The sequence below is a fragment of the Adiantum capillus-veneris genome, chromosome 17 (genome assembly GCF_014529385.1).
Source record: "Adiantum capillus-veneris isolate H3 chromosome 17, ASM1452938v2, whole genome shotgun sequence".
In the NCBI taxonomy this organism is placed as follows: domain Eukaryota; kingdom Viridiplantae; phylum Streptophyta; class Polypodiopsida; order Polypodiales; family Pteridaceae; genus Adiantum; species Adiantum capillus-veneris.
Genome location: NC_140947.1, coordinates 132443129 through 132515217, shown reverse-complemented (window position 1 = coordinate 132515217; position 72089 = coordinate 132443129). Strand labels below are relative to the sequence as shown.

The 72089-nt window shown below is 42.3% G+C and overlaps 1 pseudogene; it reads right to left on the bottom strand.

Moving 5' to 3' along the window:
- Positions 1-37667: 37667 nt before the first annotated feature.
- On the bottom strand, positions 37668-41386 carry LOC147438105 (protein CLMP1 pseudogene; annotated as a pseudogene).
- Between the last annotated feature and the right edge of the window lie 30703 nt (positions 41387-72089).

Genomic DNA, 72089 nt, shown 5'->3' with positions numbered 1-72089 from the left:
CTCTCTCCTTCCCTCACTCAAACCTGCAATTTCCATGGCTTCTCCCACCCTCTTCACCATTACCCTTCTCTCTCATCCCTATAGTTCTTTTATGAACCTCTACATACATACACAATCTCTATGCCTCTCTCTATTATCTCCAAAGTACAATTCCATCTTAACCCTTATATATATACATAAATTCAGCATGTGTACCATGATTAACCTCTGCAAATCAAGAGATCTCATCAACGAAATTACCATTTTCATCACGATAATCAACCTTGGCGGCGATGGCGTAAAGAAGAGAAGACGAAGAAGAAGATCGATAGTCATTTTGAGAACCTACACAAGTCCAAAACATCTTCAAGCTTCACCATCACAAGGATTTGCTCACTTCATTCAACCATCCACCTCATTCTACCCATTGTAAATGTAACATTAACTTTCTAGTGATAACTAACGACTAACATACTAACACAAAATAGCATTGACCTAACCATAAAAGACACCTCACCTCAAGACATGTGTATAGTAACACACTCTCTCTCTCTCTCTCTCTCTCTCTCTCTCTCTCTCTCTCTCTCTCTCTCTCTCTCTTTCTCTCTCCTTACTTACTTTCACCTTATCTACCATCAATAATGCTCTCTTTTGAGCCCACACCCATGACTCAAGCAAACAAAGAAGGCCCGCAATGTTTTGATATTCAAAAAAATCATAATCCTGATTTGTTAGCTTGTAAATTAGTATTTCCAATAATCTTTATGAGGGGTCTCCAACCTATAAATAGACCCCTCTCCTTCTTGTAAAACAACCTCCAACATCTCACATAGCACCCCAACACTCTATGCGTGAGGAGAGACTTAGGTGTAGCAACCACTTGTGAGCTTCACTCTTGGTGTGAGAGTGAGAGAAGCCTTCAAGATACACATTGCAAGTGAGAGAGCATGAGTTCCACAAACCTCAAAACCACTATTGTATATGCTCCTTCATCATCAATAAATTGAGGTTTGGTGCATCAAAGGCGTGATTCGACGTTCAAATCTTCGTCCTTCCATTTGTGCAATACGGTTTGGTGAATTCAAGGTGACTTGTGTATTTGAGTTGTTATCGGTTGATCTTGATTTTAGAAAGTGTTTTAGTGTGTTTTTCATTGCCAGTTTTGTGTCCATTGTAAGAGGGTATTGTGGTGAGAGGTCTCCCACACCCTAAGACAGTGTGTGTGTGTGTGTGTGTGTGTTTTGGCAATGTTTTAGCAATCACTAAGCATTGAGTGAGTTTATACAAGTTCTACGATAGCATCATAACGAACCATCTCCATTTGCAAGTCACAAATAAGGTATTACGCAATATCCTTTTCTCTCTCTCTTCCCTTTGCTCTAGCTCTCTCTGGTCCAGTTTGTGTGTGTCTTGGTGTGAGGTTGTTTGTGTGTGTTGTGTGGTGCATCTTCTTGGTTGTGCCAAAATCTCTCTTGCGTCCTAGTTCGCATACCATAACTAGGTGGTGCCCCTATCTTGTTTGGGTTTGGCTGTGGGTTTGTTGTTGTGTTGTGCTTGTGGTTGCCCCAGCCCCAATTGAGCAACACGGGAGCCTTGAGGGGTGTTTATAGGTCGCCTCTCTTGTTGCCCGCCCCAGACCGCCTCAACGGCTAGTATTGCATGGTTTGTTCACTAAGTACAATAGTGCCTAGTGATCCACAAAGCATACAAATTTGTTTGCAAGAAGGTAATGTCGAAACTTTTTTATTGCATGGATCATTCCTAATCCCTCTCTTTCCATGGTCATGTAATTTCGCTCGGCACTATTGAGTTGTCTACTGGAGTAACAGATTGAAAAATCCATATTGTTCTCTACAGGTTGCGCTAAGAAGCATTCGATCGCGTAGGCCAACGCATCTACATGGGCATGGAAGATCTTGTTCCAATCAAAATCTTTCAAAATTGGAGCAAAACTCAACCTCTGCTTTAGTTGTCGAAGCACTTTTCGCATTCTTCATTCCACTCAAATTTCATGATGAGAGCATAGAGAGGTTTTGAAACAACTAGATACATGTAGATAAACCTTTGATAATAGCCACAATGGCCCATAAAGGCTTGTACCTCTCTAACTTTGGTGGGTCTTGAAAGAGAAATAATCGCCTGTATCTTCTCAAAGATCTATGGAAATGCCATTTTTAGACACAATGTGTCCTAAAATTTTACCTTGTCTTTCCATGAAGACACATTGTTTTAGGGTTTAAGAAAATATGATAGGTTCTACACTTCTCAAAGATCTTCTTCAAGTATTCAACATGTTCATCTCTTTGTAGAGAATGCACACACAAGTCATCCATCTATATTCTAAGAACTATCTTAAATATTCCTTGAATACATGACTCATCAATCTCTAGAAAGTGGCATGTGTATTAGTTAAACCAAATGGCATCGCCCTATAAGAAAATACATCCCATTCTATTACAAAGGGTATCTTGTGTTGGTCCTTTGGCTTTATTGTGAGTTGATTGTAGCCCAAAAGGACGTGACAAAATATGTAAGCTTACTTGCCTGCAATTCTCTCAATCGCATGATCTCTGATGGGTAAGGGATAGTTGTCTCTTATTGTGGAAGCGTTTAATTGATTGCGATTCACACACACTTGTAATTTACCATTATTTTTTGTCACTACCACGATCAGTGACACCCACTCCATGTGCTCAATCTTGTAGATAAACTATACTTCCTTAAGCTTGTCTATCTCTTCTTTGATTTTCTTTGTAAATGTTTCATTATAAGTATAGGGATGTTGTCAGTGTGGCTTAGCATCACTCTTAAGGGGTATCATATGTTGACATATGCTCCAATCTACTCCCTTGATATTGTAGACCAAGCAAACACATCTCTATATTTCTTGAGAGTAGTTATCAGAAGCTAGTCTCTCTTCTATGAGATCCATGGCTATGTAAGTCGGTCTCAGTTCTTCCCCTGGTTCAGCTAGGTCAATTATCTTTGCATTCTCAGGCTTATCATACAATGTACCTAGTTCCTTGAGTTCTCTCATTGGTTGTTGAATTGTTTTATGCTGGTTCTAGATTATGTACTTTTTATAGTGAGAGGTTGCGTCAAATTTCTCTATATTGGACTTCTCTTCACTTTTCATCTCAGTTGTCCAAACCACTTTTAGTGTCTGTTTTAACCTTTGGTATTTTCTTTTTTGTTTAGTTTTGGACATTTTGGTTTATGTTTCATATTTGTCTTTGGGTTTCTTTTTACTCTGTTTCTTTGGATTTGCTCAAAAAAAAAGTCAATTTCAATGGTTTTTTGGTGATTTTATCCTGAACATAATCATCTGCTTCCATGAGCATGAGATATTGCGTTTTGGTCATTAATATAGGCATTGGTTTCTCAAATTGATTTCCTTGCTTTCTCACTCATCTCATTTGATATCTCTTTTGTCTCCTCAAATTTTTATTGGAAAACTCGTAGAAGATTGGCACACCTTAGTTTTTGTGTGTTCTCGCTTTTTGAGCCACTCGAGAGCTCGTCTTCAGCATCGTTCCCTAAGTCATCACTCTGCGAATCATGGAACTCATCCTCACCATTGTTAATAAGATTTCAAACAAAAACTTTTTCCACTATTCATTTGTAATCGATTGCAACATTAGTTTCTATTGTTTTGGTCTCCTCTTCTAGTTCCAAGATAACGTTTACCATCTAGAAGGGCATTATGTCATAGCCATCTTTGATGCAAAATATTGTGTGGGTCTATCTCATCTACGCAAAAATCTAGAGTCTCGAGTATTTTCTCCCATCCAAAGGCTTCAAATAACTCCTCTGGAAATGGCTCTCTCATAGAGTACTTGTCTTCTATTGAGCTCTCTAAGATACATTCTTCCTTTTTTAGGCTTCCACACTCCAATGCTCTGCACGTCCAAACATGCGACTGCTTCATCAACTAAGCAGGTAGTTGTGTTTCGAACTCCATTTTTACACCAAAACCTTTCACCGAGGTTTGATTTACGTCTTTATGACTATGGTCCTTTGTGCGCTGACTCTTGTTGTTATGCCCTCGTGTCCCAAGGAGAGGTGATCATAGTCCCAATCTTGAACCATTTTGAGTTGATGCATGAATGGACGTCCCAAAATAACCTCAATATTGTTGCTTTTTCCAAAGTTTACCACAAAAAAAGTATGCTCATTGTTAATTCCACAAGAGGCTATAATAATTTGTTCGAGCATTCTCAAGGGTCTCTCTACAAATGCATCTGCTAGTTGCAACTCCGTACGTGTTTTTCTGAGAGCTTTTCTTTCCCATTTCTTCCAAATTTTGCTTTGTAGCAATGGCTACCCCAGCCCTATTGTCTAGTATTTCTATCATCTTAACTCCCTTGAACTCAAGTGATATGGTAGTGTTTCCTTCTTGTCCTTTGCAATAGTCACCTACCTTCTTCATTATTTGTATAGGCTTTGCTTTTGGTCTCTCTAGCTGAGTTGTCTCCCTGATTTCATCTACAAGAGTTTATCTTGTGGAGGGATTTTCAACCGCATCTTTTCTACGTTTTTCTCATTTGTCCCCATAAATGTGGTCTAAGTTTCAAAAGTTATGCGAGAGTAATGGTGCATCTTATAGCAGACGACATCAGATCATGTAGGCTTTTTGTGTCTATCATGTGCGGGATTGGATTCCATTGAGATGGCACAATTCTCACCTCAAATTTTGTCTCGTGAAAGGAAGGTAAAGTCCTTAAGTTCATTGTTTTACTTTCTAAGGATAATTCAGTCCTTGCATCTTCGTACAATAATTGTATATCCCCATGATAAATCTCATGGGCCATGTTGATCTCCGGGATTGGTACTAATTGTAGTGTGACACTTCCATCTTTTTTTTTTTGATTTGTCTCCCATAATGATTGTGGCCATGGCTCATCCACCACCTCAAGAATTGGCAGCATCTCATGAGATTTGGCCTCGTCCATTGTCTTCGCAACCAGCCTCGTATCTAATGGCTCTTCATTTCTCGATTTAGGTTGTACACCCGTGTTGTTTTATTTTTGTGTGCTTGCATTCTCCTTTTTTGGCACAGACACTACTTGCTCAAGGATTTTCAAAGTTTCTGGCTGTATTAGAGCTTGAGTTGTCTCTATGAAACTTTGGCACATTTTCGTTCATTTCAATTCTATTTCAAGATGTGGATAGGTTAATATTCTTTGTTCTAGTGTTTGGTTGTTTTTTTGTCTTGCCTCATAGACCTGCAGCATGACATCTAAGTGGTTGTTCACTTTCTCAACCAAGACCAAACCACCTGATACTGTTTTTGGCACTTTCGCACCCTTGATGTTTTCTTGTTCACATTTGATTTGTTCCCTCATTTGGTTTAGTTCAGTCTCTAAGGGCATCTTTTTTTATTCAGTCTCTTTGCTTTCATTCTGTCTTGTTTTGATTTCCATGATTTTTGTTGAGTCCCCATAGACCCACTTTCAAACATGGTTTGTTCTGGAAGTTTTAGCTCGTTCGTCTCACTGGCTTAAATTTCGTTTATTTTTGAGCTTGATCTCTCGTTACGACCTTGACAGGAACTAGCAACTCTTATCAGATCCACTAGAACAAGGTAAAACTCCAATGACATTAATAGTTACTTTTTCCTTGTTGTCTAGATTCTTAGCACAATGTTGGATGAGGTGATCTTTTGCACATCCGTCATAGAATCCAAAGATTTTTGTTTGCTAGCCCTTGTTAGGACAAACACGTGCCCAATTCCACACCTCCACATTCATAGCATGGACCTTCCAGTTGGGCAGCTGGTGCTTTGATTAGTTTTCTTGTTCTAAGAGGATATCATCTAGGCTTGTAATTTTGATTTTGCATGAACATGAGTGTATTTTTTGTCCATCACGAATTGGCTTCTCACTATTTGAGCCACATGTAAAAGTTTTGTAGCTTCATCTATGCTTGCCCAAAAGGGATTATCCTCAATGGCATATGCTACACCCTCAGATTGTCTATGATTTTTAACAGGCTCCTCATAATAAACTCTCAATGGCATCATTGGTGTACTCATGAGTGGTTCTATTGATTGCGTGTTATCAAACAATAGCCTGATTGTCTTGAGGTAAAGGAGGTTTTTGGGGCCCAATGCAGGTTGTGATTTGTCTCCTCCTTGGGCTATGTTGTTGGGTCCTATATAGTACTTAGGAGGTGGTGGAAATTTTTGCACCATTGAAGGCTTATACTGCCTTTCTCTCACATAATTTAAGTTTTAAAAACACTTTTTTATCTTGTGGTTGGTGTATTTTTATTCAATTGTGCACCACTTCAATACTCTTGAAGCATTTGCTGCATGTTGTTGCTATGGTCATAGATTAGGATTATATCGATAAGCTTGGTTCATCCTTTGGATCACTTCTTCAACTACTTGATCAACATTTTGTGTGACTTGCTAATGTTAGAAGAAGTGTTTTTGTTGGTTGTGTCGGCATCTTCTATTACCTCTCCGTACGACTTGCAATTGTCAACTAGATACAATGCCTCTCTAGTGACTTGTTTGGATGTAAGTGAAAATCCTTCTTGAGTGTCTCATTCCTCAATCCCTCTATGAGAGAATTGACAGTCAATCATCTTGCGGTAACTCTTACGCAAGACATCTCTCAATATACTATTTGAAGTGAAGTGAACATTTCTTCACCTTTGCATTTTCCTTTTGTTTAAAAGCATAGATTTGGGAAACTGTGTTGTGCTTGATTACTCTGTTGGAGAATTCCTCAGCAAACTCTCATAAGATTTTATCAATGTTCAGGGAATCTCTGTTGTTCAGTGGTTCAAGAAAAGTCAACACCATTTATTACAAATTCAAACCAAACCGTTTGTACTACGAATGGAAATCTATAACTTGTTCCACTCTTGAGACTTGCTTGAAGAGTGAAACATGCGCATCGGGATCTCTCAATCCATTGTACTTTTTGAGTACACACTTTGGCACTTGAGATGGTCACATTCTAGGCTCCCCTACAAAATCTCTAGCCTCATGTCCATTGAGGGGTGCTCTAGAGGGAGTCCGGTCAGTTACTCTCTCTTTAGGTCTTGTGTCTCTACCCTCGATTCTAGCATCAAGAACCCTAGCAGTGTAAATTGTGTCTGGAGTATCACTACCCCGATGCGTGGTCATTGGAACCCTTGAACTTAAGGATCCCATCGGTCTAGTTTCAAAAAAATTGGGTCAATTGAACGAATCTTCCACTCTAGTTCTCATTAGACTTGCTCTCGCAATTTTTGGCCTCATTTTTTAGACTGTTGGTCTATGAATGTTGGGGTGACATAGTACTAGTGGAGTGGCCCTCCAAAGTAAGTATATCCCTCAAGCTCTTTGCAGTCTACAGCGTAAAGTACCTTCAACCATACTTATCAAGCATTATCGCCTGGGTATCTCTACCTTTCTCATACGTGAAAACATATAAGCATTTCTTATCACATTTATAGTAGATCATCTGCTCTCTGTTGTCATACTTATACAAACCCACATGCGTATTGTCACTGTTGACTCATGTTACCATAATAACTTGCCTAAGCTTTGCATTAGAAATGTCTATCTTTGGCACCTTCTCTTCAGGCTCGACATCAGCCTTCTCCTTTGTACCTGTCAATCCCCACTTGTCCACAATATAGGGATTTTGCACAACTAAGTACAAGGTGCCCTCATCATCAAAGTATCGATCACCGTTATATTCCATAGGAACTATTAAGTATGGAGCCTGATTTACCCTTGTAATTTTCTGTGGTAAAAGCGCACATTTGTAAGGCCCCTAATTTTTGGTCGTGAAAAATTTCCTTCACGGACGATGGATTCTCCTCATAATGGGGGCCTTCCGCCCCCGAGACTTTTTTTTCCCTCGCCAAAATATTCCTTTTCATTGGAATATTATGGCCGGACGGCGGCTAGAAAGTGGTCAGAAAACAACCGGTACGGTTGGCCGGTGGCCGGTAGTCAATGGCCGGTGGCCGGTGGCCAAATTCAAAAGCGGACTTGTCTTCTCAAGGGCGGCCACACATGGGCGGATTGGAGGGTCCGATTTGGACTTATCTACACAAGGGCGGCTACACATGGCTGCCTCTCATGAGAGAGGGCAGCCCTTTTGGCCTATAAAAGGAGGCCATTTCTTCACACATTTCATAGAGTGTGAAGTTGATGCAACAAGGTGAGTGTGAGGTGGTGAGAGTGAAGTAAGGCGGGAGCTCCATTAAGGGTATAATCCCTTTGTAAACTACTTCTTGTTTTGAAGTACTAAAGCCATTGAGTGGCTGCTTTCCCGTGGACGTAGCCCACATTGGGTGAACCACGTATATCGTGTGTACTCTCTCTCTCTCTCTCTCTCTCTCTCTCTCTCTCTCTCTCTCTCTCTCTCTCTCTCTCTCTCTCTCTACTCTATAATCTCGTGTATGTAAATCTATCTCTCTCCATTAAGTAATCTACTTAATTATCTATTTAGCTACGTCTCATTTCCTAACAGGAACTATTTCCTTGAACTCTGTAGATCTCTCTTCTATTTTGATATAGTCATGATCCATACCATCTTTGTAGATTTTAGCACCCTCTTCATTTTCAAAGTGAAATTTTAAGTGCAAAAGTTTCATGGTTGGTGCTGCTTGGGATGGTCCTGCTCCCATGGTTGTTAGTTCCTTAAAGCTCACACTCTTAAATCCTTCAACCATATTGGTATAGGATCTCTCTGATGAAGTATCAAAAAGACTCTCCTCTAAGATTTTCTCTAGGTTCGGAAATTGTTCCTAATTGACACTCTCTTTGATTGAAATACGACTAACTTGGTCTCTGGCGATAGTGTTTTTACTCTGGTATATTCTACGTAATCGCAAATACATCAACAATACACTTTGCAAAATCCTAACATGTTACCACTTATGATGCATTCGTATCCTCCAATTGAAAGCACTTTGAGCAACACATTCTAGCTCTTGCAATCTGTACAAAAAACACTTGGTGGCTATGAGTTTACAGCTGCTCTATTAGTCAAAATCTGAATCCACCAAAATTATATCACACTTTTGATAAAATCTCTTGTTTTGCTTGTAAAATCCACGTAATCCATGTACTTTTGTGTCATAATGCATTGAAACTTGGGGCACATGTTCCCTTCAGTCTCTTGATCCTTGCTATATGCTTTGTATGTGATTTGGACCAATTTAGGTCACCCAAAGTCAAACCCTAGGTCTGTATGGTAGTTTCTGGCCTTGAATGACTTTTGCCCTATTTTGATCCACTTCTTGGGGTTCTTTTACTATCTTCCTTTCGGATATTTTGTTTGTATTGGTTTTTGCTACAAGTCTGTATGGTCACTATCCAAAAAATCAAAAAAGGTATATGGATAGCGATCCATGTTCCATTAGATATGGACCCCAAACTTGGTTTGGTGATTACTTGCAATCTAAGTAGTATACTCCACCACTTTTTGTGAATTTTGAAACCTTTTTATTGATCAACAAAAAAATTTGTCTGCCCTACGGTTTTTTACTAGCAATTGATCTTTTGATGATTTGGTCAACCTTTTGAAGTTTTTTTTGTGGTGCCCTTTGCAAAAGCTGTTCCCAATGCTATTAGCTATCTATTGCTCAAATCTCAGCCCCAAATGGTCAAATTTACATTGATCGTGATCCATGTTTGACCACATATGAACATGAAATTTGGTTAGTTGTATGCTTGCACCTTGTAGATGTTAGATTTTTACTTATTTTTGGATTTGGATCTCAAAAAGTTTTAAAAACCCCAAATTTTGATCAATTTCCAAGGGTTTTTGTATTTGTTGCCCAATTTCTTTATTTGAGTGAGTTTTTCGGTGTCAATTTCTCAACTAAAGTGTATATTCAGTGATGTGGAACCACACTGGACCCAATGGTATCAGTTTTTGCTCAAACTGTCACAGGGGGACATGGATCAGGATCCATGTTCCTGCACCAAATTGCATGAAACTTTTCAGATTGACTCTCTATGGTTTGGTTATCCCCTTTTTGCACTTATTTTTGGGTTTAGATCAGCTTTTGAGTTTTGACAATCAAATTTCCAAATTTTCAAAGTTTATGGTCTCTCTTACCAAAATATGGTTTTTGGAGTTTTTTCCTTGAACTTTTCAGCCCAAGTTGATGGTTTTGGATGTTACCTAGCCTACTTTACGTGTTGAAATGAATCTCAGGAACAAAACAAACAAACAGTACGAAATTGAAAGTAAAAAGGATGACAAAATAGTACTTTCAAAGCATTTAAAAAAATGTTGAATGAAATTCTTTTGTATCTCACTCACAACTTCATATGCCTCTCAAGAGGAGATGTAACAAGTCCCTGACTTCTAGCCTATAGCAAGCAACGTCGAGTCTAGCTGCTTGATTGCTAAGAATTAAATGGAATCAAAATTAAAATCAAAGGTCTCAAAAGTAAAAGATATGACTAGGTCACTCACCACCTAAGGATCACTATTCCCAGCAATGGTGCCAATGTTAGCGGGTTGTCGTGATCAAAAATGTGTAGCATAGCTATCTAGTACTAACATAATGTCAATAAGCATGGAAGCGACTCGGATGGGGCGTGAAGACTCTTTGAGGGTGTCCCCCTCAAGAAGTGAACCTACCAAACTAAGCCATCTCTAGCATTAGCAAATCTATCATTCTCTACTCAGGCAATCTGTTTATGTTCTATCTCACCGCTCTCAACTATCATGCCATTTTAACACTCAAATGAAGTCCAAAAGCAAAAAAACTTTAGGAGGAGCTCTACCACACTTAGAGACACTATCCTACCAAGTCTAGTTGCAATCCAACAAGGTATCAAAATCACAATCTATCATGATCCAGGTCCTCAAAATTGCAATGGTCAAAAAGGTCTCCTTATGGTCTAGGAACACTCTCCTGTGGTCAAAACGTCAAAAAACAACCATCAACGCACTCAAAACATCCAATTTAACTCACAAATAGGTCGTCGCCAAACCACAGCAGAATTGACAATGGTTACACTTAACTTAAAAACTCGTAGACTAGAAACACAAAGCAATTATCGAAAACAAATTTGGATTACCAAATCTCAAGAAAAATGGATTACAATGCGTGAGAGAGCAGCCAGCTCTCAGTCGTACGCTTCAAAATCCAAAACCTTTGATAATGAAGATTGTGTTCAAACTTACAAAATTGGGTTTTATACCTATGGATTCTCTTGGCAAGTGGCCTACTTACAAGGCTCAGACTCCAAAGCATACTTTACAAGTCAGATTTTACACAGGTTGGTTCAAAGATTATTTGGCTAAAAATCAAAGTCTCTCTTATTTACAAGGCTCTTTTTAAAGATAATAATGAGACATCAAAAATTTGTGGCTTCATGATGAGGTGGTCGACTAGGAGGGCACCCATTTGGTCCATCTGCCAACATAGGCATATTGTGGTCATGCTCAACAATGTGTCTTTTGTGGGTGGTTGACATTATCAGGCCTGCACGTATGCATACTGATATACTCAAAACCCTTGCAACATGCAATTTTCTCGATACCTCTAGTGCTTAATGTCCCTCTTTATTGTGTGTGATTCAATCAACAAACCTACATGTTGTATCAATTAGTTTTTTGAGGGTGTTGGCTATGAATATCTCCATCTTTTTAGTGTTCTTAGAATCATAAGATATCATATAGGCATGGGGTTATACTAAACACGCTCGCATCAATTGTTGAAGTCTCCAGCTATTAATGTATCTATCTTTTGTTTGTGATCAACATCACAAGTATATGATGGCAAGCTCAACATTTTGTCCCATTTTACATGCTTGTCCATTCATGTACATGTGTTGACTAATAGGTCATCTTTGTCCAACCTTATAATCCGGCAGTAGATGATGAATTCAAGTGACATTTTGTTATTGTTATTCAAGATGAGGGGATGTTGGAAATTGCTCTACATTTCTCGCATAATAATGTTGTGGGTAGTGGATAGCACGTTCAAAACAAATGTTTTTTGCTTGCCACTCTATGTTGCAGTCTTGCCAAACCAGAATGGGGTAGGATTCCCATATGGTGCTATGCACAAATGATGTGGGCACAAATCAAGACAAAGTGGCTTTGGAGCTGACCTTCAAAACACTCTTCCCAAAGCTAGGCAAAGTTCCACCTGTAGCTATTGTCATTCTTGTCATTGACAAGAATCCACAAGAGCTAGAATCAATCTTGAGGGTGGTCAATCAAGATCCTCATTGTTGGAGAGTAGATGATGCGGGAAACCTACAACAAGTTCCATGCCATGTGCTTGTATGTTGGTTTCATATCAAAAAATCATGGGTGAAGAACCTACTACTGCAGGTATGCAATTGCTTGCATATCTTTGTGTTTCTTTTGGTGTGAATACCTACCAACCCTACTAATATATACCTTGCTAGTTTGACACACATTATCAGGTGTGGGCATTGATGATATCTATGGATAGTAGTATTCCTTGGCTTTGGCTGAATTTGTCAGCCTAAGCTTATGTGCTTTGGTACAAATATGGTATGTTCAAGTAGAAAATTACAAAAGAAGTCACTAAGAGGAGTCTATATGTCAGGACAACGGCAAGGCCGGATTAGACAAGGGCAAGGCCGGGCTAGGCAGTGTGGAAAGGGAGTCCAACTAGGGCAAAGGGTTAGGAGCCATGCTATATAGTGGGTGGTTGGGAGGTGGACTCCTAGGTTCTAGTTCCCCCTGTCTAACATTGGTATCAAGAGCAAGGTTACTATTTTTGGGAAGGCACAGCCGTGGAGGAGGAGAGCCACACAATTCTTGCATGCTTTTGCATGTCGGGGTCACTGAGGTCGTGGAGCTCACCCCTTGTGAGGAGGATGAGGAAGACGAAGGCGTGGGCAACACCTCTTGCGAGGGGAAGCGGCCAAATTGCACCCTGCACCGAATTGCGCCCTCTTGGGCTTGACGGCATCGCGCGACCCCGCTGACCACTTCATGTGCCTGTAGTAGCAGGCGCCCTTGACCACCATACAAGGCAGGGTGAGCAAAGCTCCCCCCTCGCGCTATCTGCGGCCTGCCATAGCCGGTGAGCAGTGTCTTTTTTCACACCTGGTGGGCGCCCAACCCAATTGGGGTTAGTGGCCACGATTTTTTTTCACCAACTAAGGGACGGTACCCACAGTGGGGTACCCCCCCCCCCCCCCCCCCCCCCCCCCCTCCCTCTTGTGAAGCTTTGGGCAAGTTAGGCATCCCGCAAGGATGGCAAGTACATACACCCACACAGTATTTTATGTGTACTATCTGCAAAAAATTAGAGATTTAATAAAGCATCTCAAGGGGAGTCAGAAGTGACGTTATTTCTCAAAATGGATTGCAGACGAAATCAATTCTACTCCTACTCGGTTCAGCTACAATGGGTTAAGGATTTCCCTACACGGCTGCCATTTGATCGATTCCGACTTGGACAATATTGATTTTGCCAGGATTAGCAAGGCTAATTAACCTTTGCGGTGCTCATCAATATCAGGTATTTTTCTAACTATTCCTTTCAGTGCACTATGACGCTGTCATGAATTTTTTGGAGCAAGGGATTGCGCATATGTACATACCCATGCATGGTGCATCAAATAAAGAATTGCCCATTTTCCAAAGCCAGGTGATTACGTGGGGCCCACATGTGTACAGGTAGGACAGCATGTACATAGTGTATCAATTTTCATCGTCACCAGTTCCAATGTGTTTTTTCTACAATTATGAGGAGTTGGTAGCGCGTAAAACTTCTCGAGGAAGCTATCTGCGGGTCAACGACATTAGGTAAGCAGGTGCGTCAGATGGCATCTAGTGGCGTCAGGAGGTCGAATGGGGTCAACTTTTGCACGTGGATAAGTACGGACACAACGTGGGTGTTTTCTTGTGATTATTATGCAGAAAGGTCATCATGAGGACCATCTTTTGGGGCCACTTCACGTGGTGCCGGGATGCATTATTGGAAAAAGCTGAGTGTCAGGTGTGCGGATGGATGCAGCAGGGTGACAACTATGCACTGCGAGGTCAGTTTTTGGCATGTTCGGGGTCCGTTTGAGGTCATCTACAAGGCCGAGGGTGCCCAAGCAAAAAAGCTAAGTGTGGAAATTGAAAAAACTGAGAGAAGACCAGAAAAAAAGTGGAGAGAAGAGGAGGAACAGCCGCAACTGTGTTTTTGGGGTTTTTGGAGCGTGTTTTGGCCGTAAACTGCTCATCCGAGGTCGAATTTGAGCACTTTGACATTGTAGACTAGGGTTTTGGGCCATTCCGGACGCGATGGCGTTTTCCATTTTGCCAAATTCCTCATTGTTTTTCTTCTATTTTGGCTGTGTAAGTTTCTCCTATGAGCGAAGCTTCTGCTCCAGTTTGTGATTGTATCTGGCTTATTTTACCCATACTGTGTGAGCTATTGCCCCATTGGTGTTGGCCCAAGCTCTATTGTATCTAAACATCAGAAATTCTCCTCTTTTGAGCTGAGTTTTTTGGGTGTGTGTGTGTGTGTCTCTCTGTGTGGAGTGGGAAAGTGGATAGTCTCTCTCCTCTCGCTCCGTCGGTGTGTTCCTAGTCTCGGCCAGGTGGGTTGTGTAAGCCGAGTGGTGCCCCATAGTGTGTGTGTATATCCTTCCAAGAGTGTGTGTCAGGTCATTATAGAGGCGTTCTGTGTGTTTCCATCCCGCTCACAACGCCATGGATTCAGATATCAATATGACTTTTGATTTCGAGCAAAATACGCTTGATCCTGCCCAGGATGGCTTGCGGTCAGATGCTCTCACGGAGAGTGCCCGCGACACTATAGCAGGTGACAACACCTATGAATTGCTCGACATTCAAGAATTTCGTGCACTTCAGACACGCATATCAGTCATGGAAGGAAATTTTAAATCTTTAAATGAAAACGTCACTAAATTATCCACGTTAGTGATCCAATTTATGCAACAACAGTCCAAGGGTCTTGCTGACACTCACATGCATGAGCATGTTGCTACACAGGGGCAAGGCCCTTCTAATCAAGGGCAAGGCCCAACTGTTGATACTTTGCACACTCTCACTGCAAAAGAGGTGGATGAGTTGTTCAAAAACACCAAACCACCGACTTTTAAGGGAGAAGACCGCCATTGCAATAAGGATGCAGTGAATATCTTTCTCAGCAAGTGGGATGGAATTCACGCCTTACAGCGTACTCCAGACGCAGTCAGAGCACTGCAAATGAGCTTAACACTGGAAGGCAAGGCCTACAAATGGTGGATGTCTCTCAAGGAGAAGAATATCATACCACAGAGTTAGGCAGCTTTTGAAGCTATGTTTCGCAAAGAATTTTTGCCTACAAATGAGGCAGATCGAAATTGGACGGCTTGGGACACGTGTTCCATGCGCCAATACCCATCATTACTTGAATATATATCTCACTACCAGGATTTTATCCTCAAGTTGGAAGGCTTAAATAACTTTCAGCAAGTACGGGGATTTATATGTGGTCTGACACCACAGCTTAAGAAGCACGTCAAGATCCAAGACCCTAAAACACTTGAGGAAGCCATAGTGAAAGCACATATTCACGATGATCGAGATGAAAAGAAAGCACATAATAATCACGTTTCTGCTAATACACATGGTAATACACACACACAATATGGGCACAATAAAAGGAAATTTATAGTAGCCAATTCAGAAGCATCTAAAAAACCCAAGGGGTCCACAGGTCCTCTCTCTCTTGAGGACTTTGATAAAGCTAAGAAAGAGAAATTATGTTTTCAATGTTTAGGAAGCAGTCATGGAAAAAAGGATTGTCCCAAGGGGAAATTTGCTGCTCATGGCAAGGAGAAAGCAATGCACACGATGCAACTGCTGCCTCTTGATTCTTCCTCACGAATCTCTATAGTGGAAGTAATACACACCGAGGTGGTGCATGAATGTTGTCTCACAGCTTGCATGTGGCAAAAGACCTTCGGACCACATGAGTTAGTACGTATGCATGGATCTCTGCAAGGGCACAAGGTGCGCATCTTGGTAGATGACGGTGCTACTCACAATTTCATCAATTACGGATTGGTGAAAAAACTCAAATTGCCTCAAACTCCGAGTACCCACCGCTACAAGGTAGCAATGATGAATGGACATGATACCGAAATCTGGGATACTCAAGTCCGAGCTGTTCCGTTGGAAGTACAAGGTTACTCCACATCCTTGGATTTTCAGGTTATGAACATGCAGAGGGTAGACATGGTCCTTGTTAGGGAATGGTTGCATAGCCTAGGATCATCACTGAAGCATAGCTATGAGCACAACATCTTGATGTTCGAATCCCATGGCGCACATGTGTTGTTGTTAGGAGAGAAGGATGTACCTTCTTCACCATTGATATGTACAGCTGAGCTTATGCAGCTCGTTTTAGATAATGAAATAGATCAAGTTTTCTTGTGTTACTCATTGTCTCATTTTCTCTCTAACATTGAATCTGTTGAACATTCCTCAACGCCGCATGCTTCTCTCTCATCTCTTCCATCAATGGCTACTTCCAAACAAACAAACATTGCTAGTGAGTTACAGAAATTATTAAAGGAATTTCAAGATGTTTTTCCTAATGATTTTTCACCAGGATTATCGCCGACACGATTGGTGCAACATAGCATCGATGTGGTTGCACGCAGTAAACCTGTCAGTAAACCGCCCTACCATATGAGTTACTCTGAAGCTACTCAGGTGGAACGTCAACTTGCTGACTACCTTAGCAGAAGGTTTATACAACCCAATTCTTCACCATGGACTTCTCCTATCCTATTAGTGAGGAAAAAAAATGGCAGTATGCGCATGTGCGTAGACTACCGTGGCTTAAATGCGATTATAGTTAAGAACAAGTACCCATTTCCACGAGTGGATGAGTTGTTCGACAAACTCACTCATGCTCGCATTTTTACGAAAATAGACTTGCGGTCAGCAAGTCCGTATTCGACTTGCTGATATACCCAAAATTGCATTCCGAACAAGGTTTGGGCACTACGAGTTCTTGGTGATGCCCTTTGGGTTAACCAATGCGCCCGCAACATTCATGACACTTATGGATAGTGTCTTGAAGCTGTACTTGGAAAAATTTGTGTTTTTCTCTATGACATTCTAGTCTACAGTGCTTCTGAAGAAGGACACTTACAACATCTGAGGCAGGTGTTCGCATTGTTATGAACAAATAAATTATATGCCAAGGAATCTAAGTGTGATTTTCTAAAAGAAGAAATTCACTATCTGGGGCATGTTATTTCAGCTAATGGGCTATATATGGATCAATCCAAAGTGGATACAATCCGGCAATGGCCTTCTCCTAAAAATCTGGAAGAGTTACATATTTTTTTAGGATTTGTACGTTTTTACCGCAGGTTCGTTAAAAACTATGCTTATATTATTGTTCCCATGACGGATCAACTGAAAGGCAAAGGCAAAGTTTTTCAGTGGGGACCCGCTCAATAGCACAGTTTCGATACGCTCAAGGATGCATTAGCTATAGCTCCCATGCTAGCTATTGCAAATCCTTTTAAACCATTCGGTTTGGAAACGGATGCCAGTGACCGTGCTATTGGAGCAGTCTTGTTACAAGATGGACGGCCAATTGCATTTGAAAGCAAGAAGCTTGATGCAGCTCACCAGGACTACTCTGCTTATGAGTGCGAACTCTATGCAATAGTGTCTATCTTAAAAACATGGCGGCATTATTTGTATGGTGCTCAGTTTGAGATTGTGTTTGACCATGCAAGCATCAAATGGTCTTTACACAACAAACGGATTTGAAGGGTCGGAAAGTTAGGTGGGCCAAGATTCTTCAGGAATATGACGCCAAGCTCCGGTATAGTAAAGGTCAATACAATGTCGTGGCTAACGCTCTAAGTCGTATGTCCGAGATCAATTCTCTCTTGTTCACGGAACTTCGTAGTGAATTTTTGGATTCTCTCAAAGGCAAATATGAGCATGATGAAGCATATTCCAAAGTGTGGAGCCATGTTCAAAAGAGGGATCCTTCTCACTCCAATGACAGTAGTGTATAGTTAGCCTCCACACATAGTTCTCCTTTATCAAGTGATGAACTATAGCGATGGAAGCATTTCACCATCGACAATGGGTACCTACTCCATAAGGGAAGAGTTTGTGTACCGACGGACACAGACATTTGGCGCCAAATTCTTTATGAATGTCATGATAGTCCAAGTGCAGGGCACCCGGTTATTAGAAAACCTTATGCTCTCGTACGATGACAGTTTTACTGGCCAGGTATACATGGCTTTGTTCAAGCTTATGTCTTTCATTTCCAAAAATGTCAAGTTAACAAAGCAGAGCTCCTAAAAGCAGGAGGACTCTTACATCCTTTGGAGATTCTCAATGGAAAATGGTAAAGTATCTCTATGGACTTTATTGTGGGTTTATCAACCATTGTACGAGGTCATGACTCAGTATGGGTGGTCATAGACGAGTTGACTAAACTATGTAAGTTTCTTCCAACCAAATCAACGGTTAAGAAACCAGAACTAGCCAAGTTATTTGTGGACAATCTATACAAGTTGTATTGTTTGCCAAGTAACATTGTCACTGATCGTGATCCCAAGTTTAACAGTCATTTTTGGAGGGCTGTGTTCAAACGATTGGGTACACAACTAAACCTCAGTACAGCCGATCATCCAGAAACAGACAATCAGACTGAACGAGTTAACCAAGTGCTAGAGGATATGCTAAGAGCATACGTTGTTAGGAGTTTTTTGAAGCAAGGGATAACGCATATGTATATACACATGCATGGTGCATCGAATAAAGGATTGCCCATTTTTCCGAGCCAGGTGGTTACGTGGAGAATGTGTACAGGTAGGACAGCATGTACATAGTGCATCAATTTTCACTATCATCACTACCAGTGTGTTTTTTCTATAATAATGAGGAGTTGGTAGCGCGTAAAACTTCTCGAGGAATCTATCCACGGGCCGACGACATGAGGTAAGCAGGTGCGTCAGATGGCATCTAGTGGCGTCAGGAGGTCGAATGGGGTCAATCTTTGCACGTGGATAAGTACGACACAACGTGGGTGTTTTCTTGTGATAATTATACAAAAAGATCATCATGAGAATTGTATTTGGGGTCCAATTCATGTGATTGCGGGATGGCATTATTGGAAAAAGTTGAGTGCCAAGTGTGCAGATGGATACAGTAGGGTGACAACTATGCACTGCGAGGCCACTTTTTGACATGTTCGGGGTCCGGTTGTGGTCAACTAAAAGGTCAAAGGTGCCCAAGAATAAAGCTAAGTGTGGGAACTGAAAAAGCTGAGAGAAGAGCATAAAAAACATGGAGAGAAGAGGAGGAACAGCCGCAAGTGAGTTTTTGCTATTTTTGGAGCCTGTTTTGGTCATAAACTGCTCATCCGAGGTCGGATTTGAGCACTTTAATATTGTAGACTGGGGTTTTGGGCCGTTCTGGATGCGATGGCGTTGTCTATTTTGCCAAATTTCTCACTATTTTTCTTTTGTTTTGGCTGTGTGAGTTTCTCTTGTGAGCGAAGCCTCTACTCCAGTTTGTGCTTGTATCTGACATGTTTCACCCATATTGTGTGAGCTATTTGCCCCATTGGTGTTGGCCCAAGATCAATTGTATCTAAACATCACAAATTCTCCTCTTTTGAGCTGAGTTTTTTGGGTGTGTGTATGTGTGTGTGTCTCTTTGTTGAGTGGGCAAATGGGTAGTCTCTCTCCTCTCACTCCATCGGTGTGTTCCCTGTCTCGGCCAGGTGGGTTATGTAAGCCGAGTGGTGTCCCATAGTGTGTGTGTGTGTGTGTGTGTGTGTGTGTGTGTGTGTGTGTGTGTGTGTGTGTGTGTGTGTGTGTGTGTGTGTGTGTGTGTGTGTGTGTGTGTGTGTGTGTGTGTGTGTGTGTGTGTGTGTGTGTGTAATCCCAAGAGTGTGTGTCGGGTGATTATAGAGGCATTGTGTGTGTTTCCATCTTGCTCACATTCTTTTGGCACCCCCACAGAGGATCTTCTTCGAGTACCTTCAGCTTCGGGAGTACAGATTACAGGTTACAGGGAAAGTTGATTCACAAGGTACAGGTAGCTGGAGTAGAGTGATATACTGGCAAGTGGAAGTCACTTGTAGTTGCCGTGGGTATGCATCATTTGGCACCTATTTGAGCGCATTGTCTGCTGGTATTGTACATTACTTGTGGAAACTGCCATTGTACGCCTTTGTGGAGCCATACTTGGTTTTATTTGGCAGTCTCAGCCATTTCTGAGACTTGGTCTGGAAGATAGTAATTTCTGAGACTTGACTATACGAGATTTGTATAAGCTTTTGTGAGAGGGTCGATACCGTGAGGTTTTATTGAGCTGGGGGATTCTCAAATGTGAGATCCTTTTGGTGATACAGGTGGCTGGAGCATTCTTTTGTGACCTTGCCATAGGCTATGTACTAGTGATTCCTACTTGATGCTCGGGTTCTATTGTTGGCAGGTTATGCATACATATACAGTCTATATTTTGGGTCTTACTGCTCTATTTCTGGGGAAACTTTGCCAAAATTTTTTCAAGTTGTGATGGCTGGTCTTTTGGTCTTTTGAGCTATTTATGTTGTTATGCTGCTGAAATTTTGGCAAAATCAGAGGATAAGTCAGATGTGCCTTCTTGGGAGCTGCATGGTTGGCTTTAATGGATGATCAAAACGGACCTCAATTCACTCCTTTTCATTTAACACAAAGAATCTAGATAAATGTTCATGTGTCCAGGAAGATTTTTTCCAGCAGCGCATAGTCTTTATGTTCGGGCCAAGAAGATTAAGAGAGATACTGGAATTCCCTTTGCCTATTGTAATCCCGATGATTAACTATGAAAAATCATTTGATGTGCATGTGTTTGTCCTTATCTAAAGACAAGCTCCATTGAAGTTTCTAGGGATTGAGTCAGTCAAAATTTTTAAGTTCTTGCACATGTGTTCGAAGGGGTTCTCAAAACATCATAACTTGGGTAGCCATGGCTTTCTCTTATCCGGAGTTTCATGGAAGAAGTAATGAAGATGTGGAAGACTTTTTGGAAAAGATAGAGGTTGCCTGCATTAGCAACCAGATTCACGATCCTGCACAAATGTTACGTCTTCTCCAAATCTGTTTGAAGAGTGATGCACAAGTTTGGTCCAAAGCATTTGAAGAGGATTTGCATGTGGTTGATCCACCTGTAAGATTGAGTTGGGAGTGGAGTTTGTGAAGACAGAATATCGTGACAAAGTGTGGCAAGAAGTACAGGGTTTGGTGTCAAAGGAAGCTGAGCCAGTAGATGCGTACATACGTAAGTTTTCATTGGCATAGGAAAGGATGTGCAAGGCCTTATCACCACAGGTACCTCCACCTGACATGATGAATAAGGATAGGTTCTTGGCTGGTATTTGAGAGAATATACTTTGGGAGTGGAGCTAAAGAAGCCTAGAACATATGAAGATGCATTGGAGGTGGCTGGGAACAAAGAGTGGTAGTTGAGGAAAATGAGCCAGCTAGGGGTGGAGTCTTTGCCCAGGAGGTCTGAGTTTCAGCCTATGGACTCTTTACAAGGTCGCATGCCAAGGGTTCATCATGAACCAGTGGTTTTTGTTACTCCTCAAGTTATGCCAGCAGTGGTCACTACAGCAGTACAAGATGATGGGCTAAGGCAATACATGAGGCAAGTGGTAGATTTAATGAAGAATCTCAGCCTAAACATGCTAGGTAATGTGGGAAATAATCGAGGTTGAGGGAGGTTTGCAAATCAGCCACGAGGTGAAGAAAGGCCCAAGAATGGTGTTGGACAATGCAATGGTAGATTTTGGAGGCAGATGGCCACATGTTAAAATTGTGGAGAGTTGGGACACATCAGCTCGCAATGTGATAAGCCACCAAGGATGGAGGGAGACATGTATCCATTTCCAAGACAGGTGCTAACTAGGTCAAATGATTATGGCATCGAAATTAAGGGAGAAGAAGGAACCAGTGGATAAACCCAAGAGGAAAAGGGAAAGACAAAAGTGATAAGTGCGGTTACCTTGGAGAAGGCATCAAAGCTAGAGGATACATTAGTGATTCCTAATGGGAAGAGGACCATAGAGGACAAGGAAGGAAGAAGTATTCCAGGTCCTAGTAAGAAGAAGGGAAAGAGCCATGAAGGCGAGGATGTCAAGGCCAAGAGGAAAAGAAGGGCTTGTCGCAAGTTTCATGTTTCAGATTTTCCACTAGAGGATGGGAAATGAAGCTATGACTTGAAGGACGATCTGACAAGCAGAAAAGCAGATGTTACTTTTGGATAGCTTATAGAGATGGTACCTAAGGTAAAGTGACAGTGGAAGAGGATGGTTAACCTGATGGAGGAAGAACTAGAGAGAGGTTCAGTAAAGGTGTTGGCAATGGATGAGCTACCAGACATTTGTCCAATAGTAGATGTGTGGCACAAAAGAAAAAATATGGGACAAGGTTATGTGGATGGTGGAGCCCAAAGATGTGTCATAACACACTCATGCGTTGAGAAGATGGGTCTTACAGTGACTAGGGTGTCAGGTTTTCGAATCAGACTGGCAAACCATCAAAAAGTAAAATGTTTGGGTGTTGTAAAGAGCTTAGAAGTGGACGCGTATGATCCAAAGGCGATGGTTGATTTTCATGTGATGCCAGCGGGGTTGGGAGCATATCCTATTATACTAGGTAGACCATGGTTACGTGCAGTGGGAGCTGTTCAAGATTGGAGACGTGGTACAATTAGCCTCTATAGAAAGACAGGTGTCAAGAAGCTATATAATATGGACACAAGGAAACAATTGGAAGAGCTTTATGAAGATGAAGATGAGTCTAGTGATGAAGACTATTCCACAGTGACTGATGAGGACAGTGATAGTACTACCAACAGTGATGAGGATGTTGATGTTGCATTTCTTTTGATGGACAAAGGAATCCAGGAGTCTGGTTTAGTTGCATTTGCAAATGAGGTTGAAGATGAAAGTGAAGGGCCTTATGAAGTGATTGAAAGGCTGATGCAAACCAAGGTTGAATTGTCAAAGAAGCAGGAATTGATGACACAAATGATCAGTGGAGACCTCTCAGCTACGGAGAAGGAGATATATTTTCACATGCTGGCTAGTTTTCCTGATTTGTTCATTACTTTATATGAAGAGATTAGAGGGTTCAAAGGAGTAGAGATCCATATAGAGCTAAAAGAAGGTGCTAAGCCAGTGCGGCAAAGGCTAAGAAGGATGGATCAAGAGCAGATGGAAGCCTTGCGGGAAGAGGTGGACAAGTTACTGAAGGCAGGGTTCATAGTCCCAGTGGAAACCACAGAATGGGTGAGTCCAGTAGTAGTCAGGCCAAAGAAGGATGGAAAGTGGAGATTTTGTGTATATTTTAAACCCTTAAATGCAGCCACTAAGAAGAACCCATGTCCTCTTTCATTCATCGATCAAATCTTGGATTCAGCTGCAGGTGTACAGTGTGTGTGATGGTTTTTCAGGCTATTTTCAATTGAAGATAGCTCTTAAAGACCGAACAAAGACAACTTTCATTATTCCATGGGGCTGTTATTGCTACACGGTATTGCCATTTGGGTTGGCAATGGACGATCCTTCTATCAAGAGAGAGAAAATTGGGTATTGGCACCATTCACTGGTAGTTGTGTTAAAGCTTTTATGGATGACTTCTGTGTCTACAGCAGTAGGGCTGAACACCATGACAATCTGCAGATGGTATTGGCTCGATATGATGAATGTGGAGAACAACTAAATCCAAAGAAATTTCATCTACACAACCAAGGGTGAAGTTATTGGGCCACATGGTGTCAGAAAATGGCATTGAGGCTGATCCAGACAAGGTTAAATCTATTATTCTTCTTCCATCACCTACGAGTACAAACCAATTGGCAACATTTATACACAAAGTAAAGGACATGGCGCGGTTTATTCCATTGTCTTCATAGCTCCTTTATCCATTACAACAAGTGGAAAAGCATGATCCATTGCAATGGGATGACAAGCGTGAAGAAGTGTTTCAAGAGGTGAAAGAGGTGTTAGGGGGGTTGTTAACCATGCAGGCTCCTGATTGGGAGCAAGTGTTTTATGTAAATCCATCAGTAGGGGATGATGCCATTGGAGCCATGCTTGCAAAAGGGGAAGGGCAGCCATTATATGAGGCCAGTGTATTGTGCAAGCCGAGTGAAGTTGGTAGCAGAGAAAAAATTCTCAGAAGTAGAGTTAGTGATGGCCATTGTAATATTTGCATGTCGACGATTTCGTCATTACTTGCTACCACGGCCTTTTGTTTTCTTGACGAGTTACGTCTTTTTGGCACAGTTAATTAATGGCACTAACATGTCAAATGTGGTGAAGGAATGGGTGATTGAGCTGCAAGAGTTTGAGTTCTCTTTTTTAGTTGAAGACAGTACAAGAGCTACCCTAGCCAATTTGTTGACCTACAAGGATAAACCTCTTCTTGTTAAGGAAGAGGTGGTGAAAAGGGTAGTTGAAGAAGTGCCATAGATCAGCAATGCACATGTGCTGTTCTTTGATGGCTCATACAGAAAGAGCCATGATGCAGCTTCAGGGGGTATAGCACTTTATGATCCAGAGGGGAAGCTAGTATACAAGAGAGGGTTCAAGTTGGATTCTCATAGTAACAATGAGGCTGAATATGCTACTTTGGAAGCCGGATTACACATCTGTTTGAAGCATGGGATTAGAAGGTTGAGCATAAAAGGTGATGCCTTGTTAGTTGTGAAGCAAGTGCTAGGTGTGTGGAAGAGCAAGAACACCTCATTGAAGGAAATGTGTTTCAAAATTAAAGGCCTGTTAAAAAATCTTGAAGCATGGAGCATCAAACACATTGAACGGGCTCTAAATGGAGAAGTACATGAAGCAGCTCAAAGCATGATTCGGGAGCTATTTGTGTTGAGGACCAATTTACCTCTTTATCATGGCCGAGAAAGTTTGGCTCAAGAAGAGGAGTTTTTGCTAACAGGCATCATTCCGAAAGACATTCAGAAGTCTAAGAAGTATGGTTTTGTGCGTAGAGCATACAGGTACAAATTGATTGGTGATGTCTTATACATGAAAGGGGCTGATCTCGTGTTGAGACGTGTACCTTGGCGGGAGGGGCTTTATAGAGTGTTGGAAGAGAATCATGAAGGTGCATGTGGTGGACATTTTGCTCTAAAGATCACCTTGCATAAGATCTTACAAGAAGGGTATGAATGGCTTAGTTTGCACAAGGATGTTCAACCATTGGTGTAGGTCTTGCAATAGGTGTCAAGCATTTAGGAAGAGGGTGTTGAATCCAGAGCTACGAAAAAACATTATGGAGTTTGATGTGTTTGAAAAGTGGGGGATTGATGCAATAGGCCCGCTACCTATCACAAACAGGGGCAAGAGCTATATTTTGACTGCAGTAGACTATCTCTCTAGATGGACAGAGGCTATAGCAGTAAAACAAATCACTACAAAGGATGTGGCAAAATTTGTGTATGATGAAATATGTTGCAGGTTTGGGGTGCCATTGGAGCTACTTTCAGATAAGGGGCCAGGATTTAGAGCTAAACTGCTAGACTTCTTATGCATGAAGATGAAGATTAGGCACCAGCATACCACTCCTTATTACCCATAATGTAATGGCTTAAATGAAAGATTCAATGGTGAGTTGGTACAAATTCTTTCAAAAGTGAGAGAGCACCAAGGAAAGAATTGGGATTTGGAATTGCCTAGTGCATTATGGGCTTACCATACTTCGGTGAAGACAGGTACAGAGTTTACTCCATTTCATCTGGTATATGAATAGGAAGCACTATTGCCTATGGAAGTAGAGTTGCCTGCGGTCAAGATGTTAGAAAAGTTTCTTGGGCAGCCTAGTGATGCATTCAAAGAGAGGCTCTTACAATTACAAGAGGTTCAGCTGGATAGGATGAGAGCATTGGAACATTATGGGCAGATGCAGGATAAGGCTTTAGAAAAGATAAATGAAAAGGTCAAAAGTAAGGGTATCAAGAAGCATGACTTGGTTTTGTGCCAACAGTAAGATGGACAACACCTTCCAAAAGAAGTTTCAAATTAAGTGGGAAGGCCCTTTCAAGGTAGTGGAGTGTTTTCCGAATGGTACATATCAGTTGGATAACCTGGATGGGATTTTACATAAGTCAAGGGTAAATGAATTGCGTCTTAAATTATATCTATGACAGGTTAATGATGGTGGAGCAAGATGAGTTGTCTGTGGAGCAAGTAATGTTAGTGAGGGATGAGGAGACTTGTGATGCTGCGAGTCTCATATCTCTTTTTGCTGCTGCTGATCATGAATGATCTAGCAGGCTAGGGGATGGGCAAACTATGTTAGGATTTTTTTGGAGCAAGGGATTGCACATATGTATATACACATGCATGGTGCATCGAATAAAGGATTGCCCATTTTCCAGAGCCAAGTGGTTACGTGGGGCCCACATGTGTATAGGTAGAACAGGATGTACATAGTGCATCAATTTTCACTATCATCAGTACCAGTGTGTTTTTTCTATAATAATGAGGAGTTGGTAGCATGTAAAACTTCTCGAGGAAGCTATCCACGGGCCGATGACATGAGGTAAGCAGATGCGTCAGATGGCATCTAGTGGCATCAGGAGGTCGAATGGGGTTAATCTTTGCACGTGGATAAGTACGGACACAACGTGGGTGTTTTCTTGTGATAATTATGCAAAAATATCATCATGAGAATTTTATTTGGGGTCCACTTCACGTGATTGCGGGATGCATTATTGGAAAAAGTTGAGTGCCAGGTGTGCGGATGGATGCAGCAGGGTGACAACTATGCACTGCGAGGCCACTTTTTGGCATGTTCGGGATCCGTTTGAGGTCAACTAAAATTCCAAAGGTTCCCAAGTAATAAAGCTAAGTGTGGGAACTGAAAAACCTGAGATAAGACCAGAAAAAACGTGGAGAGAAGAGGAGGAACAGCCGCAAGTGAGTTTTTGTTGTTTTTGGAGCCTGTTTTGGCCATAAACTGTTCAGCCGAGGTCGGATTTGAGCACTTTGACATTGTAGACTGGGGTTTTGAGCCATTCCGTACGCAATGACACTATCCATTTTGCCAAATTCCTCATTGTTTTTCTTCTGTTTTGGCTGTGTGAGTTTATGTTTGTGAGCGAAGTCTCTACTCCAATTTGTGATTGTATCTGGCATATTTCACCCATATTGTGTGAGCTATTTGCCCCATTGGTGTTGGCCCAAGCTCAATTGTATCTAAACATCAGAGATCCTCCTCTTTGAGCTGAGTTTTTTGGGTGTGTGCGTGTGTGTCTCTCTGTGTTGAGTGGGCAAATGGGTAGTCTCTCTCCTCTCACTCCATCGGTGTGTTCCCTGTCTCAGCCAAGTGGGTTATGTAAGCCGAATTGTGCCCCATAGTGTGTGTGTGTGTGTGTGTGTGTGTGTGTGTGTGTGTGTGTGTGTGTGTGTGTGTGTGTGTGTGTGTGTGTATCATCCCAAGAGTGTGTGTCGGATGATTTTAGAGGCATTGTGTGTGTTTCCATCCCGCTCACAACGTCAGCAAAAAACAGTCAGACTGGGAAGAATACTTACCTATTCTCGAGTTTGCTTTACGTACGTGTCACCATGTACGTCAACAAGCCTTAATCAAGTGGAAAGATCGACCTAAGGAAGGTGCGACTTGGGAAAACATTAGTGTTCTTAAGAATAAGTTCCCCACTTTTGTTTTCGAGGACGAAAACTCTTCTTTAATGGGGGAGTAATGCCAGGCTAACGGCAAGGCCGGACTAGACAAGGGCAAGGCCAGGCTAGGCAGTGTGGAAAGGGAGTCCAACTAGGGCAAAGGGCTGGGAGCCATGCTATATAGTGGGTGGTTGGGAGGTGGACTCCTAGGTTCTAGTTCCCCCTGTCTAACACTATAGAAAACTAGTTTAAGCTTAAGTGGTTTGTAGACCATTCCAACTTTGCATTTCCTAATAAATTATCATAACCATGCTGATGATAAGACCGTAGACATAACGCTACACTGTCAAAGTGGAAACGATAACCATATTATAAAACACAAGAGTAAAAAGTAAAGCAAAGAAGTGATGAATTGGAAACCATTATCGTAACATGGTACTACCAAATCAGAAACCATAATCGTATTGCAAACCATGACAATATCATAGACCATAACCATGTCGATACATAACCTTACTGGATTGGAAAACCAAAATCAGAGCGTTACAAAATTCCCGATTGGAAACCATAACCATGTGTGCATCCATAAACAAGATGAATTGGAAACCATAATCATATTGCAAACATGGAACCAGAAAGTAAACCGAAGAAGTACATGTATTCCTTACTAGTTTGAGACACACTATCAGGTGTGGGCATTGATGATGTTTATGGGTAGTATCTCTTGGATCCCATGGAATTGGCTGAATTTGCTAGCCAAAGCTTATAGGCTTTGGTACAAATATGGTCTGTTCAAGCAAAAAGTTATAAAAGAAGGCACTCAGAGGAGTTTGCACAATACTAGTTTAGGGTAAGTGGTTTGCAAACCAATCCAACATTGCATTGCCGAATAAAGTAGCATACCCATGCAAGGTGATAAGACCATAACCATAATGCTACACTACCAAAGTGGAAACCAAAACCACATTGTAAACATGGGAATGTAAAGTAAACCAATCATAATGTGGCACTGCCAAATCAAAAACCATGATCATATCGCAAACCATGACAATATCATAGAACATAACCATATTAATAATCATAACCTTATTGAATTGAAAAAACACAACCATAGCATTACACAATGCCCGATTGGAAACCATGACCATGTGTACAGCCATAAACAAGCTAATTTGAAACCATCATCATATTGTAAACATGGGACTGAAAAGTAAACGAAAGAAGTGCATAGAGCATAACCAAAGACGAGACAAAGACCTGGAAACCATAATCAGGATGCATATGATAATAACCATATCATAAACCAGCATTGTTCTTAAATGTAAACAGTAAACCATGTCATACAACCATAACCATGGCCAGTAGCACAAGGGAGCAAAAAGACCATGATAACCATAATCACGTGGCTATCACACCATAAGAGGCATGAGGCCATGTTTCTATTACAATCGGATTAGGGATCCAAACCCTCGAAAAGCCAAGAATGGTGCTAAGTTCCAACTAGTTCGTAAACAAGCCTATTCTGAATGTGATTGAAGCCTGTTTTGAATGGTGCTAACTAGGTCAACAAGCCCGTTTTGAATGTGATTGAAGTCGCAAAATATCCCACTTGATCGTAAAATTGAAACCCACCTTCTTAACGATGTTTCTTGCATAAAATCCATCCAACCAACCATTTGCAATCCAATCTAGCAAACACATCCAAGCACCGATCTGCACCAATTTGGAAAAAATGCTTTAAAAGATTCAAATGACTACTTTTATCACCATGTCTGCACAACATCCACCCCCTCTCTAGACGTGCACATCCTTTAGAATGTGCCAAGTGCAATGGAACCTATTTGCACAAAATTTTGCATGCCCAAACAATGCCCCCTTTATACATGTTGTAAGTAAGTAGCCATTCTTTTCCACGTTGTGTACATGGCTAGCAGTAAATACCCAATCTTGACTTCATGCAAACATAATATTCTCTAGGATCATAGAGAAAGCTTAACAGTTTGTAGTCAACCAAGCACATGCACCCAATAACCAATGAATCCCTTATCGTGTCAAATGTGTTGTCAACCTGACCCAATCCATAAACTTCTTGCTAGCACCCTCCTAGGTCAAATGGAATAAGGACAATCTTCCCAAACTCTTGAGCTACATAAAACCCCCCCTTTTGGCCTATACCACATCACATAGCTATAATGTATGCAAGTTCTATATACTTCGCTTAACCTAACACCATAGTTTGTGGCCCCAATATCATACAACCATGTTGAATTTGCATTTTGAAATCTTTGGATCCACTTGGCTCAAAATTCATACCCAACACATAGCAGTTGTAATCCGTAGAATGCACAAAATCATGTCCTCAATCTAAAGAAAGCATACAAACCCCATCGATAATTGGCAACAGAACCTGTCTATTTACATGCAGATAAGAGCAAGTAATTACTCCATTCTGCTGGCAACCATAAAATCCCTAACACAATCAACAATATTAAAAAACCGCAAAGAAATCATATCTTGCACATCCCCTGAGGAAGCTAGCAATTTGCCTAAAAAATTTCTTCCTTGCAACATAGGTAAATAAGTGGCTCACCATCTTCACCTCCTATAACTTTGAAACGTCCATGCACCAATTGGACATCCATTCCCACACCATCACATCAACATCAACACATGGAAACTCAACAACACCCTCTACAATGGTAGAATCCTGAACTGTCAGGACACGGGTCTTGTACCCTAAGAACTAGGCTAGGCAAGGACTACGGCCACGAGCCGGTCTAGGCAGTGTGGACAGGGGATCCGTCTAGGGCAAGGGGCTAGGAGCCCACCTATAAAGGGAGGTTGGGAGGAGGATCCAAGAGAGCCTAGTTTCTTACACTGGTATCAGAGCTTGGGACTCTCTTCCACCCTCTCTCTAGGCGTGGTCATCTTTGGCCCCTAAAAGCATGCCCCTTTTGTGAGAACCGTTGCTTTTTAAGCCCTTTTCCAATTTTAGCCGGGCTACTTGCCAAATCGGGCAGTTCTTCCTGTTTTGCGAAACCACTATGTGGTGCATGAAATCGGGGGGAGTTAGGCTTGAAGGGAGCGCCCTCCGTATGCAAGGCTTGAGCCAGCCCCTCGTGGCCATAGCCGGCCTGTGCAAGCTACAAGGTCATCATCATCACCTTCGTCGAAACCTGCTCGCTGCCTGCGCTTGAAAAACTTGAGATTTCACATTTAAAATGGCCTTGGGCTATTGAATTGAACCTTGGCCATAGTATACGGCTCCTCCCACGAAGGGGGCGGCATAAGCAAGTGCCGGTAAGCTTCCAGTGAAGCAAGCCGAGCAGTTCAACCAAGCTAATCTCACTACGACCTTCCCAAGGTCCGCCTGCAGAAATTACAGTACCTACTACGTTTTCGCAATGACTTCAAAGCACCATCCGAGTCAACCATACACGGTAACCATAGCTTCGCCGAAGGGCGTCAAGCTTGTCAACGGCAACTGTAAGTTTTCAAACAGTATCCAACATCACGGAGTTACGGATTGCTCAAAGCCTTGACGACTAACGAAATTAGCATGGCTCATTATCAGCTACAGTGCAAACTACGACTACGGGAGTATTTTTTGGAAATCAAAGCGGAGTTACCACGACGATTCACTGCTATGACACGGAGTAGCTATACTTTGCAAGGGCGACCGACATCAGGTATTTTTTCTGAGTACTTCTTACACTGCACTGTGTAGCCATGGATTCGGATATCAACATGACATTCGATTTTGAGCAAAGTATTCCCGACCCTGCCAATGATGGCTCGCGGCCGGATACTCTCAAGGAGAGTACCTGCGACGCTACGGCAGGAGAAGATACTTATGAATTGCTCGATATTCAGGAATTTCGTGCACTTCAGACACGCATGACAGTCATGGACGAAAATTTTAAGGCTTTAAATGAAAATGTTACTAAACTTTCTACTTTAGTCATTCAATTGCTGCAACAGCAGACCAAGGGTCCGGCTGACACTCACATGCATGAGCACGTTGGAACACAAGGGCAAGGCCCAATTAATGAAACACTGCATACTCTCACTGCCAAAGAGGTAGATGATTTGTTGAAGAATTTCAAACCACCAATTTTCAAAGGCGAAGACCGGGACCACAATAAGGATGCAATGAACATCTTTCTCAGTAAATGGGATGGAATTCACGCCTTACGGCGTACTCCGGATGCAGTAAGAGCTCTGCAAACTAGCTTAACTCTGGAAGGCAAGGCCTACAAATGGTGGATGTCTCTCAAGGAGAAGAACATCATACCACAGAGTTGGGCAGCCTTTGAAACAATGTTCAGCAAGGAGTTTTTGCCTAGAAATGAGGCAGATCGGAATTGGACCGACTGGGACACATGTTCCATGCGCCAATATCCCTCACTCCTTGAATATATCTCTCACTATCGGGACGTCATCCTCAAGTTGGAAGGCTTGGATACCTTTCAGCAAGTACGAGGGTTCATACGAGGTCTGACTCCAGAACTTAAGAAGTATGTCAAGACACAAGACCCTAAAACACTTGAGGAAGCCATAGTGAAAGCACATATTCATGATGACCCTGATGATAAGAAAACACATAAAACTCACGTGCCTGCTAATACACATACACGCACTAAGTACGGGCACAATAAAAGAAAATTTATAGTTGCTAATTCAGAGGCATCTAAAAAACCCAAGGGGTCTAGGGGTCCTCTCTCTCTTGAGGATTCTAATAAGTCCAAGAAAGAGAAGCTATGTTTTCAATGCTTAGGAAGAGGCCATGGCAAAAAGGATTGCCCCAAGGGGAAATCTGCTGCCCAGGGGAAGGGGAAAGTAGTGCACACGGTGCAGCTACTGCCTCTCGAGTCTTCCTCAAAGTTCTCTACAGTAGAAGTAACACACACTGAGGTGGTGCATGAATGCTATCTCACAGCTTCCATGTGGCAACAGACCTTTGGACCACATGAGTTAGTACGTATGCACAGATATCTGCACGGGCACAAGGTGTGCATCTTGGTAGATGACGGTGCTACGCACAATTTCATCAACTATGGATTGGTGAAAAAACTCAAACTGCCTCAAACTCCGAGTACCCACCGCTACAAGGTAGCAATGATGAATGGACATGATAGTGAAATATGGGATACTCAATGCCGAGCTGTTCCATTGGAGGTACAAGGGTACTCTACTTGTTTGGATTTTCAAGTTATGAACATGGAAAGGGCTGATGTGGTTCTTGGTAGAGAGTGGTTGCATAGCCTAGGTCCATCACTGAAGCGTAGCTACGAGCACAACAGTTTGATGTTTGATTCCCATGGCGCACAATCATCACCACTGATTTGTACTGCTGAGCTGATGCAGCTCGTTTCTGATAATGAAATAGACCAGGTTTTCTTGTGTTACTCACTGTCTCATTTTCTTTCCAATCTTGAGTCTGTTGAACATTCCTCAACGCCGCATGCTTCTCTCTCCTCTATTCCACCAATTTCTAATTCTACACAAGCAAAAGTTGCTAATCAGTTACAAAAATTGTTAAAGGAATTTCAAGATGATTTTCCTAATGATTTACCATCAGGTTTACCGCCGACACGTTCAGTGCAACATGGCATTGACGTGGCTGCAGGCTGTAAGCCTGTTAGTAAACCACCATACCATATGAGTTACTCTGAGGCTCCTGAAGTGGAACGTCAGCTTGCTAACTACCTTAGCAGAGGGTTTATACAACCCAGTTCTTCACCATGGGCTTCGCCTATACTTTTGGTGAAGAAAAAGGACGACAGTATGCGCATGTGCGTAGACTACCGAGGCTTAAATGCGGTGACAATTAAGAACAAATACCCATTGCCAAGGGTCGATGAGTTATTTGACAAGTTAACGCATAAACGAATTTTTTCAAAAATTGATTTGCGGTCAGGATATCACCAAGTCCGTATTCGGCTTACTAATGTACCTAAGACGGCATTCCGAACACGGTTTGGACATTATGAGTTTTGGTGATGCCCTTTGGGTTAACCAATGCACCCGCAACATTCATGACACTTATGGATAGTGTCTTGAAATCATATCTGGGCAAATTTGTCATTGTGTTCCTCGATGACATTCTAGTTTATAGTGCTTCTGAAGAAGAGCAATTACAACATCTCAGGCAGGTGTTTGAGTTGTTACGAGCAAACAAGTTATATGCCAAGGAATCTAAATGTGATTTTCTCAAAGAAGAAATTCATTATTTAGGGCATGTCATTTCAGCTAATGGCCTATACATGGATCAATCCAAAGTGGATACCATCCGGCAATGGCCACCTCCTAAAAATCTGAAAGAATTACATATCTTTTTAGGCTTTGCAGGTTTTTTACCGAAGGTTCGTTAAAAACTATGCTCACCTTGCTGTACCTATGACGGACCAACTAAAAGGCAAAGGTAAGTCTTTTCGGTGGGGTTCCGCTCAACAGCACAGTTTTGAAACACTCAAGGATGCATTAGCTACAGCTCATATACTAGCTATTGTCGATCCTTTGAAACCATTCGTTTTGGAAACGGATGCCAGTGACTGTGCTATTGGAGCAGTCCTGTTACAAGACGGACGGCCAATTGCATTTGAAAGTAAGAAGCTGGATGCAGCTCAGCAGAATTACTCTGCTTACGATCGTGAACTCTATGCAATAGTGTCTGCCTTAAAGACATGGCGTCACTATTTGTATGGTGCTCAGTTCGAGATTGTGTTTGACCATGAAAGCATCAAATGGTTTACACAACAAACAGATTTAAAGGGTCACAAAGCCAAGTGGGTTGAGATCCTTCTGGAATATGACGCCAAGTTAAGGTATCGCAAAGGCCGATACAATATAGTGGCAGATGCTCTCAGTCGAATGCCAGAGATCAATTCGCTATTGTTCACGGAACTTCGTAGTGAATTTTTAGATCCTCTCAAGGGCAAATATGAGCAAGATGAAACATATTCCAAAGTGTGGAGCCATGTTCAAAAGAGGGATCCTTCTCACTCCAAAACTAGGCTAGGCAAGGACTACAGCCACGGGCCCGGGCTAGGCAGTGTGGAGAGGGGATCCGTCTAGGGCAAGGGGCTAGGAGCCCACCTATAAAGGGAGGTTGGGAGGAGGATCCAAGAGAGCCTAGTTGCCTAGTTTCTTACATGAACATTATCGTTGTCTACCAAAAAAATATAAATTCTTGCCTTGAACAACTCTACACAAAGCATAGGGGTAGAATCTCCCTTGATACCTTCTCCTATGCTCCTTGGTCCTGGAGCATAATCCCTACATATAGACTTATATATCCACAAGTCCTCTATTAGAATTTCTTCAAAAATACATGTGTCATTTGGAAACCCATCGTCGCTCTATAATATCTACACACCCTCTGACTAAATAGGCATTCTCGTTAGTAGGGGTATCATTTATGTCAAATTATACACATACAAAGTACATAGGAAAATATCAATAATGATAAGGTAAAGACCTTTGTGTCTTGCCCGACTGCCCAAGCTATGGGCGCCCGCCCACTGACCACCTTATTGCTTTATACATATACAAAGAATAAGGGGCAACTCACTTTGAGTGTTGCTCCACCCACACACCTTACACTCCTTCTCCTTCTTCCCCTTCATGCATGCACTGCACCGCATACTGCACCGGGCATGCATTCCGCACAACAGACGAACTCACAAATAACATCATCTTCATCCTGCTTTGCATCATCATCATATGCACTCACATATTTTGCAATACACTGAGGCTCTTGCTCATACTCATATGTATCATATGATATGTCTATAGTATCCTATGCAATTATCGCATCATTACAAGCATCTTCTTTCAGACTCAAAGATTCTTCACATACTTGTAAATAGTCCACATGCATGGTATTCCTCCATCGAACATTAGGCAGCTTCATTAACATCATCACCTAGATTGCTAATGGTACGACCATTGGCTTTAGGTATCTCTAAAAAAATGTTCATTGACTTTAGTTTCTGGCCTTGCAACCTATTTAACATCCCAAAGTGTATTACCTTTTGGAAAAATATAATCGCTTTGACTATGTCTTCATCTTTAACCATGAATTAGCTACTCATCCTGCAGTATGGTTTCAAGTGAGCCTCGACATCTTTAACCATGAATTAGCTACTCATCCTGCAGTATGGTTTCAAGTGAGCCTCAACAATTGAATGTATACATTGCTATTTATGGCCAATTTCTAGAGAATAAATTTTTTCGTTGTTTAAGTTAAAATTCAAAGTTTAAAGCCATTTTTAAAGTTTCATTTCCTTAAATCTCAATCTCTCTCTCTCTCTCTCTCTCTGCCTGCGCACATCCCCACATAATCATGGAGCACCCCAATATCATGCCCCACTCCCATCATAGATCAAGTACAACACTCCCATCATACATCCTCCCACGTAAACAAATAGCAATAGGGCCAAGAGGGATCCGGCAAGCCTCTTATATCCACTGAAGAGAAAGAGGGCAAAGATGGAGAGGGTCCTCTTCCCCAACTAGTTTAGGAGCAACAAGGCCAGCAGGGAGTTGGCAAGCCTCTCATCATCACTGATGAGAAACAAGGCGGAGATGGAGAGGAACCTCCTCTCATTGTGGTTCAGGAGAAACAAGGTGAAGAGGAAGACGGCAATCCTTCCATTGTCACTAAGGGCTCTCCTCCCATCGTTGTTCATGAGCAAGAAGGTCTCCTATTATCAGCACGGAGGAACAAGGTAGAGAAAGAGAGGGCATCATCAAGAAGAAACAATGTAGAGAAGGGGAGGGCCGTGATCCTATCATGGACTATTTCCTCACTTGCATTGCTTATTTAATGATCTTGAGCCACTACTTGTCGTGTCGTGTACAACATTCCTGGACAATCTTCTAACTTCTTTTGGACTTTGCAAAACTTGGTGTGAAATGACATCCAAAGTTTTTTATTTATCAGGAAGGTCAAAATATTTGGTGCATAGTCCAGTTTGCAAGATCAAAGTATCCAAAATTTATTTTTTTTGTTGGGAAAATTGCATCCATCTATACTATATAGTACGGCCGGCCGCCTTCGGGAGCCTCTCTCTCTCCCTCTCTCTCCCTCTTTATCGTGTGCAGAAGGGCTTGTTTTTGTTTTGGACTTTAGCTTTCAAATCGCAGATTGCAACACGTGTAAAGGGCTCACCCTTCCGCCATATTATGTTAGTAGATATAACGGGGGAATGGATTCTGGGAGTGGCTAAAAACACAAAACCTGAAAGTTTCTCCCCTTGGCCACTCACTTCTTCCCTAAGAGCCAAAGGAAATGACAAAAGACTCTGCAAGGGAGGGACACTTGCATCCATCATCAATGGCACGCGAAACCTGTAAAAGGCCCATTGATTATAACATATTTAATAAATTATTTCCCCTCATGCTTAATCCTTTTGTATAGTGATTCTATAGTTCATCATTGGCAACAACAAATGAGCTTGTAAGTACACATATGATGAATGGCCAGTTTCAGCTCCCATGTATGTCTTCCTTCCCATGAAACTGCAAATGATGGAGTCAATTTTAAGCGGGCAGTATTGCAACTGCTCAAAATCAGGTTGCATTCCAAACGTGTATTTCTCAATCTTGCCATACTCTACAACAAATACTAAACTTGTATCCAGTACGTGGTTGTTTTTTATACACACAAAAAATGCGTACATGGATCCATGCATGAGTATCTATGTACATGCATATGCCAGAATGTATATATGCTTGTCTGTGTAAATGCATGTGCATTTACATGCATTAATGCATGTATATGTTATCATATATGTACTGTTTGTATTTGGTAAATACCACATTTTTCATTTCATACCGCAAGGATTACCCATACCGTCCAACACTTTTTGACATATTTTGCATATCATAGTTATTGCCCCTATCCACCTTGTTCAAAGTTGAAAGTAGCGAACACATTGCACAAAAATGATGAGGCACTCCCGTCTCAGAGCTATAAGATAGAAAAGCAAAAAGCCAAAGAGGGAAAGAGAATTGAACCACAGAAACTATGTACTTCAATGCCAGAATTCATCTAAACTTTCTCTTTATTCACCCAACACTTTCACTTTACAAATGCTAGAGACCCATAAACAAGGTTTTCCAAGTTGTGCTCCCATTGAAACAAAGGGGAGACACCATGTAAAAGGGATCTTTGGACATAAGATACAGATTCCAGCATAGCCTCTGATAACCAGCATGCCAATCAGGATACAATATAGAAATAACTGCGATACAGGAAAACCTTTGCTTGTATGGAAGAAGACTGAGGCTATCCTCAAAGGTAGATATCCGACCACAGTAGTACTTGCAGCTACTGCCTAGGTATAAAGAAACCTTGAAAACATCGATGCATGAAGTGGATGTAATCGAACAAAAAATCTTAAGAAGAATAAAAAGGTTTCTTTCTACCACAACCTCTGAGATATTGTACATCGGCCTACATCAAAACCCCCTTTCTGTACACAAAAATGAATGTATATAATTTGTTTTTCAGCTTCTCTACTTTCTTACAGCCAAACCTCTACAGGATGCCTTCCGTCTACATCACCCACATCCCTTGCAATGTTCTTCCCATCATTACTCTGATCCTCATCCTTGCCAATGTCAAACTAGTATGCTCAAACACAATCATGCGAGCACATGTCCACTTAATGCTCTAACGCAATCATGTCATCAAAAATCCGATCATCATTGCTGGTCATTTCCCTCTCAGTTGTGTTGTCATCTTCAGCTAAGAAGTCATGGACAACAACCTTTTGAGCAGGTTCTACGGGATTATCTACCTTGTCCTTCTCATCATTAGGACCCTCTTCCTGACCAATCCTTTCCGCTGCCTCCAAGAACACCGCAGAGTTAGAGAGATGCTTCTGTAAGGCTGTTGAGACATCCAAAGGAGAGGCTCCAGCGACTTCAAATTTCTCTACAGCAGCATCCAGCAGCTCTTTCCAAGATGGAAGTCCTAGCCTGAACACCACCTGCGAATGCTCATACAGTATATTTCCCCAAAATAGATAAACCTGCGCTTTTAAAGCTACATCTTGTCCAAAAGTCGACTTAGCTCGATCAGCATTACCATTGCCTTGAGATTTACCAGCATCCTCCATCTCTTCAGCAGAAGATTTGATCTCCTTGGTACTGCATTCTTGCATTTCTACCAAATCTGCTGCTTCCTCCATTGTCTTCTCGGCTTTATGAAAAAGCTTCAACATCTCAAATGAATCCCAACTGCTTAGATCTATTTGCTTTGCTATGGCAAGAGACCAGTGTAATTTTGCACTCTCAAAATCCTTCTGACCCAAACTAAGCATTGCATCACAGAAATCCGGCTTCACATGTATCGATTCAGCAAACTTCTGCTCTGCCAGGGCATATTGGGCCTGTGCCCAATCGAACCCTGCTTGCAGCCTATCGCAAAAATCCAATTCACTATCTTCACTATCATCATGAGGTAACTGCTTCCTTGCTGCACACATATAAACATTTCCCCAGTTTAGAAAACCGAGTGCAGCCATTTCCTGAAACTTGGAAGCTGCAAGATCAAAAAGCTTGTGTGCTTCCTCAGTACTTGCAACTTCCTCTAATGCTTCTGCACAGAGCTCCATTCCCCTCTCATGAAGATCAATATGCCCATTGGGGTCTATTCCCAGATGTGACCTGAAAAGCTGTGCAAAGTCTAAAAGCCATTTATCAAAGTCCTCTTTTCCCTTTGATTTTGCCTCTTCATTGAGAAGAAGCTTGCTATCAGGTGATTCTGTCTTCTCCGTGATATCTCTAGAAACTGCAGAGTCATCAGCCTTGACCATCAAAATCTCTTCTTTGTCATGGGGCTCTTGATCTGCAGGGACCTCCATCACATGAAGCCTTAACTGATCCAAGGTAGAGGGTACCACAGGCAATCCAATAGCAGAGTCTTCTTTATCCTGACCCTGCGGAAAGGGGCCGATGCTTGCCATCCGAAAACTTCTGCTTGCAGCTTCAATGGCGGCTGCTGCCTCTGCAAGCCTCAAATCATGTGTACTCGTGATTGTGACAAGGTCACCCTCAGCATCCTTGTATTTTATGAGTATTGACTTTGATGAAGGGAACCTCTCTCTAACCAGCTTTCTCAGGTCACCAAACTTGCAATCTAAAGGCATTTCTGCCAGCCGAATGTCATGATCATAGATTAACTTTAAGGGACGCATGTGGGGAATTTTGTCATCAAGCTGTAGAATCTGAATGCTATCCTGATGAATCACCTTTTTTAAAGACTCTGATTTACATGGATCAAAAGGGGGTAGGTTATTAGCATCACTGGAATCAACAGGGGCGGTTCTTAGTGAATCCTCACACGGAGGAGTATGCAATAAGGCTTCGTGTGAAGGAGTATGGGGCGTTGGTTGAAATCGTGTTTGCTGTGAAGAGGGTTTTGGTGGTATTTGCATTCGGCGGGATGAAGGGACTGGTGTCAACACTGTCCCATCATCATCTTCATTGTATGTGTTAACTTCCATCTCCTCATTACATACAGGGATTGAGACAGAAGGAGCCTCTCTGGACTCAATTCTTGCATTAGCTGGCATTTCTGCAGTTCTCTCATCAGATGGAGATGTGGGTGTGGGCTGTGTACCTTGATCATCTTGCTCAGGCTCAATACCATCATTCTCTATACACAGGCGGATTCTCCGGGCCATTTCAACAGCATCAGGATGGCTCACATCTCCTTGAAGAAGAAGTTCCACGTCCTCAAGTGCAAGTTCAAGCTTTCCTGTTTCTTCAAATGCGCGGGCACGCCGTAAGAGGGCACGGGGGAAGCCAGGGTGGGCACGGAGGGCAAGGTTGCACTCATGTATGGCATCCTCATATTTGATAGGCTTCATCTGCATGAGACAGGCCGCACGGTTGCTGTGGAAGATGGCACGATCAGGATGATCAGGAGGGGTGAGCTTGAGGGCGAGCTCATATTGATCCATGGCGCTTGAGTAATCCTTCTTCTGAAACAGACGGTTGCCTTCTTCTTTGAGTTCCTTGGCCCTTGCAGCCATGTAAGGAGTGTATTCTTGAGGCTTAGAGGGCGATTTTCCATTTTCTGCAACGGAATGCTTTGGAACTAGGTTTTTTCGAAGATCAGAGCCGTCTTTGCCCTCCCTTTTGTGGTGCTGATGAAAATGATGGTGATGGTCATGGTGAGGGCACGTCGGACTGATGTGGCCTGGCGATCGTCGTCCGTTTAAGTCCTTCTTTCCGATCTGGGGTTCTTCCAGCCGCTGATTGCTTGCATTAGCGGCATAATGGCTACGGTGATCGTCAGCGGCCATAGACGCGCCCTTTTCAACAGATCCGTCGATTTTGCAAGCAGCTTCATTGGAGTCGACCTTGATGGGATGAAAGCTCCCGGTTGTAGAGGGGTGAAGAGGAACCCTGCGCCTTCTGTTACGAGCCCTGGTCATTGAGAGCGTCAGGTGAATTAAAGCACGGACACCATAGCCGAGACAGAGAGAGAGCGGATGTGTGTGTGCGGGGGAGCGGGAAGAAATTGGCGCATGCGAGATAGGAATGGGCGGCCGTTCGTGTGTGTGAATCAGCGTTAGGGTGGTAGACAGAGAAATGGTATATGAGAGTGAGGGTGGTAGAAATGGGCGGCCATTTGTGTGTGAGCGCGAGCGCAGATTGCTTAATCTGGTATGGATATGTACAGCGAGCCTGAATGCTACGTTTGTGAAGGAAAGGATTTGGGGGGGAGAGAGAGAGAGAGAGAGAGGTTGTCCGAAAGCAGAAGGCTCTTCTTGGCCGGATGCACGTCGTTGCTTAAAACTGCACGTCTGCTTTGCCTTTCTCTTCAAGCGAAGGCTCGCAACTAATAACCACTACACTGCGTAAACCTTATATTTGCTCCCATTCCACGAAACCGGCTATACAGTATCGTTTTTGCACCCAATGCAAGTAATATCCGTTGATGCTAGTTCACGCTTCCTCCTTAAATTTTTACCTAGGAGCACTAGCGCATCATATAGGTTGCATCGAGTGTTAATATGACAAGATGCCCTCTTTGTGAAATTAAAGGAAAAGGGGGTCCAAGTGGTGGGTGAGCTAGGGGCGACGCCAAGAGGGGAGCATGGCAAAAACACACAGTTGATGCAACAGCAGTTGGCGCGAGGAGGCAGGTAGGTCAACGCTCAATAGAGACGAGTATGGCAGGGGGAATAACCACATGTCGAGATGACGTTGAACTACAAGCTTTAAAGTAAAGGCTTTGCTTAAGGGTGAGTGAAATGGACAGAATAGCATGGTTAGTGTAAAGAGTTTGTAAGCCTTCTCTACCTGCACAGCTGAATTCGAGTCTCACTGCTGCATGCTCATTTTAGTATCCTTGTGGTGTTGCGAGAAGCTTGCGCTATGGCATCTGTTGAGATTCCACCTATTGAAACTATGGAATGGAGCCAATATTTGGTGGCCATCTAATGTGCCATAAGAGCACCAATGCAAATCAATTGTATGCAGAGGGGGTGGGCAAGAAGGCGGATCCTAAATGCAACACTTCATTTATCGAGCTTGTATTTAGAACCTTTCTTAGCTAGGGTAAAGGGGCCAGTATTAGAACCTTTAAAAGGTAGGAGTTAATAGTGGGACATTTTAAATAGAAATGATTCGATCTTAGGATAGAATGATTTGTTTTGAACAAAAGTGCCATGAAAAGATAGCTCATCTAATGCACTCCACGTTCCCAATGCTATTTGCATCAAGATTATCAAGATTCTTAAAGATATTTGATGTTTAATTTGAAGTTGTTTCAGTATTGGCTCCCGTCTCGTTATTGGCCCCTTTACCCTAGGGCTTCCTCTCTCAAAGGACAAAGTGAAGGATCACGACAACCTGCTTGTGAAGTTACATGGTGTAGAAGTAGTGGTGGGGTGAATTGGAAAGATTGGGTAGTAAGAAATGCAAGGGAATTTGATACGTTGTTACTACAAATGTGTGTACAACATATTATTTGGTTTCCTTTGGAGTGCAAGTTTAGAATAAAGAAAGCAATAGGGGAGATCTTCCTGCACTTGGGAGCCCCTTTAGGGGTGGATATCACCCATCACAAGCAAAGATTCCTTTGGGTTAGGGAGAAAGTAAGGACCAAGATGCGAAGTTGGGAGTATGTGCTTCTTCCCTTCCCGAGTAGAATTAAAGTCATCAACTCCTTTATGCTCCCTATAGCCTTTAATGGTCCACTTCTTAAGCTAGCCAAATGCAACTGGAAAGAGTTCTTGAAACTTGTGAAGAGATTCTTGCGGAAAAACAACACTAAAGACTCTATGCCTTGGCAATGGGCTGTGAGACCACTGGAGCAAGGCGGTCTAGGGATTCTCAACCCTAGCATCCATTGCGGAGGCCCAATGTGTTAAGTTTGTGGTGGCAGTAACTAAGCAAAACCAGGCTTGGGCCATTATGGCCAGGGCTACGATGGAAAACTCTAAATTATGCTCGAAAGGTGGGATGTGGAAAGGATTAGAAGTACACGATAAGCTTTTTGCCCCGCATTGGGCAATCTTAAACTTGGTGGATCGAGAAGTAAGCTCTTTCAAAAATGCAACAAGACAACGGAGTCTTTGGAGTGTGGAGACCTGGCAAGGTACTTCCATAACTCCATGACTTGATGATTCCACGTTTGAGTGGAAAGCCTGGCATTGGCCAAAGAACAGACACTTTCTAAAGCCACAAACCAAAGGAGTGTACTTCTCCCTTATGTATTCGAAAGCCTAGTTCTTTCCACTCAACAAATTATGGGGCAAGCAATGGTCAGAGTCGATTTTGAAAAACATATGGCACCTACATTGGCCGCATAGAATGAAGGTCTTTGTTTGGAAGGCGTTGTGGGGAGCCTTGTCGACTGGCGTAAAGGTTCTTACTAGGGAATTAATCCGGATCGCTGCCCACAATGCAGATCCGCTAGTGAAGACCTCGCTCATCTTTTCAGGGAATGCCCAGTAGTTAGTGGCCTAGTAGGAAAAATTTGCAAATGGGTTCTAAAAACCTGGAAAAATGGTTTCTGCAAGAATGATCTCTTCTTGGGAGGGAAAGTATATAAAAGTCAAGGGATGCTTATCATTACACAAGTGGTGAGATTTTACTACTTCGAACATGTATGGAAGGCAAAGAGTTGTCGCATATTTGAGAAAACCATTATAACAGCTAAATTCTCTGAGATAATCTAAGGAAGCAATGGGACGATCGTCGCCATTGGAAAGCAAACAAGATCTGATGATGAATGGAACAAGACCTTCAACACTACTTTGACTAACCTGCTAGGGTAAAGAAGCGGACTTCTCCCTTGCCTTGGGATGGCTCCCCTATCAGCCAATGTAGTTATGTCTCATTATAGTTTTCATGGCTCGTCAAAAGCATGACAAAAAATTATAATTTTTTTGGTTGTGTTAATATAACCCACCCACAATTGTGAGTTTTGTCAAAAAAAAAAAAAAAAAGAATAAAGGAAGCAATAAGGCCGTTGTAGAAGGTTTATAACAAAAGGCAGAGCTACTTCCTATTGTAATGCTTCCCAATTTACTTATAGTTCAAATGTGGTCCAAAGTTGAATTATACATTATGGAATTGTGGCATTTTGTTTTTATCTCTTGGCTTAATTAAATAGCATGATATGAGGAACGTAAGGAGGTTAATCTTGGGGCGAGGGGTGGGTGGGGGGGCACTTAATAATTATGTGATTATCACGTAAGTGTAGCAAAATAATTATACATTATAGAATTGGAGTATCTTGTTTTTATTTGTTGGCTTAATTAAATATATGATATGAGGAACGTAAGGAGGTTAATCTTGGGGGGGTCGCCTAATAATTATGTGACTATCACGTAAGTGCAGTAAAAGGGATTATTAAATTTTATTTTTACTTACATTTTCATATACCATAAGGGTACCATAAAATAGAATTGACTAAAAAAATACAGATTGAACAAAAAGATGGTGTATTTTATTTGTAAAAATTTCATAGATAAGGAGTTCTATAAATAGTTCTTGAATGCAGGCAATATACACAATTTATACATAGTGACCCCCCCTCCCCCCCCAGAGAGGTTAATTGGTATCAGAGCATTTGGTTTCTCTTTTCTTCCTTAAGAAGAGAGGTCCTTAATTAGACTATTGATAGTTGATTTTGTTAATTATGTTGGGGTATAAAGCCCAATGTGGTCGCCCAGGTAAGTGGGCGGGCCGCCAGGTATGTACACATATTCTTTTGTAAAAACCTAATAAGAACTCACTATGCTCTGTACATTACAACAAAGCGAGTTCACCATATCATCGCGCTCTTCTTCTCGCACTCTCTCTCTCGCGTCGCACTTCCGCTCGTACTCCTTCAACTGGTATCAGAGCTCAGATCGAGGCTCTCGGCAGCACTGCAAGAAGCTAGAGTCACCTGCTCAGATTGGAGTGAGATTCGACAAGCAAAGACACGTCCCAAAATTGTGTGGGACAGCCCAAAGGGCTTGGTGTTCTCATAATTTCATTCTGAGGTCATCTCGACCACCGTTCGGCTTCGACAAAGTTCTGCGCAAGCCATTTTCGACTACGTGGTCTCGGCGAGTGCAGATCCGACTCTGCAAATTTGGGGTTTCGACCTACAACTGCAGGTGCTGAGGATGTCGGCACTCCCAAAGTGCTGATTTGTGGCTGTCTACACATCGAAGGACGGCTCACAGTTCTTGGAGGCGTGTCACATACGACACGGACGCATCTACACACAGACTGTAGGCAACATCCACTAGTTCATAAGGTAGCTTGTGTTTGCTGCTTGATATTCCAGATTTCATCCTGACATTGCAGGTACTTCCACATGGGATGTATTGTCAGAGATGATGTATGTGTGTTGAGGGTTTGCTGGGTGTGAGTCACGCAGCAAACAACCGCCACAGCGGTTACAACATATAGTGGGAAATTTGTGGATGTATGACTTTGTGGGAAGTCTATGTATTGTCAGATTTACTACAACCATTGTTGAGGTTCGAGTGAGGTTTTATTGAGCTGGGGGATTCTCGAATGTTGAGATCCTTTCGGTGATACAGGTCTTGGAGCGATCCCTCGAGCACCCTTAGATAGGCAGCTAGGATGTATTGACTGTGAGTTAGACAGTTGGGATTGCATCTTTGCTTTACTGCCGTTGAGGCATTGTCGCAGTCTATGCTTATAGGACAGTGAGAGACAATACAGGTGTAGGACAGGTTTACCCACAGCTTACAGTGTTAGAGAGATGGTGGTTTTTTGAGCTGTTTTTTGGTCTGTTTTTTGAGTACACCAGAGCCATTTTACAAAGGAGACTCTGCCAAAATTTCTGCAGAATCTGAAGCTTTCTTGGTTCATTTGACAGGTTGATATTGGTTCAAAGGTCAGTTTACAAGGGAAACTCTGCCGAATTTTTCCCAGGAAAGTAAACTATTGTGAAGCGTAGCTATGGCTGGATCAAAGGACACTGCTCTTTACAATATCAAGAAGCTCGATGGAACCAATTTCCCATTGTGGAAGAAGCAGATTTGGCACGTGTTGGTACAAAAGAAGCAGATAAAACCTATAAAGCTCAAGGGGATAAAACCAGAAGATATGGACGAAGATGAATGGAGCGAAATGGATGAATTGGCACTTTCTACCATTATGCTGACTTTGGCAGAAAGCGTTTACTTCAATGTAGCAGACGAGATGTCGGCTTATGAAGCATGGACAAAGCTGAGTGATCTTTATGAGAAGCAGAGTGCAGCTTCACAGGTATACTGGCTTAAGAAGCTTGTTGACTTGAAGATGAAAGAAGGGACACCTATGTCTAATCATCTGAATGAATTCAACACCATCTATAGTCAGTTGTCAGCTCAAGGTGTCAAGTTTGATGAACCTGTTAGAGCTATGTTCATGTTGATCACATTGCCGGAAAGTTGGGACACTTTTCGCACAGCTTTGAGTAATTCTGCACATCCAAATGGTTTGACCATAGCAGGTGTAGAAGGCAGTCTGCTTACTGAAGAAACCAACAGAAAGACAATGGACAAAGGCAAAGGAACAGCCTTAGTTGTCAGGGGAAGGACCAAAGAAAAGTACAAAGGTGGAAAGAGGAATCAGTCTCGTAGCAAGTCTCGCAGTGCTAAAGGCAAGAGTGACATAGAATGCTACCATTGTGGCGAGAAGGGTCACATGAAAAGAGACTGCAGAGAATGGAAAGCAGAAAAAGGCAAAGAGAAAGCTGAAGACCATGGTGAGAAGAACAAGTCCTCAGTGAAGATTCAAGAAATAAATGTGACAAACACTGTTGCAGAGGATGACAGTCTAGTGTCAGGAGACATCTACTTCTTGAAGAATACAATGGACTCAGCTCTTCTTACAGCATCTGATGGACATGCACTGAGTGACTGGATTATAGACTCAGGGGCATCACTTCATGTGTCTCCAAACAAGGAATGGTTTGCCTCTTATGTGACCACTAAAGATCATGTTCGGCTAGACATGTGAGATCTTAGGTGTTGGAGATGTTCAATTGAAGTTTCAGAATGGCTCTTCTTTCACGCTGAAGAATGTGAGACATGTTCCTGCAATTACAAAGAGCTTGATCAGCACAGGTTTACTTGATGATGCTGGCTACGTCACCACTTTTGGACAGAACATGTGGAAGATATCCAAAGGTTCTATGACAGTAGCACATGGAGTAAAGTCTGGAGGACTTTACATGATTTATGTATCAAATGTCTCTAAAAATGTAATCAATGTAACCGAGCAGCCGAACGTTTCTTTGTGGCATAGCCGGTTAGGACATATGTCCAAGAAGGGAATGGAAATCTTGTCTCGTTCTGGTTAATTGCCTGGCTTGTCATTTAATGATTTTGAATTCTGTGAACATTGTCTGTATGGTAAGCAAACACAGCAGCCACATAAGCATAGAAGCAGTAGAAGAGATACACATTTGACACTTGTTCATAGTGATTTGTGTGGACCTATGCCTAACCTATCTCTAGGGGGAGCTTCTTACTTTATGACATTTATAGATGATTACTCGAGGAAAGTATGGGTTTACTTTCTCAAGCACAAGGATGAAGCGTTTAGTGTTTTCAAAACGTTTGTGACACTTGTGGAGAATCAGAGTGGCAAGAAGCTTAAATGCTTATGCACTGACAATGGTGGAGAGTATGTTTCAAAGGCCTTTCAGGACTTTTGTGAGTCAAAAGGTATAAAACGTGAACTTACTGCTCCTTACAATCCTCCTCAAAATGGTGCTGCTGAGAGGATGAATAGGACCATACAAGAGAAGGTCAGAAGTATGTTGTCTAATGCACAGCTGCCAAATGGGTTTTGGGCTGAAGCTGTATCAACAGCTGTTCATCTTATAAATAGATCTCCTAGCAAGGTTTTGCAGAAGGATTTAGTGGCAGAGATGATATGGTCAGGCAAGGTGCCCTCATACAAGCATCTCAGAGTCTTTGGCTGTGAGGCATATACTCACGTTGCAAAGGAATTTAGGAACAAACTTGAGCCAAAGAGTAGAAAGTGCATCTTTCTAGGCTATGGTAATTCTGGTGAGATGGGGTACAGACTTTGGGATCCTGAATCCAGAAAGGTTATCTGCAGCAATGATGTTCACTTTATTGAAGCCAAATATCATTCTAAACCAAAGAGGGTTGAGGAGATTAGAAGAGTTGTCTTCCAAGAAGATGGACCTGCACGTGCAAGACAAAATGTCACGGCTCAAGAGGAGAAATGACAGGATAGAGTGGAACCACAGGTTATGGCTGAGCCTGAGCCACCTATTGTGCATAGATCTGGACGTATCACGCGACCTCCTAATAGGTTTGTTCCATCTACGAACTATGTCATGTTGACTGATTGCAATGAGCCTTCATGTTACAAGGAAGCAGTGCAAATGAAGGACTCCGGGAATTGAAAATTGGCCATGCAGTCAGAGATGACAGCTCTGCATAAAAACCAGACATGGAAGCTAGTTAAATTACCATAGGGCAAAAAGGCTCTACCTTGTAAATGGGTTTACAGGTATAAGATCACCGCTCATGATAGTCAACCAAAGTACAAAGCAAGGCTTGTTGCCAAGGGCTTTAAGCAAGAACAAGGCATTGACTTTGATGAAGTCTTCTCTCCGGTGGTCAAGATGACTACATTGAGATGCTTTCTTGCATTGGTTGCCATATTAGATTTGGTGTTGCACCAAATGGATGTCAAGACAACGTTCTTTCATGGTGATTTAGATGTGGAAATTTACATGCAGCAGCCAGAAGGGTTTGTTGAGAAAGGCAAAGAAGATTTGGTATGCCAGTTGTTAAAGAGTCTTTATGGCTTAAAACAATCACCGAGGGCATGGTACCATAAGTTCCACAAATTTATGCTTTCTCAAGGCTACAAACGTAGTGAGTTCGATCACTGTCTATATACAAAGAAGGCTAAGGATGGCAATTGGCTAATCCTTATTTTGTATGTGGATGACATGTTGATTGCTGGCAAGCACTTGGAAGCAATTTCAGCTTTGAAGTCAAAGATGGCAAAATCGTTTGACATGAAAGACATGGGTGAGGCAAGTCATATACTTGGTATGCGCATTGAGAGAGACAGATCAAAGAAGTTGATTTGGTTATCTCAAACAGAGTATATTGACAAGGTTTTGCAACGTTTCAATATGGAGAAGGGAAAGGCATTGAGTGTTCCATTGCCACCATATGTGAAACTTAGCAAACAAGATTGTCCTATGTCTGAGGAAGAACAGGCTGAAATGGATAAGATTCCATATGCGTCTGCAGTGGGTAGTTTGATGTATGCAATGATTGCTACTCGCCCAGACATTGCATTTGCAGTGGGAGTAGTAAGTCGATACATGTCAAACCCAAGCAAGAAACATTGGGAGGCAGTGAAAGGAATATTGAGATACCTGAAAGCTACAAAGAGTATGCGTATATGCTATGGGAGTCAAGAGCTAAGTGTAAAGGGTTTTACAGACTCAGATTATGCAGGTGACTTAGACAACCGAAGGTCTACATCAGGGTATGTCTTTACATTGGCTGGTGGAGCAGTATCATGGCGTTCTAGATTACAAGATTGTGTTACTCAGTCTACTACAGAGGCTGAATATGTTGCAGCATCAAAGGCATGCAAAGAATCAATTTGGCTTAATCGACTAGTAACAGATTTGGGAATCAAACAAGAGATGCCTGTGTTATATTGTGATAGTCAAAGTGCTATACAATTGGCTCGCAATCCAGTTTATCACTCAAAGACAAAGCATGTGGATGTGAAGTATCATTTCATCAGGGAAATGCTCGAGGATAAGCAACTTCAGCTTGTCAAAGTTCACACCACAGAAAATCCTGCTGATCTACTTACAAAAGGACTTCCCTTAGAGAGCTTTGCGCATTTTCGCAAGCAGTTAGGTGTAGGGTAGTACATCACTTCTCTACATCTCTTGTATATTAGCTTGTATAGTAGCTTCTCTCACACTTAAAGTACCACATTGGACTTTAAGTGGGAGGTTGTTGGGGTATAAAGCCCAATGTGGTCGCCCAGGTAAGTGGGCGGGCCGCCAGGTATGTACACATATTCTTTTGTAAAAACCTAATAAGAACTCACTATACTCTGTACATTACAACAGAGCGAGTTCACCATATCATCGTGCTCTTCTTCTCGCACTCTCTTTCGCGTCGCACTTCCGCTTGTACTCCTTCAACTGGTATCAGAGTAAGTGGGATTGGGATCTACTATCGGTTTTGTTGAGCCCGCTATGTGGGATATGGTGCACACCTCGGAAGCTTTGGTCTTAATAATGGAGTCTTTTTAGACTTGCCTAGGGCTTTACCATTATTGAGCCATACGAAATTTGAAAGGAGATATCCCTCAGCAACTCTGCAATATTAGACCCACTCCACTACCCTCTATAATTAACCAATTCAAGCCCCCATGTTTGTCAATCATCTTGTTACTAGTGACGGCCGATTTTCGAAACCGACATTGCAGATCATAATCCTATTCTTTACCTGGGATCCAGGAGGACACTGGCATAAAGTTCTGGAAGCCATGGGCTTCCCATTTAATCAACCCGCACTATTCCAAGGAACAGGCTATCATCCGGACCTGTTGCAGATTCATGGATATCCCAGAAATCTCACCAAGTGACCAATGGCCAAATGGAATGGCTAATTCAAAAGTCAACTAGATATCGGCTCCTCTACTACTCAAACAATCAGAAGTAGAGCTAGAAGCATGAATGACTCTAGCCAGAAGGGAGGGCTAATGACAGCCGGTTTTCGAAACCACAGCCGCGAGAAGCAACCCCACTCAAAGGGGAGCCTAATAATAATAAATGAAAAAAACACGTTTTTACCTGCCACCCTCTTCCCTCCCATGCATGCGCCCACATCGGGCCGCCTCTCAGCTTGGCCACACTCTCTCCATCTCTCCTCCATTATCACTAGAGAACAAGCTCTTTCTCTCCTGCTTGGCTCCGTCAACCCACCTCTCTCTCTCTTTCCCGTGCCACCAAGCCCATAGGGCGCATAAAACAAGTTTCCTCCCTCTCGTTTGTCAACCCACAAGGCGGGCCACCATGCATGGGGCAAGAGTCTCTCTCTCTCTCTTTCATTATTCACACACACACACACACACTCACACCTTCCTCCCTCATCTCTCCCCTCTCGTCCATACTCTCTTGTCTCATTAGCATAAAATATATCTCTCTCTCTCTCTCTCTCTCTCTCTCTCTCTCTCTCTCTCTCTCTCTCTCTCTCTCTCTCTCTCTCTCTCTCTCTCTCTCTGTGTGTGTGTGTGTGTGTGTGTGTGTGTGTGTGTGTGTGTGTGTGTGTGTGTGTGTGAAACAGCCCAACGGGCGCATAATAAATCTTTTTCTCTCTCTCTCGTTGCCTCTACACACACATACCTACTTCTTTGCCCACCCACACACACACACCCACACACACACGCTTACTCTCTCACCATCACTCATGCCCTCTTAGACTCCCTCTCCGTCCTCTAGCAACAGCCCAGCGGGCACAGTCAAGCCTCCTCTCTCAAGCCCCTCTCACCCCTCAACCTCTCGTTCTCCTCACTCACGCCCTCTCCCCCCTCGTTCTCTATGGCCTGCCGTTAAAAAAATAATTATATATATATATATATTTATTTATTTATTTATTTATCTCTCGTTCCCCCACACACTCTCTCGTTACTTACACACAAACACTCTCACACACTACCTACTCTTGCCGACACACACACACACAACCCCATAGCACATACACACACACACACACACACACACAACCCCATAGCACATAGACACTTGCACACTTACAAGCACACACAAACGGAAACATACGCACTCACAAGCATGCACACACGCCTACGTGCACGCACACATTCAAACAAACACATGCACAGCATACACACGCACAAGAAGAAGAAAATGTTTGGAATCAACTTGAAAAGTTAAACTTTTCCACTACCCGTGGTGGATTGCAGACTTCTTTTTTTGAAAGTATAAGTAGAATAGATCAAATTGTGATCCTCAATGCCTATGGGTGATTTAGTCGTTGGGTCTTACCCCAAAACTACACTTCCATAGACACTCGTAGTGCTATAGAGAGATCAAGAGATCCACACAAGTGAGAGGCCTAACTCTTATGAACAACTAGGCTGTCTCAACTTTTTGCTGCCTCTAGACTCCTTGGTATAGATCAGCTGATGTGAGTTTAAGAGTATCAAAAACTCAACTTGATTGTGGCACTAAAAACATGTAGTGCTAATAGAACACCCAAAACATCAGTAATGGCAAGACTCTTGCTTGGTCACTAACATCGATGGGGACTCCACTAGGTAGATCTGTTCAAGCTGGAGGAAAATTACCCAGGAGATGCCAACATTTGGGTCCTACCCTAGGTCTGGCAATGGCTCTTAGCCTTTGTGGCCCATAGCCCTTATGCCAATAACAAGTTAGTGTATAATCGACGAGCCAATGAAGACTAATTTGGTGATGTCTTGGCCACTTGCTAGTTGAGAGTTAGAGCACCTTGGCTCAGCTGACTCACGAGCAAAACATGTATCAAAAGCTTCTTAGAAAGTTTTTATTATTCTTCGAGAGAAAGAAGAAAGAGAGCATGCTGGGCTTAGGAACTTTCCTTAAGTTGTTGGAGCGTGTACCCAATTTGTGTGCTCGTACGCATCTTATGCCTGGCTTGCAGCTTATCTTATAAGTATGCAACAATCTGCCTGTATGATGCTCTCATTGAGAGAGGTAACAGAGAAGACGAGTCACATCTTGACCCATTGATCATGTAGGGATCGTGACTGTACAAGGGTGACTTTAAATAGGGCGCTTTGCCTGTGAAATAAGGCCTAGATTTAGGTTCCATTTAGTGTTGTTGTGTGTTGACAGCAACCAAAAAAAATCATGTTAAACAATCCATCACTTATATTGTCCTTGACAGAGTTGCTAGTGTGATAGCGTAAGCATAATTCATGAGGCGGTAGAATTGAATCCACCAAACTAGCATGCCATGCATGCAGAATTGTAAGCCCTTGCAAAGAGTGATGGCCTCAAACATGAGAGCCAAAACAAAAGTGCCTTGCACAGTAGTGTGTACTACTTGGGAGACATCCTAACTTGATGTTGCCACACAGAAAATGGGAGTAGATATCCATAGTTTACCAGTTCCACAAACGTGTATACCAATGTCCTTGATTTGGAGTCAATGGGTTGTATCGGTGTACACGTTAGAAGCCTTGCTTCACGGGAAACTGTCAAAGCACTTTGCTTTGCACAATATACAACATTTTCCAAAATGTGAAAACATGGAAAAATAAGCAAAACTTAAAATTGTCTAACCTGGTCATCCCGCTGTAACCAGTTGTCTTGAAGTTCTGAAGGACAAACTAGCTGGAAGATGGGTCATAGCCATAGTTGCTGCGCGAGAGAGAGTTGTCATGTATATAAGATACACCCTCTTTGCTTGTAATGAAATAACACGCAGACAAACTGACAAATTCCTCCAAGTTTTGGTGCTCATAGCATAAGCCAGATGGGAAAATCTCAATGCAAGATGCCGAACTGGAATCCTTGCTTCCCTTAAGAACTTATGGAGTTCCTGAGAGCTCATAGCTAAAGGATATTTATGCTAACAAATAGATGTCATAGCAAAAGAAAGTCGACCGTGTCGATCATTCACAAAAAAATAGACCTTGTCTACTTGTAGATCTGCTGGAGAAACAGAATTATATATGCAAATTATGTGCATCTCGTACATACTTGAGTCTATGAATGATATCCATGATCCATCATAGATGTTACCATATACATGTGGTAGTGATGTGTGTGAACACACTAGGACCACCGGGGCATTTTTTCCCTCTTTAGGAGGTTTTTTCCCCCGTGCATTGTATATACGCCCATCACTCTAGGGCTATCTATCTTTCCATTGCACACTAAGTAACATACTCTCTATTGTGTGCCTTGAGCTTCCTTCGTCTTCCCCAAGCTGTGTGTGTTTCTCTGCAGCCCTAATTCCAACAATTGGTATCAGAGCAGGTCACGTCCTCCCGGGCTTAGTCGCCAGCTTCTCCAGCACACACGTGCTCACTTTCTCCGATTTCAGTGAGCTTTGGCGAGCGTTCGTAGGTCGACAAATATTTTGGGCAGAACTCTGAGAGCTCGGTTTGCTTAGAATTTTGATTTGGGCTCATTTCGGCCTCTGTTTCCACTACAGGCAGTACTGCACAGGCTATTGCATCATTTTGTGCAGAATTTTTGTCAGTGCCGTTTTCTGCATAACAGGTGCCTTATAGTCTTCTACCGTTTGTGCTATATAGCTCCATTTCTCCTATTTTCGAACAGTTTTCACATCAAGTGCAGCATTTACCATGGCTGACAACAACAACACAGATGTGTTCAAGATGTTTGCTGCTGAGGACAGGTTGGATGTGGACAACTACCCTATGTGGGCTTATATGATGCAACATGTTCTTGTGTCAAAGGGTGTCTAGAACATTGTGCAGGGCATTGATGTACGTCCTGGTTCTGAGGATGTAGGCGATGTTGAGGATGTTGCAGGTCTTGCTGCAAGGATTACAGCTGTTAGAGTTGTTTTGCCTACGGCAGAACAAGCTCGTTGGGATGTTAAGGATGCGCAGGCTCATGCATTGATTGCGTTGTCTGTGAAGCGCACCATTGTTCCTCACATCCGTTCAGCAAAATCTGCAAAACAGGCTTGGGATATTCTAGCAGGTCTTTATGCAAGCCGCAATGAGGCTAAAATTGCTTTGCTGCGTAAAGAGCTAGAGTCGAAGATTATGCATGAGGAAGATGATATGGACACTTTCCTTGCTAGTGTCAAGGATATCAATGAGCAGCTTATTTCTGCAGGTGAAGTCATTTCAGACAGTTCCCTTGTGTAGACTGTTCTTGATGCCTTACCAGATTCCTACCAGACTTTTGCTAGTACTTGGAGACTGATGACCCAAGGAAATCCTGAAGTTGTCAAGTTTGATGCATTATGCACATTGCTGTTGCAAGAGTCACTTTCTAGAAAAAACAGGACTAGGAAACGTGCAGTTGAACAGGTTTTTATTGCTTATCAAAGAAAGGGTGGTAACAGTAATGCAGCCACTTCTTATGGTTCTGCTGCGAGTGGCAAAAATTCTGTTCCTAATGCTTTTGCTGGCAGTACTTCGTCTAGCAATTCTGGTGATAAGGGAAAAAAGAAGATGCCGTTCCATAATTGTAAAGCCAATGATCACTTGATCAAGTCGTGTCCTAAGTTGAAGGCCAAAGAGGCTAAGAAGAAAGAGGGTGGTTCCACTGCAAATGCTGGTTCCACTACAAATGCAGCCATTGTTGAGTCTTCTGTGAAAGGAGACTGTGTTGCTGATGTTGATGCAGAATGGGATTTTAGCGCAGAGTGCACTTACAATCTTGTTGTCCATGATGCATGCTTGTCAGTTGCTACAGATTCACATGTGTGGTATTTCGACAGTGGTGCTACAAAGCACATTACCTCACATCGTGAATTGTTTACCTCTCTCGAGTCTATCCCTCATGGGAATTCAGTCACTTGTGCCAACAACGCCTCTTATCCAGTTCAGGGAGTTGGAAAGATTGTGATCACTGCTGCTAATGGCAGTTCCTTCACACTTGTTGATGCACTTTATGTACCTGGGATCAAGAAGAATCTCTTGTCTGTATCCACACTTGCTAGGCTTGGACTTGTAGTCAAATTTGTGGATGACAGATGTACAGTTCATGATCTCAGTTTTGGTGATGAAATTATTGCATCTGGGCTTTTGTGTCGTGGGATGTATAAGCTCACTTTGTATGGCAAGTGTAGACAAAATTTTGCAAATGCTGTTGCAGATTCAAGGGCTATCTCAGATGCAAAACTTTGGCATGCACGTTTTGGTCATCTGAATTTTTCCAGTTTGTTGCGTTTGCAAAAATCTGATATGGTTGCTTCTTTGCCACCTCTTGAAGCACTTGTCAAACATGTTTGTGAAGGCTGTATTTTGGGTAAGATGCAGCGTTCTAAATTTCCAAAGGATGGTTCAGTTCGGGCCACATGCAGGTTGCAGCTTGTGCATAGTGATGTTTGTGGGCCCATGCAAACTCCGTCCTTGGGCAATTACCTGTACTTCGTGACTTTCATTGATGATTACTCCAGGCATGCATGGGTATTTCCGCTTAAAGCGAAGTCCGAAGTTTTTATGTGCTTCAAACAATTTCTGGCTATCGCTGAAAATGTCTCGAAATGTACTATGGGCACCCTCCGTTCCGATCGAAGGGGGGAGTATATGTCTCATGAATTTAATGCATTTCTGGCTAGTCGTGGGATAAAACACCAATGTACAGTGCCTTATACACCTCAACAAAATGGTGTTGCTGAGAGGAAAAACAGGTCACTGACGGAAATGGCACGATGTGCAGTCAAAAGTCAAGCTTTGTCGCATTCTTTTTGGCTTGAGGCCATTATGTGTGCCACTTATGTACTTAACAGGTGTCCTACGAAAGCTTTGCAGTCTATTCTCCATATGAAGCATGGCATGATAGAAAGCCTTCAATTGAGCACATGTGTGTTTTTGGCTGTTTGGCATATGCTTTGGTGCCACAAGTGCAGCGTAAAAAATTGGATGATAAGGCTGTCAAATGTATTTTTGTTGGTTATAGTGCTGAAAGCAAAGGTTATAGGTTGTATCATCCGCAAACAAAACGTATTCTGGTTTCACGGGATGTAGTGTTTGTGGAAGATTCTGTTCAGCCCTTGCTGTCATGTACTAGAGACAGTAATGTAAGCTCACAGGACATTTATGACACTTTGTTGCCTCTTTTCAGTGGTGGAAATACGAATGTAAGTTCCAATGAGGCAAATGTACAGCCTATGGGGGTTTCTGAAAATGTTCTAGATCAGCCTATTACTGATGCAGATGTACATGATGTACTTGATGAGGAAAGGGCTGAAAATGAGCAGGCTAGAGGTATGCCAAAATGGCTGGTGCACACTTTGCGTGACAGTAAATTGGATGTACCTTTGACTAGTTGTACTCGTTCAGGCTCTCGCCATGCATCTTATGCATCAGATTGTTATGCTTTGGCTGTGTCTAGCTTACATGATGTTGAGGAGCCTTTGTCTTTTGATGAAGCACAAAATTCAAAAAATTGGATGGCTGCCATGCAATCAGAATATGATGCACTTATAGAGAATGACACGTGGACTTTATCTGATTTGCCTCCTGGAAAAAAGGCCATTGGTACGAAGTGGGTTTACAAGTTGAAACGCAAACCGGATGGTGAGATCGATCGCCATAAGGCTCGACTTGTTGCAAAGGGTTATGCACAGCAAAAAGGCATAGATTATGAAGAGACTTTTGCTCCCACTTGTCGTATGACTACTGTGCGTTTTCTATGTGCATTGGCACCTCATTTTGGTTGGGATGTACATCAATCAGACATTGTTAGTGCTTTCTTGAATGGTGACATATATGAGGAAGTTTATGTAACGTAGCCTCGCGGTTTTGTCATAAAAGGACAAGAGGACAAAGTGTGCAGATGTAAGAAGGCTTTGTATGGGTTGAAGCAATCTCCTCGTGCTTGGTATGAGAAAGCTGAAACTCATTTGGTCAAACGAGGCTTTCGTAACAGTCCAACAGAAAGCACATTGTATGTAAAGCGTGAGGGTGATGTACTTCTCATTGTGGTTCTTTATGTTGATGATTTGCTGATCACTGGAACAAATGAGAGACATATTGCTGAATTTAAGGCTGATTTGAATGCTACTTTCAAGATGAAAGATTTGGGGCTGTTGCATCATTACTTGGGTATACAGTTTAAGCAGTGTGATGGTGGTATTTCCTTGTGTCAAAAAAGTTACATAGAGACATTGCTATGTAAGTTTGGACTTGAGGATTGCAAACCTATTGCCACTCCCATGGAAACAGGTTTGAAGTTAAGTCTACATGATGCTGGCGATCCTGCTGATGTCAGTCTTTACCAAAGTGCTGTTGGATGCCTCATTTATGTATGCAACACGAGGCCGGATATTCAGTTTGTAGTCTCACAAGTCATCAGATTTATGCATAGCCCAGGGTCTAAGCATTGGCAGGCTGTCAAGAGGATTTTCCGCTACCTTAGTGGCACTTTACATCTTGGCTTGTTTTATCCCAAGGGGGGATCATTGCCGCCAGACTTACATGCTTTTTTGGACTCAGATTGGGTTGGTTTTTTTGACACGCGAGTGTCCACAAGTGGTTTTTGTTTCATGCTTGGCAGTTCATGTATATCATGGTTGAGCAAGAAGCAACCTACTTTGGCCACTTCGAGTTGTGAGGCTGAGTACAGGGCAGTCTTCACAGCTACGGTTGAGTGTGTATGGCTCAGACACCTTATGGCTGATTTGGGTGTTGGACAGGACATTGCCAACACTATCTACACTGACAGTTAGAGCGCATTGGCAGTTGCGAGGAACACAGTTTTTCATGCTCGCACAAAGCACATTGAGGTGCATTACCACTATGTCAGGGAGAGGCTCTCAGCAAGAGAGATCAGCTTGGCTTATGTGCCAACACAGGACAACCTTGCAGATCTTTTCACAAAGGCATTGTCTCGTGAGAAGCTTGAAGCTTTCTGCAAAGCTTTGGGCTTACTCCCCTTTGTGGACTGATCCTGTCCTGAGGGCATGGCACTTCCCTTTACTCATGTGCTAGCTCTCGTTCACCGCATCACTTCAAGGGGGATTTGTTACCATATACATGTGGTAGTGATGTGTGTGAACACACTAGGACCACCGGGGCATTTTTTCCCTCTTTAGGAGGTTTTTTCCCCCGTGCATTGTATATACGCCCATCACTCTAGGGCTATCTATCTTTCCATTGCACACTAAGTAACATACTCTCTATTGTGTGCCTTGAGCTTCATTCGTCTTCTCTAAGATGTGTGTGTTTCTCTGCAACCCTAATTCCAACAATAGACGCCCATTGCATACTATAGTTATCAAGCACATGCGCAATAAACAAATATCAAATGCGTACCTCATGAAGTACACCTGTCGATGAATTGTGCCGTCGTAAGAATCAAATGAGTTGGAATCAAGGTTCAATAGATGCTCGACTTCGTGCTACCAAGGGCCTGGATTCCATTAGTGCCAAGAGTAGGCCTTGCTTGTAGCAAAATTGAGCTGTCAAAGAACCCTTCATAGAATCGGGAACTGCTACATGATTTCTCATACATGCTTTTCAAGTATCTTTCTGGAGCTTGGTACTTGCCCCAACTTTTACAAAGTGTCTCTGACTAGCCTTGCCGTCGTTCCAATACATATCAAGAGATGTCGTACGTCCTGTCATCAAGGGCCTTGCCTCATAGAGAGTTCCACTTTCTGTTGTCGAGCAAAGCTTCCAAATTTTCTGATTCTAACCATGGCCATGCTTCTACCTTGAATACCTTGGAGCTTTCACTTCGACCGTCAGCACATGCACCTTGCATGCATGACATCGGTGATTGCTTGTTGATTCCCAACTCCAATCTATGCGTGAAAAGGCTGGCGGTCATGCTCGTGTGCAAGTATGTGTTCCTTGAACAACTCAAGGCTTGCAACCGTGTCAAAATGTCGAAACTGCTTGTAGCAAGATCCCTTGAAATTTTATCGTAGTCATAATTATTGTCCCATCTTGTCTTATCGCAGTCGTGGTGTTTTGCCAATTGAAGCTCAAGCCTTCCCGCAGCCAAGACGTTCTTGGAGGCCTTGTTGAAACTCTACAAAAACGGCCTTGACGTCTTCATGGGGTAGGCCGAGGCCTTGCTCAAAGTCAAGATGTCGCAGGCATTTGTCATGGTGGGATGGGCCCCTTGGGCACCCTAGGGCGTCCAATGTAAGAAAGGGTGTGAACCAACCTTCTCACATCACAGAGATGGCGGCCGACAACTGCGCAAAAGAAGAAGAAGAAGATGCTCATCTCGAGCGCTACGGCCCCTCTCGACCCTGCATGCAGAAGCGAAAATTGATTATCCTGTTGAGGCGCTCTTTTTCGGTGTCGTGCCTGTTGCAAGTCGCCATGGCCAACTTGTCCTTCGCAAGTGGCCGCTCCCACAGCTCTGTGTATGTCGAGCCTCTCCTTTCCACGTAAGGGTTCTTGCCCACCACCTGTCGGCTGTCGGGTGCTTGCCATGGGGAGTTTCTTTTTCTTTAGGTGGTAAGCATCTTTTCTCTCTCTCTCTCTCTCTCTCTCTCTCTCTCTCTCGACCAAGAGCTTCTTGCTTTCTCAGCTCACCTATAATAACACAAAACTCCCGACTACGCTCCACTGGATCCTCAAGGGAAAAGAATCGTAGATTGTTTTAAAAGAGCAAGCACTTTTCCTACATAAGCTAAGTTTGTGTGGAGAGTTAGGCACACTATGCTTTGGGGTTGCGTAATTCATAGAGGCAGTCATGCTTTGGCTGGCAATAGGTTTCAGTTCCCATAAATGGTCCTTTAATGAGAGCCCAAAAATAGATGAACTACGTCGTTTGCCATGCATATCATTCTTCTCCTTTATTGCCTTGGCAGTTTAGCTTAACGCTTTGATTTATTAATACAAACCTTTCAAGTACATGTAAGAGATGCTTGGGTGCAAGCGATGCTAATGTAGATAACAAAACGCTCACCCACTAACCTCAGTATTGCAACAATACCTCAAAATGGTGAGTTTTTTTTTTTAACTACATAAAATGCCTCTACCTTACTGTGATTGTGAAAACTATCAAAAGTTCCATCAATGCATGGTCTGATGCCTAAATATTACAAAACAACCATCATTAGAACAAGTGATGTTTCACCAATCGATCCAAACTGCAAAGTTATGAGCAGGTCTTCGCACTTACCCTTAACCTCAAACCAAGACTCATTGTAAAATGTTGCACAAGCAAGATTGATTTTTATATGGCCTAGCCAATGGAGTAGATGGCATTTTCAAAGTGGTCATATTAAGGACCCCTAAGGAAGCGTCGGGTGCAATTTGTTTGTGTTGCATGATTCTGAGCAAAAAGAGACACAATCAATAGCATACTAATACTGATCTGCAGCATAAAGCTCAGAGCAATTGGTAGTGCACAGCTTAGAGCTTTATGCTACAGATCACTATTGAGTATCGCTATTGAATAAGGCTCATAGCAATTGACAGTGCACAGCTCGAGATCGTTCGCTCTCTCTCTAGTCTTGTGTAACAAAACCTAGCCCATTTTCAAGAGTGGTCGGGCCCAGTTTCAAGACGACACTGCCAGCATGATTTGAGCCCACATCCAATGGCTGAGATCACACCTCAGTCGAGCTTACCACAAAGAATGCCATGATGTGTTGTCCATAAATTGGTACCTACTACTATTAACTTTAGGGGTCGACTGTCCATACTACTAGAACCCATCCCATAAATGGCCCCCATACCCTACATAGCCAAGCAATACAAACAATAGGCATCCAATTTAAAAACGATAGAGTAGGCCAACGAGCTAGATTCAAAACTAACACCCTACCCTAAACAATACAATTTATGATATCATAACTAAACAATGGACTTATCTACAAGAAAAGTTGATGAATTTCAATTAGAAAAGAATTCTTTAAGCATTATTATTAGAACTAGTTCTGATCGGCGTGTTAGTGCGGTCAATTAAAAGCAAGGCTTAACTCTATGGGAGTCTCCTCCCTCACCTTCCTCCCCCGAGGGATTCACCATCGAAAACTTATCGCACCACATAAGTGCAGGGGAGGGGAGTTTTTTTACAAGCTACATAAGCGTTTAAGTTAGGGGCAGGATCCCAATAATTTATCTCCCAAGCTTAAAATATGATATTTATGGGAGGGGAGGGAGAGAGGGGAGGGGGGGCTAGGGGAGAAGTGATAAAAGAGAAAATGAGAGGAAGTTTTTGTGTTTCAAAATCATGTTTTCCCAAAAGAGTCTCCCTAGAACTTGTGAGTCAATAGCTTCAAAGATACATGCAAGAACTAACACTACTTTGTATCAATTGCTTGTTTTGTGACTATAGTTCATTTGTTGAGGGATGAAATCTATAAAGAGTGTATAGATGCATAATTACATGGAGAACCTAACACAACTTTATAACCATGTCTTTTGAGTAATTTAGATGGGTCAGAACTCGACGAGTAGCTAGAGTGCACGTTGAACGGGCACATAGTTTGAAAGTCTAACTAAGACACATTGAGGATACATCTAGTTATCAACAAAAGTGGTTCCTTAGTACGTTGCCAGTAGTGTTCGAGAAAATTCATTTTCACAAACATACAAAATTCCCTCGAAGACAAATCTGAACCGGAAATTTTACAACACTAGCCGGTATTTTTGCAAAATTACATTATTTTTCATGTATTTCAAGCGAAATTTTCTCCTTCTTGCCCTCCCCTCAATCGGCTACTTTGATTTTTCAATCGGCTCAAGGCTAAGTTGAGGCACACTTTTCCCGAATAGTGGATGCCAGTCACTATGCTACACGCTCTTTGACTAGTTTTACTCAATTAGATCATGTGAGACCTAAAATTTATATGTAAGATAGGGTATGGTAATTTTTTTCATTGATTGTCGTATAAGCGTAGAAAGAGGGGTCATATTCCCTAATATGAGTCATATATAGGGGTTTTATCAAATTTGTTTGCTCATAGGTGGCATCCCATTTTGTATATAGAGTGAATCCCTCGGGCTTCCTCCCAAGGCTTAACTCTATGACAATCTCCTCCCTCCTTCCCCCAAGGTGGCAACATGTGCAAACATTCTCTATGCATCGATAAAGTAGTGCCAAGCATATTCTTAAATGCTTCATTTTTTGAAATTTTTTTGCGGTACTCACAATAGTGAGTTTTAATTACCAAAAAGAATTACAAAAGTAGCCAAGCTCAACATGAGCCTTGGCATCCCACAATACAAAGGCTACCTCCTCATAAGCATAGGGATACAAATGACATCAGGGTTCAAATACAACCAGAAGGGGAAGTCAAAGGTGCCACGGACATCACCAAGACTACCACCCTTGAGTGATACCCCCTCCAAGGCTAACAAGACACCATGCCCAAAAAGAAGCTCGATACAACAAAGGAACAGAGTGCAGCCGACCAAAGCCACCAAAAAAGAGATGGACAAGGAGCCACCCTAGTGACCAGATCAAAGAGAGAAGAGGATACTACCGCTTATGGGGGAAGCCCAGGCACTCCATCACCACGAAGAAGAAGACCCAGCAGCATCAAGTCGATGCAAAGGGCAAAGAGATCACCATACCACCAGGCCTTTGAGGAGGGCCAAGCACCTTCCAAGGGAGTGGAGAGATCCCCAAGGTGGCCACGATAAGGGGTGGGCTACCACCACCACTCAAATCTCCTCAAGCCTTGCTCCCCGAACGAAGAGAACCGAGCCACCATTTGTGTCTTTCTCAAGGCCTAGAGGGACGGCCTCCACTAGCTCCAAAAAGAAGGAGGCTAGCAAAGGGAGACCGCAACCATGCAGTAGGGAGCCGCTCGGCATCTCACTCCAGGCCCACCGCCCTTCGCAAGTTGAGTAGAGATGATCTCCAGCATGTCACAGCACCATACATGTGCAGTTGCGGTGCCATGGCCTCATAGGCCGCAGAATGTCGCCGCGCCCTACTTCATTATTAAATAAGATCATCCTGCAAAGCTATGGGTAGGTCCTCCCAATTTTGGATTCATTAGTTTTGAGGGAATCCAAGGAGATACGTTTGTTTCAAGGGACTAAAGTTAAAGCTAAGTGTTTTAGAGCCTCGTCCCACCAAGTGACTAGAGGAGCTCGAAGTGCTGTAAAATTGACGAGTCGAGGTCTGGCTTGACACCTGGAGCACTTGGAGCAACTACTCGTACGCACAAAATTAGGTCTACTGTTTAGGTTTTTATACTATTTTTTTGTCTTTTGGACCGGCATTTTCTAAATTCAAAATGGCACAATATTAAGCTGACACACAATTTTCTTGAACAGTGGTTGTAACGATTCAACAAGGTCGCACAGGTAGCTCTTTGTGACTGTGAGTGAAAAAAAGGGCACCTGCCAGGTGGAAGAAGGAGAAGGAGAGAGTTTTAACGTCGTAGGAAACTATCCAAGAGACCTTAAAGATCTAGCGGAGTTGAACTCAAGAGCTGTTATGAGAGAGGGGAAGAGAGAGAGTGAATTTTTGAAAGACGTCTATCTCCGTTGCTGCCAAGAAAAGACGAGAAGATTTTTTCGTGCTTCTTGCAATCCAATTGCCATGCGTCAGGACAACTGCACAGAGAGAAACCGATTTTGTCATGGCGCTGATACGCATTGCATTGCCGTTGAGGCAAGTGTGCAAACAACTATGGGAAGGTGGTCAACGACGGCCGAGTTGGGCCGAGCATGGAGCAGACCTCGAGGAGGTCCAGTTCAAAAACAGGGCCCCAGGGGGGGGGGAGGGGGGGAGCTGCGCCCCACTGCAGATATTGGTGAGGAGCTGCTGTGCGGGCGGGGCACCATCGCACGACTGCCGAGAGAAGAGAGAGGAGAGAGAGACATGCTATTTTACCTGTTTGGGAGACGGAGGGAGGAAGGTAATTAGCAAGTGTAGCTAATTAGCAATAGTGGCATCTAGTAAATTGGAGAAGATTATATTTAAAACCTTCCAAAGGACAATCCAGTGAAAATCCACCCACATCAATGTGTTTACATGAACCTTCTTAAATACAAAGTAATTTTTGGCTGCATTAAGTTGCTATATTGTGCCATTGACCTGGCTATTTTTTGATGTTCATTGGTGGTTAGCAATCAGCGACTGAGAGGTGATTCATTCTTTTGCTTGTAGCATGGCCCAATTCTTTAAGAATCTATAGATAGGATGTATAACCCTAGTATACATGGTGTATAATTTATGAGGATTGTAGCTTGCATATCACGAAATATTCCAATCATAATTCCAAAGAGTTTTCTATTTGATTAGCTAAGAAAATGCCTTTGCTATCAACAAAAAGCTGATGCATGAGTTTCTCTCTCTTTCTCTCTCTCTCTCTCTCTCTCTCTCTCTCTCTCTCTCTCTCGTTCTCGTTTTGAGTAACAGATCTTGAGTTCGACTTGTCAGATAGACCTTGAGGTCACTGGGGATTTTTTCTATGACAATAAAAATTCTCCTCATTGTGTGTGTGTGTGTGTGTGTGTGTGTGTGTGTGTGTGAGAGAGAGAGAGAGAGAGAGAGAGAGAGAGACGTTTATATACATGTGTACACACACACACAGTTTGCAATGTGCTTTTAGTGGAAGTGCCTATTTTTCAGGGGCTATTGTGATCCTCTCTCCATTTAGCTTATTGTGGGAAAACTTTACTCTCTTTAGGAGAGGATTTTCATGCAATTTTTTATTTTTTCAATTTGCCCATGTGGTTAGTTATACTCGGTTCTCACACTTCTAGTTTGTTTCTTCAGTGCCCTCAAAATCATCACCATTTGGGTGTTCTTAGAATTTTTTTTGATTTACCAAAAAGTGAGGATACTTCAATGTAAGCAACTATCAATCTCTCTCTCACACACACATACACACACACACTCTCTCTCTTATGCATCGTAGCGGTCTCTCCATGATCCCAAAAGGCAATTCACATAAGCAAATGTGCTTCAATGAAATCTTAAAATGAGCTATCCACGGGCTCTCTCTCTCTCTCTCTCTCTCTCTCTCTCTCTCTCTCTCTAATGACAAACTTGAACTTCATCTAGTGCTTGCACATGGATGGCACAGCTTTGTTATAAATAGGCAAGCCCCCCTCTCTTCATAAAAACATACTCAATGCTCAAGTTTTTGTTAGTGTCTCTCTTATGCACGCAATGTACGGACTCTCACCACAATAACCAACGCTTATAGAGAAAGGGTGGCAATGAAGGTGCAAAGTATTCAACATTTTTTCAAGAATGTTAAAAACAATAAAGAAGTGCTTTTTTAGATTTATTTTTCAAAAATTTGAAATACAAACTTACACAAATTTTGGAAAAATATCAATATTGATCTTTAAAAAAGTCTCTTGAAAAAATAAAGCAAATATAGCTTCAAAAAGTCAAATTTTTTATTAATTAACAAATTCTTTATCAAATTCTTTTTTTATTAGGTGCACTTAGACTACCACATTACCTTATGTAAAGTAGAGAGTCTTTTGACTTTTTAGCTTTCTACAATCTATTTTTGGCTTTTTAAAAGAAACCTTTAGTGTTGTGTTGCTTTAGGGAGACTCTGATATCCTATCATGACATGATGGAGACTTAGCTTTCATTTCACATCCTGACATGTCTTTACTTTTCTTGAATTCTATTGTTTTAGAATGCTAAAGTGAAGCTTCATTTTGCATAAGTTTAATTAAATTTTACAAACACAACAAAGATGTTATTTTGCATTCTATTGTTTTAGAATGCTGAAGTGAAGCTTCACTTTGCACAATTCTAATATATTCTATACACACACATATATATTTCATCTTTCATTTCACAACTTTACATGGTTTTACATTTCTTGCATTTTATAGCTTGATTTGAGCCAGTGTTAACGTTCGAGAAAGTCTCTTTTATTACGCGGCTGCTGATCGACTTTCTTCCTCAGAAAGAAGAAAATAAAAAATACTAGCAGAAATTTTGAGATTTGCAAAATTTTTGGACGATTTCTCATATATTTCATCGGTTTTTCTTCCGTTTATCATGGTTTGCAGTTAGCTAGTCTCGATTTTCAATCGACTAAAGACTAAGTTGAGGCAATCCCAAACACTGATACCAGTTTAATTCAACCTAACAATTTTATCACTTTCTTATTGTTTTTGAAAGCCGTCATGACCCTTTCACGACGGCTTTCCAAACTCACTTCTTACCATCTTTACCTTCACTTTTGTATTTTAAATCTAGCCCTACCCTTCCTTTATTTTAGATTATATGTTTTGTAATGCTTTATTTCAAGTGAACCAATGAGTGACACTTGGAGCTATTCTTTGGCCTTGAAAATTTTAAGTTGCACTAGTATAACACCGCCACCTTCAGTGGTGCTATCTGAACATGCCAACACTATCTACATATGCCCTACATTGAGAGAGAGAGAGAGAGAGAGAGAGAGAGAGAGAGAGAGAGAGAGCGACATTTCTTAGCTTAAACCTATCCCACTTTTTGTTTTGGTCACTTCGCGGGTAAATTTATGGCAACTTTGTATCCACACTACACTAGTTCGAACCAATAGATCGTCAAAGGATACAAATTCAAAATCAAGTGTCAATGCTACAATGTTTTTTCCACCCTTTGTTCTTATGTCCCAAGTTTCATCGAGATGTGCATGTTTAATGATCCCATTATACTGCTTGCATTTACCATGAGGTGCTTCAACCTTGACTCATTTAGGTTGGTTGCAGACTCTCTCTCTCTCTCTCTCTCTCTCTCTCTCTCTCTCTCTCTCTCTCTCTCTCTCTCTCTCTCTCCGCATTTTAACATAAAAAGGTGGATAAAGAGGCATATGTCCTTTTTCTCATTGGTAGGAAATTGTTTTTGGTGAGCATTGGACTCTTGCTCTCTAGACTCTCTTCTTCTTGTTGTTCTTCTCTCTCTCTCTCTCTCTCTCTCTCTCTCTCTCTCTCTCTCTCTCTCTCTCTCTCTCTCTCGTTATAGAGGTGCAACAGATTGAAGCTAGAGAGGTCTCCCTCTAAACTCCAATGTGGTGAGCCTCAAAGTTGAGCAAGCCTTTCATTTAAAGATGGCACCTTTTTTTTTCCTATTTGGGGTGCTTAATCGACTCTACCATCCTCTGCCTGCAGCCTTCCATGCTCTTCTTCATTCTTGGAATATGGAGTAAGTCCCATGGCAGTAGTGGGCCTGGATGGCGGCGAGTAGAGAGAGGCCTTGCATTCAAAAGCCCCAAGTTTGGATGCAAGGCTACTCTTTTTCGCTTTTGGAATATGGGTTAACTCCCATGGTAGTAGTGGGCCCGGATGGCGGCAAGCACATAGAGGCCTTGCAATCAAGCATGGGGCTTTTATTTTTCAATCGACCATGCGCTCTATAGGTGCGAGTGCATCCCACCCTACATACACATACATGGTCATGGACATCATGCACTAATCTTTACTTCGACCAATTGAAAGTTAAGAGTTAATGAGCTCTCTCTCTCTCTCTCTCTCTCTCTCTCTCTCTCTCTCTCTCTCTCTCTCTCTCTCTCTCTCTCTCTCTCTCTCTCTCTCTCTCTCTCTCTCTTCTTTCAGAGGTGTAGTCACGTTGAACCAGGGGAGGTCCGCCTCTTAACTCTAATGTGGCAAAACTCAAAGTTGAGCAAGCGTTGCATATAAAGAAGGTGCATTGACCGGATGGAGAAAATGGCGCCATGTGGAGGAGGGGGCGGATGGAATCCCCTCCCCCTTTATATGAGCCTTATATATAGTCTACAATTAATCAAGGTGGTGATGAGGGTGGATCATTAGAATCCTGCATGAGAGCCTAACATAGTGAGAGTAATGCAGAGGCAAAGGCACATGCTAAGGTTGAAGAGGACAGATCGTTAGCTTTGCGTTTCAATGGGCCCTAGCCGTGCAAACGATGTAGGATTGGAAGCTAAAATGGTGCTTCCTTGCTAGTAGATCATCTAGTTCCATGGCATCAAGATCATAGTAGTTGAGATGGAGGTCAATAGAGGGTGTTAGACAACGTGGTGGTGGGGCAACAAATTGATCAATCAAAGACTCCTGCATGAGGGACATTGATTGCCAAAAGAGCCTAATGATCTTCTCTAGCTTCTCTTGCATAGGGGCATGACGAAGGTCAGTAGAGGGTGCAAGACAATGTGGTGGTGGGGCAACAAGTTGATCGATTGAAGCCTCTTGCATGAGGGAAACCAATTGCCCAAAGAACCTAATAATCTTCTTTAGCTTCTCTTGCATAGGGAATGTGTGAGTCGAAGCCTCCTCCATGAGCGGCACCGGTTTGCCAAAGAGACTCATAATTCTCTTTGTTATTGCTGCAGTTTGTATCATATGGCACACTAATCTCACCTACGACCACTTTAGAGTTTATGATCTCTCTCTCTCTCTCTCTCTCTCTCTCTCTCTCTCTCTCTCTCTCTCTCTCTCTCTCTCTCTCTCTCTCTCTCTCTCTCTCACACACACACACACACACACACACACCCACACCCACACACGTGCGCGCGCACGTTAACGTTACAAAGATGCAAGTACATTAAAGCCGAGGAGGTCTGCCTCTTAACTTGATTGTGGTGAACCCCGAAGTTGAGCACGCCTTGGATTTAAGAAGGTGGATCTTTTTCCCCAATTTGTGGTGGGTAGCCGAATCTATCATCCTTTGCTTGTAGCCTCGCCCTGCTCTTTTTCACTTTTAGAATATGGATTCATTCCCAAGGCAATAGTGTGCCCGATGGCGGCAAGCAGGGAGAGGCCTTGTATTTTAAAAGCCCCAAGTTTGAATGCAAGGCTACTCTTTTTCACTTTTCGATATATTGGTAACTCCCATGGTAGTAGCTAATCCTAAATGGTGATGAGTAGATATAGGCCCTGCATTCAAACCTAGGGCTTTTATTTTGCACTTGTAGCACCCCTCTCTCTCTCTCTCTCTCTCTCTCTCTCTCTACAAAAGGAGAGAATTTAATTAACATTATAGTTTCAATTCCCAATGACCTAAGAGATCTACCCAATCATTCTTAAACTTAAATCCTAGTAGTCAAAAGGAGAACATGATAATAGCTTTTCCCCATAGGTCCACCATTGTTATGGGCCCTTCATTGGGAGGAGGGTGTGCACAAATGGGTTGCATGATTTAGATGATCCGGCATCAATCACGTAAGTTGCAACAGGTTATTCCTTACACTCAACCACCTACATCTTGTCAAAAGGTGGATTGTGACTTTGGAAGTTGGTTATTGCAACAAATTTTGGATGTAAAGATTTCAACTCAAAACAAGGTATGGGATTGCATCTTTTATCTTTAAGACCCCTCCATACATGCCTATATCAATCTTATGGAAAATCCCTCTTTACAATCTCCCAAGAGAAAGAAGAAGAAGAAGAAGAAGAAGAGAAGAGAAGTTTTAACCGTCTTAGGAAAAAGAGAGAGAGAGAGAGAGAGAAGAAGAAGAAGAAGAACGGTAAAGGTTTTTTTAACATCATAGGAACAATCCCAAGAGAGCTTACAGAGATAGACAGGGGGAGGAACAAGAAGAGAAGAGAAGTTTTAACCATCGTAGGAATAACATAGAAAGAACATATACATACATATATATATATATATATATATATATATATATATATATATATATATATATATATATATAGATAGAGAGAGAGAGAGAGAGAGAGAGAAAGAGAGAGAGGGAGGGAGGGAGGGATCAAGGTTGCCTTCATGAATTTTTCTCTCTTTTCTCCCTCAAAAATTCTAGTTTTTGTATGTGTGATGAAATGCAATGATATGGATCAATTTAAGTACAAAGTTGGAAAGGTTGAATGGAAAACACACTCTGAATGTACAAAAATGGCCATACACATGATGGGGACCTTGAGGTCCTCCCAGAACTCCGTGAAGAATTTAGTGGTCAGACCATCCCAACCAGGGGATTTCTCCTTGCCAAGAGCTTGCAATGCAAGCGAGCATTTATCTTCAGAGAAGGTCATCTCAAGACAATAGGCTCTAGGTTGGGAAACTTTCCTGTTGACACTCTCGACCAAGGTTGTTCTAGCTTCATCCACTTATTGAGAACAGGTCCCTGGTTGGCCAATGATTTGGCTAAGGTGATCGAGCATCATCCTAGCCATCACGTCTTGGTCTTGTGTAGCATTCCCATACTCATTTATGAGCGACTCGGGGAGTTCACCATTCAACACCCCCTAATTAACATGCGTTCACGGGGTATTAAAAAAACCCCTCTTTTAACATGTTTGAATGAATAATTTGACCCTTATTTTAGGAAATTTGTCGAGAATTGAATATAAAAACCCCTTATTTTAGTGTATCTCTGTTAAATTGCCTAATTTTTTTTCATTTTAAAATCCCTCCTTTCAAACTCACCTTATACATTAACATGATTACATAGTGCACCTTCCGAGGTGAGCGAGTGGAGGGAGCCGAAGCCGCGACTCTTCTTGATTTCCAAGGCCCTAAAAAATGAGCTTAATTAGCGGCCTCTGGCTGGAGGAAGGTCTCTCTGGATATCAATCTCTCCCTCCTGACTTCCTTGAGCTGCTTCTCAGCCAGGTTGGCTTTCGCTTCCAACCACCTTCTATGTTCTTCTTTGGAGGCCAGCCTGGAAGATTTTTTGGAAGTCAGACTAGCAACATCCTCTTCAAGCTGCTTCCAGTGCTCTTCTCGAGCCTTTTTCATCTGAGGGCCTGAGGTTTTGATCGCTTTTTGAATATTTCGAGCAAAGAGGTCCCAAGCTTTAGGTTTTCCGTGATTAACATCTTTATTGAGTTTGCTCAAAGCTTTTTTTTGTAAGTGTCATAAAATCTAATATCTAACCAACCCAAATGATTTTCTCATATTAAATTGATCACTTAATGTGGGAGAATAAACTTAATGTGGGAGAATAAACGGGAACAAGTGTTAAGATATAGATATGTGCTTATAGATCTATCTCAACACGGGGCCAATGGTAAAGGGGCCCAAAAGGGAGATGGTCTATCAAAGAGCAAGGCTAACCAATGGAGCATAAGACCTTAGGGTTAGCTTCATTGAAGACCTCCAATAAATGTGTGTAAAAGTCCTTTGACCTTAGGTAAGCTAGGGCTGAGCTTGAGGTGGGAACCCGGCCCAAGCTCGAGGTGCTTGTCCTGCTTGAGGTGCTTGTCGTGCTTGAGGTGTTTGTCATGCTTGAGGTGCTTGATTAAGATGCTTGAGGTGCTTGACTGGCTCCATGCTTGAGGTGCTTGACTTGCTGCATGATTAAGGTACTTGAGGTACCTTGAGAAGCTTGCCTGAGATGCTTGTGGGAACACCCCCTAGTTCAAGTGCTTTG